At 36.1% G+C, this 72089-nt stretch overlaps 5 protein-coding genes across 5 annotated transcripts; 3 read left to right on the top strand and 2 right to left on the bottom strand.

Moving 5' to 3' along the window:
• Positions 1-1979: 1979 nt before the first annotated feature.
• LOC113350259 (wall-associated receptor kinase-like 8) lies at positions 1980-2916 on the bottom strand. The gene has a single exon (XM_026594376.1). It carries the CDS (start codon positions 2914-2916, stop codon positions 2065-2067), a length of 852 nt encoding a protein of 283 aa, XP_026450161.1. The 3' UTR covers positions 1980-2064.
• A 349-nt stretch (positions 2917-3265) lies between these two features.
• On the bottom strand, positions 3266-5965 carry LOC113299295 (wall-associated receptor kinase 2-like). The gene is made up of 3 exons (XM_026548304.1): positions 5029-5965; positions 4748-4927; positions 3266-4665 (listed from the first exon to the last, which is right to left on the bottom strand). Exons 1-3 carry the CDS (start codon positions 5936-5938, stop codon positions 3464-3466), a joined length of 2292 nt encoding a protein of 763 aa, XP_026404089.1. The 5' UTR covers positions 5939-5965; the 3' UTR covers positions 3266-3463.
• A 36179-nt stretch (positions 5966-42144) lies between these two features.
• Positions 42145-43162, top strand: LOC113350249. The gene is made up of 3 exons (XM_026594367.1): positions 42145-42836; positions 42917-43094; positions 43154-43162. Exons 1-3 carry the CDS (start codon positions 42145-42147, stop codon positions 43160-43162), a joined length of 879 nt encoding a protein of 292 aa, XP_026450152.1.
• A 366-nt stretch (positions 43163-43528) lies between these two features.
• On the top strand, positions 43529-44893 carry LOC113350238. Its single transcript, XM_026594356.1, has 3 exons — positions 43529-44016; positions 44118-44208; positions 44597-44893. The coding sequence occupies exons 1-3, from the start codon at positions 43529-43531 to the stop codon at positions 44891-44893; spliced, it is 876 nt and encodes a 291-aa protein (XP_026450141.1).
• Positions 44894-46562: 1669 nt separating this feature from the next.
• On the top strand, positions 46563-53166 carry LOC113350228. Its single transcript, XM_026594345.1, has 3 exons — positions 46563-46741; positions 51774-51863; positions 52019-53166. The coding sequence occupies exons 1-3, from the start codon at positions 46563-46565 to the stop codon at positions 53136-53138; spliced, it is 1389 nt and encodes a 462-aa protein (XP_026450130.1). The 3' UTR covers positions 53139-53166.
• The last annotated feature ends 18923 nt before the right edge of the window (positions 53167-72089 follow it).

The following is a 72089-nucleotide window of genomic DNA, read 5'->3' as shown; positions in this document are numbered from 1 at the left end:
GGGCAAGTATTTAACAGAACATAGAGTAAATTAGCGCAACTGAAGTGCTTAGAGAAACATGGAAATCCCCAAGATCGAGATAAAAGAGAATGATTGGAATACATTTACTGTTCGGTAGTATGTCTTTTTCTTTTGAGCTCTCCTAAACCGGCTTAATGGCGTGTCCATTTTATATCAAAATTGTTGAATATAAATGATTGGAATACATTTACTGTTCGGTAGTATGTCTTTTTCTTTTGAGATCTCCTCAACCGGCTTAATGTAGTGTCCATCTTATATCAAAATTGCTGAATATAAAAATGTTTGAAAAGCCAGAGGAAGAGAGTAACCTGAAACACATTTACATTCCTATAAGGAGTTTCAATCATCAATAAAGGAAAACAGTTTGTACAACACATGAATATTATACCTGCATAATCCCAGCAAATGCTTCTTTTGTTGTATTGAAAATTATACCTTCATATGAACAACACCATTTTAATCACCTTCGCCGAGATTTCAAAACTGTTTGAGTAGTCGAGCGATCAAGCTTGATAAGAAATTAGATTAGCTGGTTCAAAAATTACAATGCTCACATAATCAAATAAATAAAATCTAGGGCATATTTGTTTCATGCAAGTGGGTAATTCATCATACCATATTTTCGAGAGAGAAATAGAAGCAAAGAGAGGACGGTAGAGAAGAGATTAGAGTTTCAAGATTAGCTTTTAGGTGTTCGATATGTATCCAAAATAGAATGGAATACTCAATTCCTATTGGTCGGGGGCCAGGAACTCTATAATTCAAGCTTTTGGCCTAACTTTCAATGTGAAGCCAGCAATTTGTACTCAAATTATATATACTCAATTTGTACTCAAATTATATATTCATTAAGCTTTTGATGTTCAGGTAGAAAAATCCGTATATCCTGTTTCCAAGTCAAAAAAAAAAAATCTCAGCAGTCATCATTATAAATCGAGTTATGGAGAAAATAACAGGAATGGGATTTTCGTAAACCAAATACGGTTTAGTAGAAAAGTTAGACGCATGCAGTCAACCCAAGACGGAAAAAATAATGGGATCTTTTTGCAAATCCCTCGGCCCGTTCACTGATCACAATGTGAAAAACATCAACCTCGGAAACGAATAAGATAAAGCGATCAAAAAAGGATATCGAAGCGATAAATTACCAAGGTGCAATTGAATGAGAAAAGAAAAAAAGGAGAGAAGGAGGTTGTAGATGAATATCGCATAGGGTTTTGTTATCAGCAAGGGGTAGTCATCACCCTAGGTTTTTGATGTGCAGCCGTAATATTCGTTAAAAAAAATATAATCTTGGTGTTTGTCGCCATTTTTTTCAGAGAGAATTAGGAGCCATTTTTTCGAGAGAGAATTAGAAGCGAAGAGAGGACGGTAGAGAAGAGATTAGAGTTTCAAGATTAGCTTTTAGGTGTTCGATATGTATCCAAAATAGAATGGAAATACTCAATTCCTATTGATCGGGGGCCAGGAGCTCTATAATTCAAGCTTTTGGCCTAACTTTTAATATGAGGCCATCAATTTGTACTCAAATTATATATACAGTTGGTTGACAATGAATTATTCAATTGGATTTCCAAGAACTTCCATCATTTCCATCCTCTTGAGTCTTGACCAAGTAAATGGATTAAAAAAAATCACCCTGCATCACCAACTTGTACAGAAATGAATATTAGTGCAAGTTGTAATCCAAATATATATTATTAATCTAAATGAGGTAGTAGATTGGATGTGGTGCCGCAATCAGCGGTTGTTCATTGTCAACAAGATTTCTGAGTCTTCTCTTTTCCATATGCACGTACAGTATATGTTGAAAAACGAGGATTAGCACTAATTTTATTGACATGCCAAATAACTAGAAGGGAGGGCAATCATATTCTGACAATAATCATTAGTAGTAAATTCATTTCTTTATTCACAATTACAAATTACAGAAATTGGACTAATTAGTATCCTCTCAGTCTACACGTTTACTTAACAGGACATGTACTCGTTCTGAAAAGTACATAATTTGGGGTTGTTAATCAAGATCATTGAGTTACTTAATCACCTGGGGGTGTTCATCGAGGCTATCGTATCTGCACCAAAACTATATTGCCCAGAATCAACATTAGTGGAAGAGTAAACTGGGACAGCATAGAGGTCACCTGGCTCAGTTGGTAATGCTGTTCTTCTTACATGGTTCGGTTCGCTAGCCGATGCACGTGTCTCTGCCATTCTAAAACTCGCTAGCTCAGTTGTTACTTGTCTCATGGTAGGCCTTTCTTCACCGTTCATATTCAGGCATTTCTTCGCAAGCTCGGCAAGTTCAACTACTTGTTCTGGCGTCCCCTCATTTACTACCCGAGCATCAAGAAGTGGGAACAGATTGGTATTTTCCATCGATGAAAGGAAATACGAAGCAATATTTCCTTGTTCTTCTGATCTCTCCATAGAAATGGGTTTTTTTCCTGTCAGGAGTTCTACTAGAACTACACCATAGCTATAAACATCACTTTTTTCTGTCAGTTGGCTTGTGTTGAAGTATTCTGGATCCAGATATCCTAAGGTCCCCAATACTAGTGTGTTTAACTCTGTCTGGTCCACGCTCTTTTGTCGAATTTCAGTTTCTGATATACTTAAAATTTCAAGCTTACCTCTGCCGATGAAGGCCTTGGGAGGGTCATAAGAAGTATTGCAGTTAACGTTATAGCCATACCCAACTCCATGAATGGAGCACCCTCCTGCTCCTCGATTATCATCATCACCTCCAACGGTTATACCGAACGGGTAAGGAATGCTAATGTTACCGCATCTGGCTTGACAACCTGGCTTTGTCTCACCAAATGCAGCTACTAACGATACTACCGGTAACCAGCAAGAGAGAGTCTGGATTAATAAGAACTTCCGTGAAAACATAGTTCGCAAGAATTTGCTAACTACTGCAATTAACTAGTTCTGGAGGAAGAAATGAATCATTTACCCATTTATGTGAACTTCTTAGAATATACAGTAAATAAAATATCAACCATCTTCACCAACTTGCGCATAGAGTTGAATAAACAAGAAAAGTACAACTGCAAGTTGAGCTCTGAAGATAAGTCGCACCACAGATTATGGTCAAATTAAGGAAAATTTGCACTACGACTGTCTCCAGCTCCAAGACTCCATTGTTAGTTGTTGTAAGGATTGAAACACGTAATGCCCATAAAATTCAGCTGAAGTACATCATTTTTCTTGTATCACATCTTTCCAAAAATTATTTTACTTTTTTAATTCGAGCCATATAACTGTTTGACCCCGCAACGTTTTGGTAGAGTGTGAAGTTCACTTATGCCAAGACTTAACATTTCCATATGAGTGATTGCATATTTAAACAAATAATATACAAAATGTGTACAACTTTACTGAAATAACATACAAAATGTGTGATTGTCATAAAAACCCATCAAGATCCATGAACCAATCATCTAGGGATGTTCATCGAGGCTATTGTATCTTCATCCAACGCATAATGTCCGGAATCAATGGCAGTGGAAGACATAAGTGGAACTGTATAGAGGTCTCTTGGTTCAGCTGGTAATACTGAGTTTGTTCCATTGTTTGGTTGACGAGCCCATACACGTGTTTCTACGCCTCTCAAACTCTCTAGTTCTGTTGTTACTCGTTTCATTGTCGGCCTTTCTTCACCCTTCAACTTCAGGCATCTCTTTGCAAGCTCAGCAACTGCAAGTACTTGTTCTGGCCTCCCTTCATTTACTACTCGGGCATCAAGAAGTGGGAGCAGATTATCTTCTTGCATGGACAAAATGAAATATGTTGCAAGATTTCTTAGTTCTCCGGATCTCTCCGAAAGAATTGGCTTCTTTCCTGTCAATATTTCTACAAGAACAACACCAAAGCTATAGACATCACTCTTCTCTGTCAGCTGCCCAGTCTGGTGGTATTCTGGATCCAAATATCCTCTGGTTCCTAATACAACTGTTGATAATTCTGTTTGGTCCAGCGGAATCAACCTTGAAGCTCCAAAGTCTGCTACTTTTGCAGTGTAATTTTCGTCAAGAAGCATGTTAGCAGACTTGACATCTCTGTGGATTATGGGGATAGCAGCTGCAGAATGTAAATAAGCAAGTGCACCTGCTGTTTCGACCGCAATCCTCAACCGGCTTTCCCAAGAAATGGAAGGCAACCCACTGTTGTGGTGGATATGCTGGGAGAGGGTGCCATTAGAAACATATTCATAAACAAGCAAAGGAACTTCAGTTTCTAAACAACACCCCAAGAGCTTCACCACATTTCGATGATTAATCTGAGTCAACATAAAAACCTCATTTATAAATTGTTCGATTTGGCTCTGGTCAACTATCTTGGATTTCTTAATGGCAACTGTATGATTATCCGGTAAGGTTCCCTTGTAAACGGTTCCATAGCCTCCTTGTCCGAGGATCAGACTCTCATTATAGTTGTTGGTTGCTAGTTTTAGCTCTTCTGCTGTGAAGATCTTTGAAGTCTCTACGCCACCTTCATTCGACAATATTTGTTGTTTTAATAGCAGCCCGCCATTTTGCTGAAAAAATTTCTCTTTCATTTTAATTAACCTTCTTTTTTTAATGATCAAATATAACCAAGAACTTGCAACAATGATAAACAAGAGCCCTGAACCAATACCTGCATTGACAATATACGTGAGTTCAATTAGTATGCATTTCAGATATTTAAATACCGCTGAAACAATGGGAGGAGACATTACCAAGAGTAACCCTTAGTATAGGAAACTGCTCTCTATCAATAATATTGCGATTGCAGCCTTTCCCATCTTTCCTCCCATCTCTGGAACTTCCAATTGGACAAGTACAGTTGTAGCTTCCCATGGTGTTAATGCAAATCCCCTCACAGGGGTTGCTGTTTTGATCTTCACACTCATTCACGTCTATCGAGCATAAAGATTTTGCACTTATCATTTCATTTGCAAATTAAATCAAGATTTGTCTCTATAATAAATCATAAAATTATGCTTATGAAAAGACATACCTTGACATCCAGGACTGATATAGGGGTTCCCCTTGTAACCATCATGACAAGTGCAACGATACCCTGGATTGTTTTCGGAATTGCTGCAGTAGCTGTTGTCCTGGCAAGCATAAGTGGCCAAATCTGTTTGTGCTTCTTCACACGTCTTACTCCCTACCGCCCAATCAAGAACAACGGGTATATTTCTAACTCTACTCTCAGCCAAAAGATCTGACGCAGAGAACGTATATTGTTCTTGATCAGCTAGGAACGCGTAACTGCAAGGATTGAAAGATAAGAAGCTAACGTTGACAACCCTTACCAACCCTGTGCTTAGCCACTTTATCCCCTTCGGAATAGTGTTCATGCAACATCCGCCGCCATCGCAGGAGCCCTCTTTTACAAAATCTTGACTAGCACATAATGACACACACTGGCTGGAGTAGTTCTTCTCGAGCTGATCTCGCCCTAAAATGGTTCCGCCTGAGTTGCACCCTATTGTAAATAGCCTGTTTTTCGTGTTCGAGAACGTAAACGGCGTCGAACCCAAATTTGATGTGACCCTCGAATCATCCAATACCAAATTACCAGCCATATTGTAACATAATGCAGCTACCACGTTCTTTTTTCGAATTTCAGTTTCTGATATACTTAAAATCTCAAGGTTACTGGTGCCAATAAAGGCCTTAGGAGGATCATAGGAAGTATTACAGTTGACGTTATAGCCGTACCCAACTCCATGAATGGAGCATCCTTGTGCTCCTCTGTAATCATCCTCACCTCCAACGGTTATACCAAACGGGTAAGGAATGCTGACGTTACCACATTTGGCTTGACAACCTGGCTTTGCCTCGCCGAACGCAGAAACCACCGGTGACAACAAGAACCAGCAAGAGATCAGGCAGATAAATAAGAGTCGTGGTAGAAACATATTTCTGGATAATATAAGAATCGGCCAATTACGTACTTCTGCTGGTTTGCTCTGACGAAGAAAATGGAGCTCTGTATTATTTAAGCTTTTTTGGAAGATGCGTAATTGACTTTTTCTACTTTCTATTCAATTGCATTGACATAAATATTGACTTTGAATCTGAGGGAATCCATGCACATTCTCACGAGTCAATGTCTTCTATTTTGTTGTTTTCTGAGAGCCATGAGTCATGTCTCAGTAAATGCATGAAATTTGTCAATCTAACTTCATCCACCAGCACACAATTGTTGAATAAACAAGAAAGTACAAATGCAAGTCGAGTTCTCCGGGAGTACAGATAAGTCTGAATGCATCAGCATTTTCTCGAATCTAAATAACTAGACTTTTCTTAGATGTACGGGCTACTTAACATACTCGTCGGTAACATGGTCTCACATTCGGCGAATTTCGATGATGGGCTATAATTTACGTATGTATGTATGTATTTATTTATTTATTTATTTATTTGAAGTAAATCGGGGATATTTTAGTCGAAAATTTTGAGAAAATTAGTGTTTTGGTAGGAGCAATTTTAGCATCGAGATTAGGAATTGACGAAATTAAAAAAGTTGGATCTCATTATATTTTCGTACGAGATAATTTTTTAGATTTTTTCAAGTACGTTTATCATTTTCGGATATTTTTATTTAAAGAGTTTCTGATGTGATCATAAGTTTTGGATCACTTAATTATTTTAATGAAGATTACTACGAGTCATAGAACTGCTCAACGAGATTTTTTTAACTTGAAAACATTATTTTATGGTAATTCAGAAGGTTGAAGTAATAACAGATTGGTAAAATTAGATTGTTTTTTTCTTTTTTCTTTTTTCTTTTAAGAAATAAGATAATTTTTTAATTGAATACATAAGATGGCTAAAAGTTTGAAGCAGGGAGAAATTTCCCACATTGAGGTGTTTAGATAAGATGTAACTTTTCGACTTAATTAAAATCTGGGATCACAAATTTATTAAACTTTTCGGAAAAAATATTAAATTTTTACAAAGCAAATTGATTTTGCTTCTGATATATGGAATTGATTTTTTCTTTCGGAGAAGCAGAAGCAAATTATTTTTATCAAGCAAAAAAACAAACCTTTTTGTAAGAGGGTGTTAAAAAGACGAGGGTACCCAAATACACCATAATCTTTTTGTTTCAACCTACAAGTCCTCTACCGAAAGTGATCGTCTATGGACACAATACAACTAATCGGTTTGTGTGATTGTATATGGATACGGATCGAGAAAATACAACAACAAGATAACTTGTGTGATTGACTATGAATACAACATCGAGACAATACGACAACGAAGTATGTTATTTGATAATAGGTTCGGACTTAACCAAACTCTATAGGATCACTATCAAGTAATACGGAGTTAACGTAAAGTGCAATTTACTTTAATTATAATAAAACAATTATAATGCGGAAAAGTAAAGTAAATGGCACAACAAGATTTTGTTAACGAGGAAACTGCAGATGCAGAAAAACCCCGGGACCTAGTCAAGAATTGAATACTCTCAGAATTAAGCCACTATATAAAATCTAAACCCAGTTCGTATAGTTGAGACCAAGCAGACTGCCCCAAGCTACTTAGTTCCCTCAGTATCCCTGCGCTTCCGACTTCAAGAGTCACGCACTAGTACAATTCCTTTGGATCGTATTCCAAACAGCAAAGGAACAACGAATCTGTTTGGTAACAACTTCTTAGATTCTTCTCAAGATAAAGATATCTTAAGTCATACGCAAAGGATCTTCTGTTTATTCTAATAAACTCCTTTGCCTGGTTAGATCAATCTAACTTTAACTATCGAAATAGTCAAGTCTAGATTCACATTCAATCAATGTAGATCTCAAAAAGAAACTATAAAGTGATGCCGATCTCACGCAACTAATCAATCGAATAAATTCGATTCTAGTTGGATCCCAGCCGATCAAGGTTTGTGCACACAACAAGATACTAAAACCAGTAAGAAATCTTCTTCGTCTTCAAATCTTCTTTAATCTTCAATAACCTGCACGGCACCACTTGAATCTCTTGTGATCAATCATGCACAAAATGGAGTCTGTTAACAATGGATTATCACAAGATGTCTTTAGATCTAACAAAAGTTCTAAAGATCCCGTCGATACTTCGATTTAGTTTGAGTGAATCTTATATCAGAAGAGGAGATTCTCAAGAATAAACAAACTAGGTGCAATCAAAGTTTCAACAACCGTTAGTCAATCAAATCAATCAAAAACTAATAACACTGAAATTATCTAGTTTCCCACCAACGGTACTCGTAGAGATTCTTGATCCCACAGAAGTATTCAAACGAGCAGTCGTAAGAATTTCACCTAATTAGGATACTTTCCTCTCTGAATAGACGGCTCCACCAGAAACAACAAGAAATGAAGTTTGCCTGGCTCTTAAGATAGTTTGCTAGAAATGCAAACTTAGGTATTTATAAACCAAGGATGTTTGGACATTAAGGAATTTCCAAAACCGAGAATATTCTCAAGATATGCAATGAATGGAAAGATTCGATTTTCATAATTCCAATAAAAGCTTGTCCAATATTTCCGAAATCTCTCAATAGAAAATCTCCAATTAGTAAATGCACATTACTAATTTTTATTCTCTAGAGATATGCATTTAATTGCTGGTAATTAAAGTATATAAAACCAAAAACCTTAATTAAAATATTCTCAATTTATTTCGGCATAGGATCACCTTGAATACTAAGGAGTATCTTTGAACAATAAATGATAAGAGTTACTGATCGTGTTCAAAGTATGTTGACATATTTTCACTGTAAATCCTTATTTCATATTCACATGGATTTACATTCTTGGAATCGGTCATACCACACTCCCAAACAAGTTTAGAATTGGTTTCCCAGTATTCCAAGACAACTATGTGATTGATCAACTACCAAACCACATACATGGGTTCAATCGGTTATACCAATCACTAGGATCAGTTATACCTGAATATGGAAATACTTGTGATTGGTCACACAAGTTACCAGGACCAGTTACAACAATTACCAAGATCGGTTTCTTTTACACATGGTAATTCTTGTGATCGGTCACACCAGTTACCAGGACCGACTACACCAATTACAAGGACCGATTACACATACTCATGATCGGTCACACCAATTACTAAGATTGCTCACACCAATTACAAGGATCGATCATACCAACACATGGTGATTACTTAGGATCGGTTATACCAATTAATAAAAACCAGTCAGTAACTGTTAAAAACCCGGTTTTCATTATATTTCTCCCTTTTCATCATTTGTAAACCATTTTTGAGCAATAATAATGAATTTCGAGCGTGTTTCCAACATGATGATGTGCTAATTCTCTCACAACCAAGGCAATGAGGAAGCTATTTATGCATGAATAATTGGTAAAAACAAAACAAAAAAAAATCTAAAAACAATTATTATTATTGCATAAATAGCTTCCTCATTTCCTTGGTTTTGAGAGAATTAGCACATCATATGTTGGAAACACGCTCGAAATTCATTATTATTGCTCAAAAATGGTTTACAAATGATGAAAAGGGAGAAATATAATGAAAACCGGGTTTGTAATAGTTATATGTGTTACAAACCAGAACGACCCACAGTATGTGTCACTGATACTATAGCAAATAAGTCTGCCTCTGATGTACGACCCTCGGCTGTAAGTCGTTATCACTGTAGAAAAGAGATTGTCTTTGTTGGTCTGTTCTTCAGCTATGCAGCAGCAGAAATGGTGACTCTCTGCAACTTTCAATTTCTCGCGCTCTGAGATGTTCTAAATCCTCCCCATTCTCTATCCCCCTTTATGAAACACCAGCACCCTTTATATAGCAATTAGCACCAAGAAATCTCGCTATAACTCAAGATAATTCTCTCTTAACTCGGCCTTGATGAAAAATATTTTGGGAATATTTTCTTTCCTGATTTAGCTTCTCACGCTGCTTCCCCACGCCAAATTACTCTCAACGCATCCAGTCATTGTCCAGAAGTGTTCCAACATGCAGCAGCCACGCGGAAATCTCTTGGTCACTCAATCAGGACTCGGAATGGAAAACCAACCCGTGATGCTCTGATTTCATATCTTGGGTTATCTAGCCAAATTTGATCGAAAAAAACACCCATACCAACTTTGTTATGACAAATCACATCTACCCATGAAGTTTCAGGGATTGAATCTCACTAAATCATGTCCAAACATCCGATTGAAAATCTGCCAGTTCTCTTCACCATTTTCCCGCCAAAACAAAATTTTGAATTTGTCAAAGAAGGTCACCCCTTATCCAGTGGTCGCCCCTTATCCGTTGCTGGAGTCCGAATAACATATGTCCTCCGGGGTGCCTTTAACAACTTTTTGAGCCGAATTTTCCATCAATATTTATTTCCAAAAAATACCTACAAACACACAGAACACCATAATAAGGACGAAAACAAGTACTAACAATACGAAACATTGAGGACAAACTAGACACATAAATGCGTCTATCAGTCATATCAAATCACAAGTCAGGCATTGTGATTAGTTATACCAGGATACGTACATAACATAGTTATGATCGGTTCTACCATCTCACACATATTGGTCATCCAAAGATTTGCAGTGAATAGTCGGACCAATAAGCCTAATGATTTTCCTTTCGATTCACGAAACAAGTTCATGAATGTACTTCCTTTAAACGAATGTAAAACATTGTTTCCAAGTATGAAATCTTCACCATAACCCATTCACATAATCATAACAATATATACAAGATTATGTCGATGTCATATCTACGAAGTTCAAAAGATAAGCGTTATACTCCGTAGTCTAATTCCCTAATACTATGATCATGTCACATCACTAGAGTATTATACAATATGTACAGTATATACAGCTTCGTAGTTATGTTTTCAATATAGCACGACTTGAAAGATACGTTAGGAATGAAACAGTTCAAGTCAATATTTCTAACCTCAAGTGGAAGGATGATGTCATCGTTGTAGTTCGCTACTTCTTCACATTCTTTAGGTCTTCGGAGTAATACTTGTATGTCTCAACATTCATAGACTTTATAATATAACCTAAACGAATTTGACTCTAGTACTTAATCAAGCGACTTTAGATGAGTTTTGACACACTAAGATATGACAACCAAATTTGACATACCAACGCTTGGTGAGTTCAACCGAGCTATGCTCTAACAATCTCTTCTTTTGTCAATTTTAGTGACAAAACTCTTATTACATATGGATAAACAAATTATAAAAGAATTCGTTTTACATACGCTTGTCAGTTTTGGTAGAACCGTGAAACCCATAATTGGTGACTTGATAGGATAATCAATCACATAGTTCTTGAAATTCAGGCGAACCAATTCTAAACTTGTTTGGAAGTGTGGAAAATCGTTTCCAAGATTGTAAGTATGAAAAAGGACTTGCAAAGTAAAGATGTCGACATACTTTGAACATGTGCAGTAACTCTTATAATTAATTGTTCAAAGATATTCCTAAATAGCTAAAGGAGAATCCTAGGATCGAAATAAATTGAGAATCTTTTAATTAAGGTTTCTTAGTTTTTATATGATATTTAATTTCCAATAATTAAATGCATATCTTTAGAAAATAATAATTAGTAATGTGCATTTACTGATTATAGATTTTTCTATTGGGATTTCGGTCAATATTTGGACAGTGCATTTCCAGGAGTTTTAAAAATTGATTTTATGTTTATTGCATATCTTTGAGAATATTCGGTTTTAGAAATTCCTTGGTGTCCAAACTTCCTTGTCTATAAATATTGAAGTTTGCATTTCTAGCAACTAATCCTCAGAGCCAGCAAAACTACCTTGTTGTGTTGTTACTGGTGGAGCCGCCTATTCGGAGAGCAAAGTAACCTAATTAGGCGAAATCTCTTACGGCTGCTCAGTTTAAAGATTTCTTTGGGATTGAGAAGCTCTACTAGTACCGTTGGTGGGAAACTAGATAATTGATTATTAGTTTTCGATTGATTTCATTGAATAACGGCTGTTGAACTTTGATTGCACCTAGTTTGTTTATGCTTGAGAATCTTCTCTTATGATATAAGATTCACTCATACTAGATCGAAGTTTCGACAGGGATCTTTAGACTGTTTGTATATCTAAAGACGTCTTGTGATAATCCAACATTAACAGACTCCGTTCTGTGTGTGATTGATCACAAGAGATTCAAGTTGATTGTGTGCAGGTGTTGATTGAAGATTAAAAAAGATTTGAAGACAAGAAGACTTTTTGGGTTCATAATCTTTGGTGTGCACAATACTTGTTTCGGATGGAAAGGGATCCAACTATAATCGGTTTATTTTTGTGATAGATTGGATTAATTAGTTAAGTAGATCGGCATCAATACACTTCTTTGTGATTAATAGTATTGATTGCATAGTCTAACAATTACTTCGGTAGTTGTTGAGAGATTGATCTAAGGACCCGACAAAGGAGTTTATTGGTTAAACGGAAGAGCGTTTGTCAAACTCATAGCACGTTGTTTGAAAAGAGTTGTTACCGAACAGATTTGTTGTTCATTTACTGTTTGGAATACGAACCAAAGGAATTGTTCCAAGTGCGTAACTTATTAACAAGGTGGAGGCACAGGGATACTGAGGGAACTAGGTGAACTATAGGTTTAGTTTTTTGGTCTCAACTACACGAAGTTGGTTTGATTTTGTATAGCGGCTTAATTCTGGACTAGATCCCGGTTTTTCTGCATTTGCGGTTTTCTCGTTAACAAAATATTTTTGTGTCATTTACTTTTATTTTCCGCAATCATAATTGTATTTATTATAATTTAAAGTAAATCGCACAAATGTTAGTTCATATTTTACTTGATAGACAATCCCTAGAGTTTGGTTAAGTCCGAACCTATTATCAAGTAAACATACTTCGTTGTTATATTGTCTCGATCTTGTATCCATAGTCAACCACACAAGTTATCTTGTTGTCGTATTGTCTCGATCTCGTATCCATAGACGATCACACGAAGTGTGGACCGATTAGTTGTACTGTCTCGACTCAGTCTATAGACAACCACTTTCGGATAAAGGACTTATAGGTGGAAAAGTTTTAGATTGAGGTATATTTTGGTACCCTCGTCTTTTCAATTAGTATCAGAGCAGGCAAACACGAAAAGATCTAACAATCTGTGTTTGGTGCGATCCAACCTATAAGAAATGAATTCGAGTTCTCATGAATCGACTTCGATTAACGTAATGCCAAGATTTGATTGATCAAACTATTTATGGTGAAAATTTGCTATGAGATCTTTTCTTCAATCACGAGACTTTAACACATGGCTATTAGTCGTCGATGGTTATGATCGCCCGAAAGTAGCAAATCGGAAACTGAGTTTAAACGCTTAGTAGATTACTCAACTGAAGAAATGGCTTTTGCTAAGCAGAATTCAGATGGTTTGAATGTTATTTTACATAATGTAAGTCGTGATCTACAACATCATGTATCAACATGCCTAACTTCAAAAGAAGCTTGGGATAATCTTCAGTCGTATTCGAAGGAAACACTTCAGAGAAAGAATCTAGACTTCAAACTCTATTATCCAACTGGTAAAACCTTCGAATGGATGACAACGACACTTTTGAAGAGTTTTACCTCAAACTCTCTGAGATAATTAATGCTTCTTTCTCTCTTGGAAAGACTATCTCTAAAAAAGACATAGTATGCAAAATTCTCAGATCGTTTCCATCAAGATACGATTATAAGAAACATGCAATCATAGAAGCAAATGATCTTTCAACACTCTCACGAAGCACACTCGTTGGAAAGTTAAAAATCTTTGATCATGAATCACAATCTATTCAAATTAAGGGAATTGCTTTTAAAGCTACAAAGATTCTGAAAGCTCCAATGGACAAAAATAGACATTTGGATGATTCAAATGAACAGATTGCAGAATTGTCTGATGATGAAATTGAACAATCATTATCATTGATCACTAGACAGTTTCGATATCTCTTAAAGAAAATGAGTAAGAGATTCATTAAAGATACTCATCGATCGTCTCGTCCACATGATCGTGTTCCAGTCAAGAAAGATCAGGAAAATGACGATGAATATCAGCTACAATGCTTCAAGTGTAAAGGGTTTGGTCATATTGCTAAAGACTGTCCCAATCTTAAGAAATACACTGGAGGCAAGGCACTGGCTGTAACTCTTGATGAGACCTCTGATTCATATGATTCTGAAGAAAAGGAAACAACTAATATTGCATTAGTTGTTAATCTTATTTCTTCCTCCTCCATCAGTGATTTACCCATTTTAAAAATGGACATGCTGATGTTTGTAAATCATCTAATGGTAAAGGGAAAAATAAGACAAAATGCAAAAATTGTCTCAAGAACAGAATTGCTAAAAGTTGCATATATATGCAACCTCAGTCAATCTCAAGATACTTCGTTAACCAGTGGTAACGAAAAGAGATTATTGCGTATGATACTAGATCAAGGACACTCTTGATTTCTAGATTCCGTAGTGATATAAAATCTCACACTAATACCACTTAAACGGTATTAGAACATCTTCCTTACTGTGTGCCAATTTTTGTGTAAGGAAGAAGAAAGTTCAAGGCACTTTTGTGTAAATTACGGGAATAAAATCTAGTAATTGAAAATATTTAAGATATTCGTATTTATGGGAATATTATATTTTCGAAAAAATATAACGAGATCCTTCTATTCTTTGGTCATTCCCTATCCGAACTATGGGTCTGGATCCAATGTCTTCTCTTAATAAGATGCTAGATCAGAAAGATCTCTTGAAGAATAAATCTGCATCATCTATGGACGAGAAATCAAGGAGTAAGATCAAAAAGAGAGATTGGCTTGGCAAGAAGGAAAGAGAGAATATGCTGAAGAAAGATCAGTGTATTGAAGCATTGACACACTTATCTGTTCAATCCAAGACCGAATTACATGTTCTTGCAGAATCCTTCTCGAAAATATCCCAACTGCAAGAAATTCTGGTCAAGCAACAAGGTTATCTACTGGAAGAATTTCACAAGTGGAAGTGTGAAAGTAATAACCTATCCTTCACCAGTGCTGAGACGAAGGAGTAAATCTAGAAAAATAGACTTCAGTTTTTGATTTCTTTCAATAATTGTAAAGTCTATTTTGAATAAAACTATCTTATTATTATGAATATGTAGTTTCAGGAAATCCTACACTACACCCCTCACAAGATTTCATTAACATTCAACTCATTTTTGGATTAACAATCTTAATTTTATTGACGAATCTTTGAACAATCTTACAAGAAAAGATAAAGGAATCAAGAATAACCACTGCTCTAAATTTTCTCTCTCCTATTTACTTGCTTCTCACTCAAAAAATATCTCTCTCCTTTCCTTTACAATCGAATGACTATTTATAGGGAAATACATAGTGGATGACAGCTAATCTGTCCTTTATTTTCGGATATGGCTTGCGACATTCTCGCAACCTTACAAATGTTAATCTCGCAAACTCCCTAATTTTCGCAGGACCATCACATTTTTTTCATGATTTAGCTGACGTCGTTTATTATGTCATTTCTGAAGCTGTTCTACGACATTGTCATGTTGTGTTGTTAATAATTTCGTTGAGGAATTATTGCTGCGAGATTCTGATCCTACATCTTGCCTCTTCTCACATCATTCTCTGCGAATAATTTCGCTGAGGCATTATTGCTGCGAGATTCTGATCCTACATCTTGCCTATTCTCATATCTTCTCTGCGAAGTAGAGAATGATGTGAGAAATGCTGCAGTTATCCATCACTTCATATTCTGCATTTATCACACGTATCCTTTCTCCCATCTGTTTCTTGACACGTCTTTTGTAACTGCTGCTTTTTAACCGCTCACGTCTTTTCGCATTAATCGTGTTTATCTTCTCGAGAAAAAATTTCCTCTATATATACTCTTTCTTACTCTCTTTTTCTCTCTTTTTATTTTCTCTGCAACTTCATCGTTCTTCTGCAAATTCCGCCATTGTAACTTTTTCTTCTTTCTTCTTCTTTCAATGTTTTTAATTTCTTTTTCATCTCCATACTGTTCCCTCTGTAGATCTTCTTCATTCGTAATTTTCTTCTTTTTTAATTTTTACGAATTAATCTTCCTGCTGGTGTTTTCCATGGATTCATCGAGGTTAGTTTTCTTTTTTCTTTCTTATGGGTTTTGCTGAAATTGATCCTCTTTACTTCCTTATTTGATGTTGTTTATGTGATTCACATACTGTTGTTATTTCAGCAAAAACGCCTCTAACACCAAATTTACGGTTCAGAACCCTAATATTTCCAAATCGCAGCATAAGGTTGTTGTAGGCAAAAGAAAGTCTGCGGATCAGAAGGTGGTAAGAAATATTGTTCTTTTCTAATAACAATATTGTTGCCTCTGTTTCTTATCCATATTGTGATTCGCAGGGTGATAAGGATGCCAACAAACCTCGCAAGAAATCTCGTCACCTCAAAACCGTTGAAACCTCTTTTCCATTTCACTTACTTATCCCTTCAAAATCTCCTGCAACATCTTCACAAGTTAAACCATTATCTCCGATTCGCGAAAAGGTTGCCTCAGATTTCATCCCTTCAACTGACCTTTCAATGATTGAAACCCCTCTTATTAATCCTTCTGTGAATGAAACTTCTTCTCCTTCTATTGATAATGTTTCCCAATCCTCTATCATTGCCAGTTATCTGCCTGAGCCTCTTCCTTTAAATATTGCTTTCATAGTTTTGTCTGTTGTTCTTGATGATGTTAAGAAGTCTCCCATTGATCCTGTCAAGTCTGGTGTTTGTGAAATTCTGAGTAACTATTTTGGCTCTGACAGAGTGATAGGTGCCAAATATTGCATAATTCTTTATCATTTTATTGGCACTTATCTCATTTTGTGTGCTTTAAATTCCCATTTTATGTCGAATCCTGTATTTTACAGTCTTCAAGAATAATTACTTAATACTAATTAATTTTTTGTTTTTAGGTAGTAAATAAAGCTTGGATCCTTAGAAGAGGAGATAAGGAGCAGAGAAATGGTGGCCAGAGACAACCAGGAACAAATTGGCATGGAGAGTGAAGGAAAAGTATCACACAAAAGTTGCACAATCCGCTTGGCTGAACCAAATGGTGGGCTTGGAAGAAAAATTATATAAAGACCCAATACCTTAGCCCACTTCCATCTCCAAACATCAAGCTTGATGCTCCTGCGCAATACCCAGCAACACTTCCACACGGTACACCAATAATCGATGCAATTGCTCGACACCTAATCACCTCATCTTTTCTATTCAATATCACTAATCGACCAGAAACCTAACTCCATCTTCCCCATATTTTTGTACTCAACCACCACCATTCTCACCCTCTCCATGTACTCCATCTCCCATCTGAAGCCAACCCCTCTTTGTACATGATATGCCTTCACCATCAATACCAATTAAACCATTTCTCTCCCTCATCCTATTTTATCTCAAACAGTAACCCTAGCTAGGGAAATTCATAGGTTGAGTAAAATTGTACCATTCAAGGAAGAGAAAAAATCTGAAATTGTCAAAGTAAGTGAAGATTGACGTATGATTTCATCTCTGAAACTCCCTCAATTGCAGCATGCTATGTGACGTCAATGGAGTGGTTGAAGACAGTGGAGTGTATCTCAGTTGTGTTTGGTGAGTAATTGACAAACCCTAAATTTCAGTTGTGTTGTTGAGAAATTAGAACCCAATTTTTTGGGTGAAATTGGTGTATAAATAGAGAGGGGTTTGTGATGTAAAAGACATGCCCGGAGTAGCCGGTGCACCAAGCCTTAGTAATAATTTAGGTTTATTTTCAGTTTCTCCATGTTTTAGTTTTCTTTTCTAACTAGGGTTGAGATGAAACCCCTAAATAATAAGAATTGTTTGATTTGGTTCTACTTTTTCTCCATGAATTTACATTGAAAAGCATGATTTAATCTCTGAATTCATATCAATTTACTCTCACCTTGTATGTCATGCATCCTTGGTAGTTTGATCAATTCTTTGATGTGTATTCACGCTTTGTAAACTGATTTAGTTGAATTTGTGATTACATATGCCTTAAACAGATAGGTAATGCTAGGAATTGACACTTATAGTTCAGTCTTTGATTGGTTGTGTCGTAACAAGACAACCAATGCTTGGGTTTGACAGATTTTTAGCTTCAGATTAATTCATCCATTTGTGCAAGTGATTTATCACTTCTTCAAGGTAGTTTGAGGCTAGAACTTCTATATCTCCTTGATTAAATGAGAACTAGTATATCGAATTAAGAAATTTCATGCATTTAGGCGGTAGATTCGACACCATAGTTATCTTTGTATTTGTTTTACATTTGTTGCTTTAGTATAATCATCAATCTTTGTCGTATCGACGCAAAAACACCCCCTTTTTGATTACTCCTTGTTAGAAGTCAGTTGTAGTAAGACCATAAAATCAACTCTACACCCACCTTGTCCCTGTGGATCGACCTGTATTTGCACTATACACAATAAGGCACTATGCACTTGCAGTTTATTGTAGGCTTGTTTAAAGTCCTACCAAGTTTTTGGCGCCGCTGCCGGGGACTCGGTAGCGGTGTGGTTGATGTTATTGGTTCCACTTTACTGATTTCCAGTTAATATTGTAAATATGTGCTAGATTTTCTTTTGTTGTAGTTGTGGCTTGTTCTTTAGCATATTAGTTGTAGTTTAATTTTAGTCATTCTGTTCACTTTCATTCTCATATCATTTCATTCTTAAAAAAAAGAAAAAAAATCGAAACCTGTAGCTGTGCTGTTGTAATGTAGTTTAGTCAGTCAATTTGTTCACATATTTTGCATCATCTTAAATATTTCTATCTTTGCATTATGTAACACATTTGCATCTTGCGATCTGTAACTGACTAATAGTTGCATCACATGATATTTTCGTGCATGTAGCTTCTAAATCAGCCTGTTGTAGCTTTGTAGTATTCTTCCATTTGTTATTTGTAGCGTAACTCTGTAGCATCTTAGTGATAGTTGTGTTCTGTAGCTTAGTTTGTGCATTTGTCTGTAATTCGTAGTTTAAAAGCAAATACCAATTGTCTATATCCATCGATAAGTTCAAGGTCTTGTAGGATTGCATTGTTTAGATGATCATTGTCACAGTGTCAACACCTGTTATGTCATTTCAGTAATAGACTTAGTGCGATTTTTAGAATTCAGTTGACAACATTCGAGCCTGAAAACGAAAAACCTGATTTGTCTATATCTCAGCTGCATTGTAACATCCATGATTTGATTGCTAAAACCATTATCTGTGCTAGCTGACCCTTGTGTAGTGCTAGGTGTTACTTAAGTCTGCATTAATTCAGTTCTTTTTGTTAAGCTAGGGAATTTTGCATCATTATCTTGTAGTGTAACTTAGTATAACGTGTGCCATTTCAGGCCTTCTGTCATCATCATTTATAGCCGTATCTGTAATTTTAAATCTCAATCATTCTCATCATCTGCATCTCATAGTAGTTCGCATCTAGTCGTATTCTGAACTCGTATCCTGCTATTATAGTTTACTCTAGACATAGTAAACCATTTGTTAGATACCCTGCATCGTGTTTCATCTGCAATCTGTAGCTTGGTTTGTACATTAGTTAATTCTCTTGGTTTTGTAGCCTTCAGCATACTGCCATCTGAAAATTTCAATTTAATTGTGTTTCTGTAATTTGTAATCTGCATCTTGTCACTTTGTACATAACTTAGTATAAGCATTCTTGCATTCTCTCATCCCATCCCCTATCCATCAGTGCACCGCTTGTTAGCTTCATCTTACATAACAAACAAAACCCCTTTTTGCCTGCCTGCAACATATCATTTCAGGTTCAGTGTATAGTAACAGTTTCATATTTGCTGTGTGTTTACATTTATGGGTACTGAAACTCTTTCTGAGTAACCAGGTACCTGCAAGGCTGAAATTCACAAGCAAAGGAGAAGAACAAAAAGGAGCAGCACAATCTGTGGAAGTGCCTAAATCCATTTTATACTGGCGGTATCATTCTCGAACCTTAAAGTTATTATCTCTGATAATTTCCATGATCGCTTGTTGAACTTGTTCTTTTGTTGTGCGCCCCCTTAATCTCAGCAGAACTCGTGCCTGTGTGCGTTTAGCCCTGAATCTTGTTGACATTACTATAAGCATTACTTCCCTGGTTTGCGTACTACTGCTTATCTGAAGTGCAGCATTGCAAAGATATATACACAAATTCTAGGGCTAGCCTTTTAATTCTCACGAGCATTGTTTTCCTGTATTGCTTGGTTATCTGATTGTTATTTGTTGAACCAGTCGCCTTGGTACCTTTGTGCATGAATCCATGATACTTGAAAGCATGCTACCTGCTAAATCTGTTGTGTTCTGTGTGCATAATTCTGAAAACTAGCTTTTGGTTCATATGATCTTAGCTTCCCTGTTTTGAAAAAATCGTTGGTTGTCTGAGTGTTGTAACATGCTTGATGTGTGCTAGGCTAAGATTGTTGCTTTTTGTGACCAAACTGATGGTCTAGATAGTCTTCATCAAGACTGCCTACTTCAAACCCCATTTCTCATTATTGACACACTTGTCCAAGTCGAGAAAATGGGTGATGATATCAGTCGGCCCCGTACTCTCCATGAGTACATGTATCCCACAAGAACAAGTCAGTTATCATGTATTGTCTTACCCCAGACTGATGGCTCATTTGAATTGGATGCAAGCATGATACAAATGCTTCCAATATTTCGAGGGGTTGAATCTGAAAACCCCTATCATCATGTTAGAGAGTTTGAGCAAATCTGTCGGACTATGCAGTTTGAAAATATGTCTGAGGACTCTCTAAAGTTGCGTTTGTTTACGTTTTCGTTAAAAGAAAGTGCCAAATCATGGTTTTACAGTCTGAGACCGCAGTCAATCACCACCTGGGACCAACTCACAACAAAAAATTTCAAAAAGTTCTTTTCATATCATAGAATCATCAGCATTCGTCAAAGTATTAATTGTTTTGTCCAGTTAGATGGAGAGACACTCTTTCATTACTTTGAACGGTTTAATGATTTGTTGTTTGAGTGTCCTCACCATGGCTTTGAGAAGTGGAGACCGGACGCAATTCTTTATGAAGGATTAAACTTTAATTCTCGAGTCATGGTTGAGTCTATGTGTAATGGCGAATTCATTGATAAAACTGTGGACGATGCATGGTCATTTTTAGCTGAACTAGCAGAACAAACCCATCAATGGGAACCCATTAGGGAAACCAGGATACTATCACATGATATGGGTAATTCCCATGAGTTAGAGTCTGATTTTGACTCTAATACAAACATGAATTGCATGACTAGGAGAGTCGAAGCTCCAGAAAAATGTAGAAATGCAAATGTTATTGTCCCTAGGTCCTGTACCCAAACTGAACTCCATGTTTGTATGTCGTGTGATAGCTCAGATCATTTGATTGAAAACTGCCCTGAATTGCATGGCCTGAGGCAATCTAGAAAACACATGTTGAAGCTCTCTATGACACACAAGACACCCACTCACAGACTTGCACTCCAGAATGGAAAAATCCATGTTACAATGATGATGATGAATTAAATTTTGAAAATAGTGTGCCCAGTCCTACTCGTGCAACTGATAATGAATATGAACCTCATGTAGAGAAAAATGAGTGGACTAAGGACACCAAAGCTGTTAATAGGGAAGAGTATGTGTATTACTCTGATGATGATATGAGGTTAGAGGATCTAGTTCTGCATGAAGATTAAATTTTGGAGTCATGTGACTCTGAATTGTTAGACCATAGTGTAGAGACCTCCATTGATAATGTCTCTTCTAATGTTGATATTCATCGCAATCAATATCCTGATGATTTTGGTACTGATTTGGGTCTTGTGCAATTGTTTTGTGAAAGTGAGCATGCTACACAACTTGTTTGTCACTTAGGGAATGCTGAATTTTCTGTCGACACCAATGATAATATGCATGAAAATAACTTTGATGTGTCTGATTCCCTTCCTAGGTTACAACATGATGTTTCTTCTGGTTTCCTTATGCATGAGACTGAAATTTTTGATGATGATGATTCTGAGTTGGGATTTTTTGATTTGTTCAATGAACATGAACATGAGCATGATATTGCACTTGTTTCTAACTTAGGGAGTGTTGAATCGTGTAATGATACAGATGAAAATAACCTAGACAGATCTGATTCCCTGCTTAAGTCACAACATGATTGCCTTAATGTCGGCCGAGAGCTTATTAAACCCACTTTGTGGACAGTTCCAAGCCTTGGGTTAGATTTGTGTGCTTCACAAGTCCTCTTGGACTATTTTTCGGCAAAATATGATACCTTTGAGGAGCCACAGTTGGAATGTGTATCTCTGCCCGTCCCTTACAATGTCCACTATAAATTAGACCTTGTGCATAATGCACCCCTGAAATTGGTAGATTTTGTGTCCAAAAGTATCTCTGTTGAAAAATCCAGGTTTGGGGGTGGCACATTTGGTTTTGCAGTCTTACTTGCACTTTCATGTTACATATGTGTAAGATTGTTGATGTTTATCCATGTCATTGTTTGGGTTGATCCTCAACTTTTTAGGTTGTATATATATGGTGAATTTTCTTTGTATATAATCCAGTAGGTATATGTTCAATTTCTCTATCTCGAGTCAGTCATGTCTTATTTTTCTTTTCTTGTATATATTGTGCTAATCCAATATGCTATCAGCTGAGCTCTTGTTGGATTCTAGCATTGAATAATGGAGTTCAAAACTTGCTTTCGTCGACGTCCGGTAATCTCTTTCCTTTTCTCTACTTAGCATGGTTCTCATGGTATGTTGCAGTTATTATTTTGTTTATCTTTAGAAACATTGAGGACAATGTTTAGTTTAGGTTTGGGGGTGAAGAGTAGATACCATGTTACTGTCACTGTCTTATAATTGAATCTGAACTCTGCCCTAAAATAATAATAATAATAATAATAATAATAATAAATGCCTTAGTGGCTCCCTTTTATATAAAAATAATAATAATAATAAACAACGGGTCCCCTAGCTCAGCTGGTCATCCCCGTTCCCCAAAGTTTAATGCGCTCCAGGAGGTCACGGGTTCGAGTCCCCAATGGCGTAATATTGCAGGAATTAACATGGAAGGTAGTGTTAGTTTTCCCCCCTTGTGACACAATCTCAGCCCTCCTCCCGCCGTTTCGGCTCCCTTGGCTAGGTTACCCATGAGGTTCGCTGGTAGATTAGCACAACAACCTGTTCAATTAATGTAATAGTATGTCGTTGGAGCTTAGCTTGTTAGGCTTCCAAGTAGTTTCATGTAATAATATCCATCCAATAATATAATAAAATAATAATAATAATAATAATAATAATAACTGCAATTATTAATAATGTTACTGTCACTGTGCCCAGCTTGTAGCTAGGTTACCAACACATTTCTTGTAATGTTACTCTTTTCCCTATTTTCAATAATAATAATAATAATAATAATAAAATTGAATAAATAGTTGAGCTCATCCATATTGATATGTGATGCCTGCACATATCTCTATATTAGGGTTCTCGATCTAGATGATGAGGCACTCGTTTGATAACTTTCTGATTCTAGCACTACAACATGTGAGTTCGATTTATATTTTTTTGAAACTTTTTGAACATGTGATCTGAAAATGCACTTGCACGTTCTATCAAGCATGTATAGCGTCTGATTTGCATAATCCGGTAGACTGTCAGTCATCTAGAATACCGATGTTGCCTCTTATTATAATGTTATTGTAATGTATCTTTTTGTTTTATGAAAAGTCGTATCGTCGTTGTATCATCTTGTCTTCGTGACTCCTTATTACAAAAAAAAAAAAAAAAAAAAAAAAAAAAAAAAATACAGAAAGCTTCAAAACAAAAAGAAAAAAAAAAGAAAGAAAAATCAGAAAAAAAAAAAATTTGATCCATAAAGTCAGTATTTCTTGCTTCAAAGTTGTCAATGTAAATAGTCAGTCAATGAGTATGTTGTAATTAGTCTTTGCATCTGTATTGTAAATAGTCTTGCAATAAGCAAAGTGGGGGTGTAGCTAGCTTACCTTTGAATCGGTTCAACTATCTCTTAGTATTGGCAGTCATGACTTAGGTTGATAAATCATTTTCTATGCATGATCATGATAGAATTACGCTTTACACTCTTATCACATGTTAACTATTCGAACTCTTGGATTTCAAAATAATTTTTGTGCTGGAATCAGTGTGTGTCACTTGTACCCTTGAAAGCTAGATTGACATATCCATTTTGTTGTGAAATAATCTCAGAATTGCAGGTGACACAGTTCATACAAAGCGAGCTCTCTTTTGACCTAGAACTTTGTGGGTATGTTCTATGCAAACCCTCACGAGACTTCAACTCGTCCAATAGGGACACTTAGTGGTTTAAAAGGCTTATTGCATTCGCTAACTGCAATCGAGAGACCAGCGACAGTGGTATAGGTAGGATTTCTCAGTTTTTGTTTTACTCGAGGACGAGTAAAATTCAGGTTTGGGGGTATTTGATAGGTGCCAAATATTGCATAATTCTTTATCATTTTATTGGCACTTATCTCATTTTGTATTCTTTAAATTCCTATTTTATGCCGAATCCTGTATTTTACAGTCTTCAAGAATAATTACTTAATACTAATTAATTTTGTGTTTTTAGGTAGTAAATAAAGCTTGGATCCTTAGAAGAGGAGATAAGGAGCAGAGAAATGGTGGCCAGAGACAACCAGGAACAAATTGGCATGGAGAGTGAAGGAAAAGTATCACACAAAAGTTGCGCAATCCGCTTGGCTGAACCAAATGGTGGGCTTGGAAGAAAAATTATCGAAAGACCCAATACCTTAGCCCACTTCCATCTCCAAACATCAAGCTTGATGCTCCTGCGCAACACCCAGCAACACTTCCACACGGTACACCAATAATCGATGCAACTGCTCGACACTGAATCACCTCATCTTTTCTATTCAATTTCACTAATCGACCAGAAACCTAACTTCATCTTCCCCATATCTGTGTACTCAACCACCACCATTCTCACCCTCTCCATGTACTCCATCTCCCATCTGAAGCCAACCCCTCTTTGTACATGATCTGCCTTCACCATCAATACCAATTAAACCATTTCTCTCCCTCATCCTATTTTATCTCAAACAGTAACCCTATCTAGGGAAATTCATAGGTTGAGTAAAATTGTACCATTCAAGGAAGAGAAGAAATCTAAAATTGTCAAAGTAAGTGAAGATTTCCGTATGATTTCATCTCTGAAACTCCCTCAATTGCAGCATGCTATGTGACGTCAATGGAGTGGTTGAAGACATTGGAGTGTATCTCAGTTGTGTTTGGTGAGTAATTGACAAACCCTAAATTTCAGTTGTGCTGTTGAGAAATTAGAACCCAATTTTGGGTGAAATTGGTGTATAAATAGAGAGGGGTTTGTGATGTAAAAGACATGCCCGGAGTAGCCGGTGCACCAAGCCTTAGTAATAATTTAGGTTTAATTTCAGTTTCTCCATGTTTTAGTTTTGTTTTCTAACTAGGGTTGAGATGAAACCCCTAAATAATAAGAATTGTTTGATTTGGTTCTACTTTTTCTCCATGAATTTACATTGAAAAGCATGATTTAATCTCTGAATTCATATCAATTTACTCTCACCTTGTATGCCATGCATCCTTGGTAGTTTGATCAATTCTTTGATGTGTATTCACGCTTTGTAAACTGATTTAGTTCAATTTGTGATTACCTATGCCTTAAACAGATAGGTAATGCTAGGAATTGACACTTATAGTTCAGTCTTTGATTGGTTGTGCCGTAACAAGACAACCAATGCTTGGGTTTGGCAGATTTTTAGCTTCAGGTTAATTCATCCATTTGTGCAAGTGATTTATCACTTCTTCAAGGTAGTTTGAGGCTAGAACTTCTATAGCTCCTTGATTAAATGAGAACTAGTATATTGAATCAAGAAATTCTATGCATTTAGGCGGTAGATTCGACACCATAGTTATCTTTGTATTTGTTTTACATTTGTTGCTTTAGTATAATCATCAATCTTTGTCGTATCGACGCAAAAACAACCCCCTTTTTGATTACTCCTTGTTAGAAGTCAGTTGTAGTAAGACCATAAAATCAACTCTACACCCACCTTGTCCCTGTGGATCGACCTGTGTTTGCACTATACACAATAAGGCATTGTGCACTTGCAGTTTATTGTAGGCTTGTTTAAATTCCTACCACAGAGCTGCTTCACAAATAACTTTTGAAAAAGAGATTGAAACCTTGAATAAGAATCTCCAAATGATGACTTTAGAGTAGAATGCTCTTCGTCTCGAAAATCAAAAGCTCCATAATGTTTCGCTGGATCGCGAAAATATTCGCAAGAAGAATGATGAACTGAGAGGTATGATTTCCTTACTTGTGTCTTCAATTTGCCTTTATGATGATTTTATGCTTTCCATATTTAATTATCCTTGAAATCCCTTTTTCGCGTGTTAAGCCTTAAATCAGAAACGAATAATGGAGAGATATCAATTTGAATCTGCTGTTGAAGAATCCCTTGTTGATAAAGAGATTTTGACGGATCAATATAACCAATTAGATAACCTCCATTCATATTATGTTGATCATATAAATAATCTTACCAATGAAAATACCCAATTAGTTCAGAGGCAAAATTTATTAAGTAATGATATATCTCGCCTCTCTTATTCTTTAACTAAAGCTAATCTAGGGATGGATGGAAACTTTATCAGATGAGAATAAAACTCTATCTCAAGAGAAGCGAACTTGTTTAAACAATATGGCGATATCTTCGCAACAACTTAGCATCCTTCAGAAAGTATGTGATAACCAAGAACAATCTCTTTGCTCTTTGAGAAATGAACTTAAAGGAGTAACGGAGTCATCCATCGCTGAAAGAGATACACTCATTCAAGGTAGAATAGCTTTAAGTGTAAAGGCGAACCAACTTAAAGAACAATATTCCAAATTAGAAGAATCTTATTCTTCACTTGCGAAGAAAAATGCCTTTCTTATTTCTAAAGAGAAAAATCTTCGATCTCGACTTAAAGGTTTAATTGGAGATAAATTTGATGATGCGATGAACCGTTGGGAGAATAGTTTCCTGACCTTGATTCAACACCTTATTTCGCAAAAGCAAGGTAGTCATAACAGTTTGACTGCCTTAACTATATTTTCTTTGTCATACCTTTTTGAGTTCTTCATCTTACTGAAATTTTGTTTTCTACTTTTTGCAGAGTCTGAGAAAAATCTTCATTCCTCCATTTCTGTTTTGGAGGCTAAATATGCCAAAATTTGCAAAGAAAATGCACTACTCGTCTCTGTCCTTACTGGTTCTCGCGACCGAGCAGAAAGAAGACTTGATTATCTTGCTTACTTTAAGGATATTCAAGATAGGAATCATCAGAGAGCACTTCTTCGTCAAGTTCATATCCGGGCTAAAGTTCTTGTGAATGATATTTTATTGTCCAAATTTCTTCCTCCTACATCAATCGAACCTTTGGAAGTATATCCTGCTGACAGTGATTATGATTATGAAAGTGGTGAAGAGAATAATCTTTTGGAAGATGAAGAAGAGATCCCTTCTAAGGAAACAAATGTTGTTGCTAATCAATATGGAAGCGAAAAAGAAATCCCCTCTAAAGAAGTAATTGCTGGCTATAATCAAGATGGAGGCGAAAAAGAAGTCCCTCTCAAAGAAATTATTGTTGGCGATAATGAGAACATTGGCGAAGAGTTTCTTATCTAGTTCTATCTTCTTGAACTGTTTCATCTTCATTATTTCTTGCGAATAATATTCTTCAACCAACTTTGGGATTAATTTTCTCTTTTAATATTTTGCTGGCGAGAAAGATAATGCCTCTTGTTTACTGATTCCCATACTTGCCTCTCATTATCTTTCTTGCGAGAAATGATCTGTTATGAATATTTATAAATATTTTGTTTTGTCATGTGGTCTTATTTTTCCTTCCTAATTAAAGGTCTTATTATGCCACCTCTTGTTATTGCGACAAAATCGCAGGACGTCCTTGCATTTTCATACAAAAACCCATTGATCTTGCCTTAACTTTTTCTTTTGTATTATTGCCTCTTCAGGATTGTTGCGACAATATGACAAGTCTAAATATTCTTGCGAAAATAAAGCCCCATGACATTGTCGTCGTGCGACGAAATCGCAGGACGTCTTCGCACTTTCATGCGAAAACCCATTGATCTCGTCTTATCTTTCTATTTAGTATTATTGCCTCTTCAGGATTGTCGCACAAATATGACAAGCCTTAATACCCTTGCGAGTAAAAAGCCTCATGACATTTGCGTCTTAAGACACTTATCAGCTCCCTAATGGAGGGTGCCGCCCTTATCTCCCCCCTGGTTGCCCCTTCAAGGAGGCGTACCTCTACCATACAAGGTTGGCTCCTCCCATCCGGTCTTAACAACAACCAGTTGTTTTTGCAGCCTCTTATCCCTTTTACCTATAGGGTTTATGGTTACGAGACTGCACCCTAAGTGGGGTTTTCTTCGGGCCGAGTGCAGTATAAGCCAAGACTTGTCAAGAATGGCAAGGTACGCTCCAGATGCCCCTGGAACTCTTGACTCAACCGTGTACCTCGGCGCCTTGGTCAGATTCTGCACTCCTTGGGAGAGTCCTTATTACCTTAGTCGCCCAACCTAAGTCATATGCTTAAGCTGAGAATCCAAGGTGCCTCTCCCGGATGGGCTTTATTGACCCCAAATCTCCATGACTCAGGTTCCGGGGCGGTGTAGCCTTTCCCTGAGCCATGCAACAGGTACCCCCTTATATGACGTACTTTAGGTCTTACATTTGCCTCTTGCGAAATTTTTCACGAACTAGGGTGTACGCCATAAAGGTTCGCCCCTTTCTCTTTTGTCATTGTTCTCTGATTATCTCTGCGAAAGTTTCGCATATCATGATCTTGTTTTGATATGAATAATCTCGCAACTATTCTTTCATTGAATGTTTATTCGCAATCGTTTTGTTGCGTCATACATAACTTCTCAAAGCTTCTTATGGATAATATCTCTTTAAGTACAATCTGTTCCATGGTCTGTCAAGTCTATGACCAACATCTCTACCTTCTGGATCCATTAATTTATAAGCTCCTGTCCCAACTATCTCCTTAATGATGTAAGGTCCATCCCATTTTTTCGCTAACTTTCCACCATTTTCTCGCTGATATATTGGTGTCTCTCGCAGAACTAAATCTCCTGGTTGAAATTCGCGTACTTTGACACGTTTATTATATTCTCGGGCTAATCTTCGCTGATAATTCTCCATATGTTAAAGCTCTTTCTTTTTTCTTCTAACTCATCAAGTTTGCTTAAGATCAAACCCGCACTAAGATTTTTCTCCCAAGCTTCTCTCTTTGTCGTCGGAATAACAACTTCTGTTGGTAACACCGCTTCAACTCCGTATGTTAAACAAAAAGGTGACATTCCAGTAGCTTCTCTCCTAGTTGTGTTATAAGCCCATACTGCATTATGTACTTGTTCGCACCATGCTCTATGATGTCCTTCTAATTTTTTCTTTAATATATCTGCAATTGTTTTGTTTGTTGCCTCTGCCTGTCCATTAGCTTGTGGATACAGAGGAGTAGACTTTCCACATTTTATCTTAAATGCATTAAGTAACATTTCTATGTTCTGTCCTTCAAACTGTTTCCCATTATCAGATACCAACTGCGCGGGAATTCCGAATCTGCAAATGATATTTTCGAATATGAATGTAAAGATATCTTTGTCGCGAATATGTGTACTGCCTTTACTTCTGTCCATTTTGTGAAATAATCTGTTGCGACTATTAAGTATCTTCTTTGTCCAGATCCTGGTAAAAATGGCCCCACAATATCTAAGCCCCACTTTCCAAAAGGCCATACACTGGTTGAAGATGACAATGGTGCTCCAGGTGCATGTATTTTCTTTCCGTGCCGCTGACAATCTTCGCAACGTCTTGATATTTGTTTTGCATCTTCGTGCATGTATGGCCAGTAATAGCCTTGCATTTTTGCTCTATGTGCCAAAGATCTTCCCCCGCTATGATTGCCAGCATCCCCACTATGTAACATTTTTAGCACCTTTTCTCCTTCTTCTCGTGTCAAACATCTGAGTGATGGTCCATTAAAGGATTTTCGGTATAGCAGCCCATCTCTTAATTCATAATTTGTTGCGTGGCTTTTTACTTGTGTGCTTCCAATTTTTCTTGGTGTTTCTCCTTTCGCCAAATATGCATGAAGTTCTGTTCTCCAATCTGCGATATTGTTCGTTTGTTCTTCTTCTCCACCTTCTATCATCATTACGTTCTCTTCTTCTTTCTTTATTGATTGATGGTGACAGAAGTGTCTGTATTTTTATGCATCTCGCAGTTGGATCTGTCATCATGCTTGAGATGAAAGCAAAAGCGTCTGCGAGTCTGTTATCCTTCCTTGAAATGTGCCTCCATTTTATCTTTGGGATTTTCGCTGACAATTCTTCAACGAGCTTCTTGTATTTCTTCAAGGATGGTTCATTTGTAGTGTACTCTCCCTTTATTTGGCGAATAACTAGCTGCGAATCACTAGTGATCCTGGCATTTTCTAGTTTCATTTCTATTGCGAACTTTAAGGCATGTACCACAGCTTCATATTCCGTTTCGTTATTAGTGGATGCGAATTCCAATCTGAATGAAAAAGCCATCTTCGCTCCTTCTGGTGAAATTAAAACAATTCCAACCCCATTGCCTTCCCCATTTGATGATCCATCTACCAATATCTCCCATCTATTTGGTTCTGTTAATAAGTCTTTTGGATCTCCATGTTCTTCTTCTATATCCATCATCTCCTCCACCGCTTCATCATCTTCTAAAGGAAATTCTGCTAAGAAATCTGCGACAACTTGTGATTTTGGTGAAGATAATATTTCATACTTGATTTCGAAATGTCCTACTTGTGCATTCCATCTCTCCACCCTACCTGATCTTTTTGAATTCTTCATCACTGATTCAATTGGTACTTTTGTTAGCACCCTTATTTGTGTGCTTGAAAATATATGCGAAGTTTAAATGCGGCGTATACTAATGCTAAAATTAGCTTCTCAATTTTGAATAATTCCTCTCTGCAGCATTAAATGTTTTGATGATGTAATAAATGGGCTTTTCCACTCCTGCTCCGTTCGCAATAACGCTTAAAGCATGTGATGTTGTCGCAAGATAGATCAATAGTTCTTCTCCTGGTTCTGCCTTTTGTAAAATAGATGTATTCATGAGGTGTTATTTGATCCCTTGAAAAGCTTTTTCACATTCATCAGTCCATTTGAATTTCGCACCCTTCTTGAGTATATTGAAAAATGTTTACATTTGTCTGATGATCGCGAAATGAATCTTCCTAGCGAAGCTAAAAGTCCGTTCAATTTTTGTATATCCTTTATCGTTGCTGGTGTTGGCATGTCACGAACTGCTTGTACCTTTTCTGGATCAACTTGTATTCCTTCTTTTGATACAATGTATCCTAAAAATTTTCCCGATGCAACCCCAAAAATGCATTTTTCAGGGTTCAATTTAATGTTATGATGCCGCATCTGTTCAAAAATCTCCCTCAAATCTTGTACATGATCTTTGGCTTCTTTACTCCTCACCAACATGTCATCCACGTACACCTCTAATGTTTTGTGTATCCATTTCGCGAACACCTTCTCTACCATTCTTTGATATGTTGCTCCTGCATTTCGTAAACCAAACGGCATTTTTGTATAACAGTATAAACCTCTTGGAGCGAAAAAAAGCAGTATGCTCTTGATCTTCTTCAGCGAGAGGGATTTGGTTATAACCTTTGTACCCATCTAAAGAAGACACTCTATCATTTCCCGCTACTGATTCAACCATTTGAGGAATATCCGGCAATGGAAAACTATCTTTAGGACAAGCCTTGTTTAAATAAGTGAAATCTATGCAAATTCTTATCCCTTTATTTTTCTTTGGAACAATAACCATGTTTGCTATCCACTCTGGGTATTTATCTTCTCTTATAATTCCCGCCTCAAGCATTTTCTGTAATGCTTCTTCTATTTGAGGATGGTAGGTCGTTGCGATTTTTCTTATTCTCTGTTTAAATGGTCTCACATTCTTGTTAATCTCCAACTTATGACATGCAATTGACGGATCTATTCCAGGTATCTCATCCATGCTCCCCGCGAAAATATCTTTATATTCCCGCAAAAGATTGAGTTCTTTCTTCCTCTTCTGCATCCATCTTGGTTCCAATCCTCAGTATTAGGGGTTCTTCTATAGTCCCAACATTTACTTCTTTTGTTGGTTCTGCCGCAGTGTAACTGGCCTTGGGTTCTCCCATTGGTGTTGGCTCTTTTATCATCTTCGCAGGTCCATCTCCTTCCTCCGAAATTTCGCTGGGTATTCCTTTACCTTCTTTTGCTCTTATCATGTACACTCTAAATTCTCTTTTCTTTGCCTCCTTTGCTATTTTTCTGCGAAATTGTCGCTTTTTTGCTCGTCCTTCATAATGCTTTACTTCAATTTGATAACATAATTTCGCACTGTCAATATCTCCTCTAATTTCACCTACTCCATTTGGCATGGGGAACCTGATGCATTGATGCAACGTTGATGCTACAACTTTAATTGCGTGTATCCATGGCCTCCCCAACAACATGTTATATGGTGATTCCATATCCACAATGCATAGTGTCACTTGTGTTTCGATCTCTCCTAGTGGAATTCACACCACTATTTCTCCTTTAGGTTTTGTTGTGGATTTTCCAAGATATGTTGAACAAGACATTTCTTCATCTTTGAATCCCATTCCTTTGAACGCATGATAGAATATCATATCCACTGAACTTCCTGTATCGACTAAAGTTCTGTTCAATATCCATTCTTTCATGGATTTTGTTGTTGTCCCCTTCTCTTTTCGTGTAATAGGTATTGTAATAACCAATGCAGATGTGTAGTTCAAATTTTCTTTTGGTATTTCTGTTGCCATGAATGTGATTTTTTGCTTTTCCCAATCTTTCAAGGGTGATGTTTTTCTACCGCCATAACCTTCATTCCTTCAAAATATCGTTTATGTATCCTTCCTTTGATTTTTTCATGGAATTCATTAACCATTGTTTTTCTTATAATATTACACTCCAATCTTTTGTCATCTTCATTGACTCTAATCATTTTTCTTTTAACTAGTTCACTGATTTGTTTAATCACTTTCTTGATTTGAACAATCTCAACAACAATCTTCAATTTTCAATCTTCAGTTCCCTATTTCTAGCTCCATTATGTAGTTGCGGGAAATCCTACACTACACCCCTCACATGATTTCATTAACATTCAACTCATTTTTGGATTAAAAATCTTAATTTTATTGACGAATCTTTGAACAATCTTACAAGAAAAGATAAATGAATCAAGAATAACCACTGCTCTAAATTTTCTCTCTCCTATTTACTTGCTTCTCACTCAAAAAAGATCTTTGTCCTTTCCTTTACAACCGAATGACTATTTATAGGGAAATACATAGTGGATGACAGCTAATCTGTCCTTTATTTTCGGATATGGCTTGCAACATTCTCGTAACCTTACAAATGTTAATCTCGCAAACTCCCTAATTTTCGCAGGACCATCACATTTTTCTCATGATTTTGCTGACGTCGTTTATTATGTCATTTCTGAAGCTGTTCTGCGACATTGTCGTGTTGTGTTGTTAATAATTTCGCTGAGGCATTATTGCTGCGAGATTCTGATCCTACAGAAATTATTATTATTTTATAATATTTCTTGTGATAGTTTTTGGTTACATAGCCTGTGCTTGAATGCTTTATTTTATTGCTATCTATGTTTATGGGATGTTTGGTTTTGGTTTTATTACCTTGATATTCGATCTCATAATGTGTGAACCCTTATGGTTTGGGTAACCTTTTGATTTAGCGGGATTAAGTTCTAGCCCATGTTGGTAGGATTTATCAAAGGATCATGAGGGGTTCCGGTAGAAACAATATGTGAAAAAGTCACAATATGTTGAATCTTTTGGTTTAACATAAAAGCATATGTGTTTCGAGGTTTCAAATTTTGGATCGCATAGTTAAAACCGGTTTTCAATCTTTCTCTGGTAAAGGTTGCTCTTTTTTGTTGTCCTTTTTTTTTGGCGGGAGGATGACAACTTTAATGGGGGGAGTTCTAAGTGAACTTGCGCTTAATGACATATCTTAAGGGGAGAAGATGATGCAGAATTTGAGGTAAAAATCTTGTTAGTTAATTGTTTTCCTGTTTAAGAAAAGCATGATTTTATTTCATATCCTTATTTCTTTTGCTTAACAAAATTTCGGTACAATTAATGTTGATTCCATTATTTGTATATGGATGTTTGATTACGATTCAATTGTTTTCGGTTAAGAAAAACTATTGTTATCTTCCGTTATTATTTGGTATCAATTGTTTAGGCTTACAAACTTTCGGTGCAATTGCGATGCTATAATGTCTATGTTTGTTTCAATTGCTTCCGGTTAAGATAATTGATTATACAAGTTGATTTATTTGGTTTGTATGGATTGTTTATAGCTTAACAAAAGTGTTTCGGGATCATTTGTTTAGTCCAAGTGATTTCCGGATAAGAGAAACTAAGTTTTTCGTATCTTAGTTAGACTTATCAAATGTGAAGGTTTCGGTTATTCAAGTCTAACCGAATGCATTGACAAGAATTACTAGTTAACTAACCTAGTATTTGTCGTGTTTAAAAGTGAAAGGTCTAAGTTATTTTTGAGAATAATTAGAGCCTGATGAGAAAAATAAAGTTAATTATGATCTTTATTTTAGTCTTATCGAACAAGCGATTGTATTTGTACAATCGTTTTATCAAAAGAACAAAGGTACTTAGTCGATTTTTGATATGCTAAACTATTAGAGAAAATTGCTTCGGGAAATTGTTTCCTAAATAACATGTTAAAACCAAATTACTTGTAGTTTCGATTTTGATATTGGTTATCTAAAATGGTGTGCAAAACCCTCGTGCTCAACTCTTATAGGCTTGCAAACTCTCCTTGTGAGATTTGTAAGATCCCTTCGGTGTGTCCTTTATTTTTTTCGTTTTTTTGTCATTTTGTGACAAAAAGGGGGAGAAATATATGGAGTAAACAAGTGATATTGACTTGTTGTGAGTTGGTATCACTAAGGGAAGGACATTTGTGCTAAAACGTTTATTCTAACGAAAAGAGTGAAAACATAGACTAAGGGGGAGTCACATACCATATGATATGTAGTTATGAAGAACTACATGGAAATAACAAAGACGTGCGGATTGAAAATATACTTATCTTACCTTTAGAGGGAGTATTAACTTTGTTATTATAATGTCAGCAACGGCATTTAAGGATTGAATTTAATGCAGGTTTTGTGCTGTTGAACTTGGAATCAAGCGTATGTGTATAATGAATTTTTGTAATTTGTTTATCCATAATATGTAAGAGTTTTGTCACTAAAATTGACAAAGGGGGAGATTGTTAGAGCATAGCTCGGTTGAACCCACCAACCGTTGGTATGTCAAGTTTGGTTGTCATATTTTAGTGACTCAATACTCATTTAAAGAGTCGCTTGATTATATACTAGAGTCAACTTCGTATAGGTTAGCTTGAAAGTGTTAGGATATGATACTTACAAGTATTACATGAAGACTTGAAGAATGTGAATAAGTATGGAGCTACAACGACAACATCATTCTTCCTATTGAGGTAAGTAATATTTGACTTGAACTGTTTCATTCCCTTATGTATCTTTCAAGTCGTGCATATTGAAAACATAACTGCGAAGCTGTGTATGAAACTCTAGTTAGACATAGTATTAAGGAATACAATACGAGGTTTATTGCTTAACCATTAAACTTTGTATATAAGACATCGACATGATCATATGAATGCTATTGTGATTATGTATGGGTATGAGTGAATATTTCATCCTAGGAAACAATGTTTTACATCGTTCAAAGGAAGCAAGTTCATAAACTCGTTTTGTGAATCAAAAGGGAAATCGCTAAGCTTATTGGTATTGTTATTCATTGCAAATTTATTTTGAATTACCAATATGTGTGTTTAGTATAACCGATCATAAACTTGTTTATGTATCTTGGTAAAACTATTCACAAGGCCTGACTTATGTTTTGGTATGAATTTTATTAGTGAAACCGATCTTAAGTAATCACCCGGGATGGTATGATCGATGCCTTGTAAATAGCAACTTTTATCTAGTCATTGGGGAACCGATCCTAGTAAGAGGTGCAACAATTTTACAAGAGGGAATTGATCCTTGTAAAAGGTGCAACAAGTTTTTAGTAGATGGGGGAACCGATCCTATGAACATGTGCAACAAGTTTGTAGTTTTGGGGGAACCAATCCTATGGACATGTGCAACCGAATACAGGTAGTTATCATAAGTTGTTGGGAATCGATCCTAGTACCTAGTCAACCGAATTTTGGTAACTAGTGTGACTATGCAAAGTACTCACATGGAGGTAGAACCGAACTTGATTTGATAGAACTGTGAAACCCATAATTGGTGATTTGATAGGATAATCAATCACATAGTTCTTGAAATTCAAACGAACCAATTCTGAACTTTTTTGGAAGTGTGGCAAATCGTTTCCAAGATTGTAAGTATGAAAAAGGACTTGCAAAGTAAAAATGTCGACATACTTTGAACATGCGCAGTAACTTTTATCATTAATTGTTCAAAGATATTCCTTAATAGCTAAAGGTGAAGTCCAGGATCGAAATAAATTGAGAATCTTTTAATTAAGGTTTCTTAGTTTTTATATTATATTTAATTCCCAGCAATTAAATGCATATCTTTAGAAAATAACAATTAGTAATGTGCATTTACTGATTATAGATTTTTCTATTGGGATTTCGGTCAATATTTGGACAGTGCATTTCCAGGAGTTATGAAAACCGATTTTGTGTTTATTGCATATCTTTGAGAATATTTGGTTTTGGAAATTACTTGGTGTCCAAACTTCCTTGTCTATAATATTGAAGTTTGCATTTCTATCAAACTAATCCTCAGAGCCAGCAAAGCTACTTAGTTGTGTTGTTACTGGTGGAGCCGCTTATTCGGAGAGGAAAGTAACCTAATTAGGCGAAATCTCTTACGGCCGCTCAGTTTAAAGACTTCTTTGGGATTGAGAAGATCTATTAGTACTGTTGGTAGGAAACTAGATAATTTCAATTTATTATTAGGTTTTGATTGATTTGATTGACTAACGGTTGTTGAACTTTGATTGCACCTAGCTTGTTTATGCTTGAGAATCTTCTCTTCTGATATAAGATTCACTCAAACTAGATCGAAGTTTCGACGGGGATCTTTAGAATGTTTGTCGATCTAAAGACGTCTTGTGATAATCCAACGTTAACAGACTCGTTTTTGTGTGTGATTGATCACAAGAGATTCAAGTTGATTGTGTGCAGGTGCTGCTTGAATATTAAAGAAGATTTGAAGACAAGAAAACTTTTTGGGGTTCATAATCTTTGGTGTGCACAATACTTGTTTCGGCTGGAAAGGGATCCAACTATAATCGGTTTATCTTTGTGATAGATTGGATTGATTAGTTGAGTAGATCGACATCAATACACTTCTTTGTGATTAATAATATTGATTGCATAGTCTAACAATTACTTCGGTAGTTGTTGAGATATTGATCTAAGGACCCGACAAAGGAGTTTATTGGTTAAACGGAAGAGCCTTTGTCAAACTCATATCACGTTGTTTGAAAAGAGTTGTTACTGAACAGATTTGTTATTCCTTTACTGTTTGGAATACGAACCAAAGGAATTGTTCCAAGTGCGTGACTTATTAACAAGTTGGAGGCGCATGGATACTGAGGGAACTAGGTGAACTATAGGTTTAGTTGCTTGGTCTCAACTATATGAAGTTAGTTTGATTTTGTATAGCGGCTTAATTCTGAGAGTATTCAATTCTGGACTAGATCCCGGGGTTTTTCTGCATTTGCGGTTTCCTCGTTAACAAAATCTTGATGTGTCATTTACTTATATTTTCCGCAATTATAATTGTGTTTATTATAATTTAAAGTAAATCACACAAACGTTAATTCTTATTTTACTTGATAAACAATCCCTAGAGTTTGGTTAAGTCCGAACCTATTATCAAGTAAACATACTTCGTTGTTGTATCATCTCGATTTTGTATCCATAGTCAATCACACAAGTTATCTTGTTGTCGTATTGTCTCGATCTCGTATTCATAGACGATCACACGAAGTGTGAACCGATTAGTTGTATTGTCTCGACTCAGTCTATAGACAATCACTTTCGGTGAAAGGACTTATAGGTGGAAAAGTTTTAGATTGAGGTATATTTGGGTAACCTCGTCTTTTCAAAAGCTTTTACTCCCCCTAAAGGTAAGCTAGGTAAATATTCAATCCGAACATCTTTGTTATTCCGCTTTTTGTAGTCAGAATACTACAACAGCAACATGATATGTTTCTCCCCTTAGTCAATGCTTTAATCTTTCATTAGATATAACGTTTAAGCACGATTGTCCTTTCCTTAGTGATTGAAAATCACTTGTTTACTCCATATATTTCTCCCCCTTTTGTCACAAAAATGACAAAGGTTCGAGTAAATAAAGGACAAACTGAAAGGATCTTACAAATCTAAAAGACTTGTAAACAACCTATAAGAGTTAAGCACGAAGGTTTCACATACCACTTTTGATAACCAATTAAAACTGAAACTACAAGTAATTTAGTTTTAATATGTTATCAAGGAAACAATTGCCCGAAGCAATTTTCCCTAATAGTTTAACAAATCGACTAAGAAACTTAATTCCCTTGTTAAACCGATTGCGTATGCACAATCGCTTATTTCGATATGACCAAAATAAAGATCAGAATTAACTTTATTTCTCTCATCAGGTTCTAATTATTCAGGGGAATTAGTCATTTATATCCCAAATTTGTGGGCCGATATACATTCTTGGCCCGTTTTTTTCAAAACTTGTAAAACTGCCCTGCCGTTTAAAGTTACCGGTCAAAGATGGTTGAGAAGTGGGGACTAGCTGAGCTGTCAGTTGAAGGTACAGGTGTTGTGCGGATGTTAATATCTAGTAAATGAAAAAAGACGCATACAACCTTCCTTCTTTGTTTCAACTCTATGTGAAGATCAGAAGAAATATTTCGTTGGTAGAGAAGATGGTGGGAGAGCAGAGAGAACAATCTGATTTGAGAAGATTACAAGCATGAATTTAGGATATATCCCAAACTAATTCAACTGATGTATCCTTATCAAGAAATTTCGCGCCACAAATTGGTTAGGGTTTCTATCAGATTTTTGTTACTCTATCACTATATAAAGAACCAAGATCTAAGTTTGTTTTCTATGCCTAAACCAGTTGATAGAGGGTATTTTCTAGTGAAAACCTAAGTAATTTCTGTCGTGTAATTTCTGTCTTTTTGAAGAAATGGGGAAGAAGATAATGGTTGATGAAGGATTAATGAACAATAACACTGCCGCAACTCCAAGAAGGTATATTTTCACGAACTTAACTATGTTTCTCTTCTTTGTTGTTATGAAATTTGGGTTTTTTGTTTAGTATAGGGTTTAAATTTAAGGATTTTCAAATCGATTTGAAAATTAGGGTTTTCCAATTTATGAATTTTTGCAATTAGGTCTGTATAGTTGGTTATGAGTTGTTCCTGAAATGGTATATATTCTGTTGTTGAACATGATATGTGTTTTGCTACTGAAATGGTCTATTAATGGTACTTTGTGGGTATGTTATCAGTCTGAAATTGTCATTAGATTCGCAAAAATGATTTTGTCAGGTTTGAGAACATCTGTTTTATTAGCCTGCTTGTTGTATGTGAACTGTGGTTTTACTCGTTCGATCGAAAATAGTCTTTAAAGAATCCATCTAATTTTATGAAAGGTTTAAAGATGATTTTGATTAGAAAGTTATATTTTTATATTTGTGTGGTTGTAGTAGAAGGGGTTTGTGAGATTACATCTCATTAATGAGTTCCTGAAATTGAATCTTCTTTTTGTTATCCTTTTGTCTCTAGATTTATGGGTGTTTCTGAGATTACATCTCATTACTTAGACCATTATACTTGGTTTTTGATAATATGTAGATGTTTATTTTGGTATTGGTATGTTGCATCATGTTTAAGAATTACGAGATTGGTTTTTATTCAAGTGTTTTACAAGCACTTTCACCAAAAAAATTGCAGTGGTCTAGCCAGGGTCTCTTAAACTAGTATTGACTGATACTTACGAGATTGAGAAAGTTGACTGATCATATATGCTATACGCATTTTCTGCTGAAGTTTTACGTTCAGGCACTTGTGTATCTATTTTGTTTAGTTATTTTAGCATTTTTGTTTATGAATTTTATTGTACATATCTGTTATAACTTAATAACTTATTATGAAAATTCTCTTGCAGTCACATGGAACCTGATTCTGGGCATATAGTTACAAATAGTTGGAAACAGGCCCAAGCAAATAACAGGTTAGATGTCTCTTCTGTCATGTTCTGTTATTCAAGATGATATGCTTTTATTTAGTTAGTAAACTGATTAATTTCAATGTATTGACGTTAATTTCTAGAGAGATATGCCTACCCCTCATGATTCTATTACCATTTTGCATGATTTTTAATGATATTTTGTCGTGTTAAACCATGCTTTACCTAATTCTTAGAACCTCTTGTCAAAGTGATCATATTCTGTTCTAAAATTCGTTTTTTTTAGCATATGATGAATATCTGATAGTGGTAATGCGAGTTTGCACCTGTATCCGAGTTTGCTGGTAATGTGTGTAGCACTTCATATCAATGACCGGCATGTTCACATTTGAACAAAGATTTCTGTGGTGTGTTGGCTTGTAGTTTTATTTTGTTTCGTACTTTCATCTTGATCACTTTGCTGTGTTACTGTTTAATGCTTCAGATAAAAAGTATCTTTCTTAGCTAATAATTGCTTTGGTGCATATATTTTTGTTTAATTTGTTAGATGGCTAGGCAGTTAAAATCTAGCACACTGTGAGCTGCTATTTAGTTTTCCTCTTGCCACAGTTTAGTTTCTTTCCTATTGGTGTATGTGCCTATGCTTAATGTCTCCCTCTGTTTCATCTTCCTACATTTTTAATCAGTCTTTTGTCTAAGCATAATCAAAAGAGAGATTACTTCCATGATACAATATATTCTTTTCACTGGCCCTGTTATTGGTCTATTGCTTACAGTTTGATTGTTTGTCTGCTAGTGTGATAATATGATGTATGTTGGTGATATTTTTTTTTTAGCATATGATGAATATCTTTTAGTGATAATGCTCTTTTGTTATGTAACAGGGATTCAACACCTCAGAAAGGGCCAAGGGTAACTTTATCTCACAGGAAAAGCCCGAGGCTGATTGAAAAAGCTAAAAACACAGTTGGTGTTAATTTAGCAAAGATGGTTCTGGATTTTGAGAACCATGTTGAGGAGCCGACACAGGCTAGTAGTCAGGGCATTGTGAATCTAGATGATGATTCACAAGGTACTGAATTCTGGAAATCAGCCGCGGATAAAGTAGATCTTGTTGAAGAAGCTGTCAATGCGACTAAGGAATCAGTGTTGCACCTTCAGAATCTTAATGCAGATGATTGTCACCCGGAAGACCAACCATGGAGCCAACCACTCATATACAGTGAGGGTGAAGATGATGCAGATTGGAAGGAGTTTTTACACAATTTTAGTATGAAAAGCAGTGTTGGTAAGGATAGTGAGGAAGATGATGAAGGTAATGTTCATATTTTGAAATTTTAGAATTCATCGATTATGTTATGTTTACAATTTGATATTAATGTGTATTTGTATAGCCTCTGAACATGTAGATGATCATTATGACCAGTTGTTGGAGACGGATGATGAAGTTGAAGGTAGTGTTGGTTTCTCTTTTAAAATTGGTTTTTATAATGATATAATGATACCCGATGTGTTAATTACTTTTTACTTGTTGATTGTCATGACTTGCAGTTGTCAAAGAAGTTAAGGAACCACTGATTGATTTTGAGATTGAAAAGGGTACAGGGAAGGAAATTGCTAATGGATCAGAAGATGATTATGGTCCTGAAATGGTTGGTAGGCCATTACCTAATCATGAAGTTAGAGTGGTTGATAATGGGCAACATTGGTTTGATGACAGTGATTTTGAAGATTTCCTTGTTGCTGCTGATTCAGTGGATAATGAGTTATTCCCTGAACCAGAAAATGAAATACAAGTTGTAGTTGATGACAGAATTGATGAGGGGATGGAATTTCCAGACAAGACCGCTTTTAAGAAACATCTCAGAAAATACTGTGTATCTACTAGGACAGAATGCAGGTTTAGTAAGAGTGATAATATTAGAATCAAGGCTGTGTGTAAAGGCTTTGGAGAGCCCATTCTATGTCCGTGGTATATATCTGCAAGGAGGATCCCTGGTGAGGCGACTTGGAGCATAAGAGATTTCCACTTGCACCACACTTGTATTGGGGATCCTTATGGGAGGAATTCATGTGCAAATCCAGAATTTGTAGCTCAACATGTGATCAACAAGCTAAGGGAGTCACATGGAAAGAATGTACCTAAACCTTCTGAGATTGCTGCCGAGTTTTGGACAAGCCACAACACCTTGATCCCGTATCACGTTGCATGGAAGGCTAGAAACAATGTGTTGGAGAGGATAAACGGAAGCTTTGATGAGAGTTTTAGACTCATACCAAGTCTGTGTGAAATGATCAAAAGGACTAATCCCGGATCAATTGCTACTTTCACTTACGGAAGGTAATATTATTTCTTTAATTGTTCGTAAAATTGATTAGTTTGAGTTCTAGTTTTAAAACTTTCCTTGTTTCTTCGTGCAGAGACAATCGCTTTGAATCTGTGACCATATCTTTTGATGCCCCAATGAGGGGTTTTATAAATGGTTGTAGAAATGTGGTTGGGCTGGATGGTTGTCACCTGAAGGGAAAGTATGGTGGTTGTCTACTATCTGCCACTGCTCTTGATGGGCAGAATGGATTGGTTCCTTTGGGTATCATGGTTTGTAGAAACGAGTGTGCGGAGAACTGGTTCTTGTTCTTGAATAATCTCAAGCATAGATTGGTTGATTATCCCGTTGAGCCAATCAACTTCATATCTGATAGACAGAAGGGTTTGAGAGACGCTGTCCAAAAGTTGTTCCCTACTTCACCACATAGGTTCTGCTTCAGGTTACAAACTAACCTCCAACCTGATCATTTTATTGTTACAAAATACATAAAGTATGTTCTATATTCATGGCAGGCACATGTATGCAAACTTCAAAATGCACTACAAGGGATCTAAACTACACACACTATTCTGGAATGCTGCTAGAGCTTATAAGCCTAAACACTTTCAGGTTTGTTTTAGTCCGTAAATGAAATGAGTGACATTTTTTATTCTTAGAAAGTAAAATTCTTGTAACACTAAATATGTTTCAACTGTAGGCACACATGGATAGTATGATGTCAGAGAGTGTTAGTGCTTGTCAGTATTTGATGGGCGAGGATCCTAAAAGCTGGTGCAGGGCCTTTTTTGACCACAAGAGCGCTTGTGAACACTTGAGTAACAACTTTTCTGAAAGTTTCAATAACATGATAACCAACATTAGGGAGAAACCTGTCTGCAAGCTAGTTTTGATGTATGGACAGCTGGTGATGGGGCTGTTTTACAAGAGAAGAAATGCTTGTGTTGGATGGGATTCTGGGGATTTGGTTCCTACTGCCAAAAAATTATTGAAGAAGATGTTTAAGAAAACGGGGGAATATAAGGTAGAAAGAGTGGTTGCTGGCAAGCTTTATGAAGTCACAAGCATACATAATACAATATTCACTGTTGACCTTGAGAAACATACTTGCAGCTGCATGCAATGGCAGCTGAGGGGTTTCCCCTGTCAACACGCAGTCTGTGCTCTGCAGCAAATCAGGCCCAATTGGGTTGAGTAAGTGTGCATAACACATGTAGTTTTATCTATGATTTTTTCTTTATTACCAATATATGAAATGTTAAACCTGTTTGTTTTTCTTGTGTGCATTTTTATAGGTATTGTGCCAGATATTACTCAGTGGATAACTACAGGACCACCTATTCCCCTGATATGGTGCCATTGGAAGGGCCTGAGGACTGGGATGAGGTTTTTTCCTAACTATCAACTATTCATGTTTAATTGTCCTTAATTGGATCTGATTTATGTTTGCACTATGAACTTAGACAACCTTTTACATTACATTATTAGGTTTACCTTAAATATATGTGTGTATCTACTTAAAAGTACAATTGTGATACATGAATTCAAAGTGGGGGTAGGAAAATATATGTGTGTATCTGAACTCAATTCTTCTCAATTCTTGTATGAACCCTGTACCTAGCTACTTAATGGATTTTAGTGTTTGGATGTCGGATTCCAGACCCTCCAGTAACATATATAGTGTAGATATTTAGGATGTTTAATTTTTGCGGCAGCTAAGTAATCATTTTTAGTATTATGCAATATTAACTTCCTTTGTTCTTCTCTTATACAGCCAAGAACAACTATTGTTCCTCCATTGCTCATTAGGAAACCAGGCCGGCCTAGGAAGAACAGAAGGAAGGCCTATAATGAGACCCTATCCGAGAAGAAAGTCAGGTGTTGCAGCAAATGCAAGCTGCCTGGTCACAACAAGACAACTTGTCCTGGTGGTGCAGTTGGCTCTAATACAAAGAGAAATAGGTCTACATCTGAAGAAGGCGGACTGGCATTTCAATCCCAGTCATCATCACAAGCTGGAAGTGCTGGTGGTTCTATGCCTGCAACGAAGAAGCCAAGAAGATTTACTTGAAACTAGTTTTGGTTAGGATGTCTTTTGTTTGCTTTCAAGTGAGACCTATAAAACTTCATGCATTTGCTCTGTTTATTTGGTTATGTTTTAGATTAGCTTTTACTTTGTTAGGATATTAGCTATCTCCCAGAGATATTTTTTTTGGATGTTTTGAGTATTGGATCTTTGATTCAATGTTATCAATAAATGGTAGTGTTAGTGTCGTTAGCTTGCCTTGCTCTATTTTTACGATTTTATGGTTTTTCTATCTGGCTTCTAACAGGTGAAGAAGACAAAGTTTGTCGATGAGATCCTCCTGAAGAAACGAGGAAACAAGTTTAACTGAAGGGTATATTGGGCATCTCAGGTCATCCTAAATCTTCCACATGTCAGTTAACACCAGTTAACTTGTAACTGGATGGAAATCTTTGTAACGGGATTAATTTGTAAGTTTTGAAAAAAACGGGATTATTTCGTAAACAACTTAAGAAACTGGGACATATGTGTAAATGACCCATTATTCAGATTATAACTTAGACCTTTCCCTTTAGACAAGACAAACACTAGGTTAGTTAACTAGTTTTTCTTGTCAAGGCATTCAATTAGACTTAATAACCGAATCCTCCAATTTGATAAGTCTAACTAAGATCAGAATTAACTTGGTTTCTCTTATCCGGAATCAATTTGGACTAAACAAATGATCCCATATTTTGTTAAGCCATAAACAATACATACAAACCAAAAAAATTTGACTTGCACATTATTTTCTTAACCGGAAGGAATTGAAACAAACATAGACATTATAGCACCGCAATTGCACCGAATTTCGTTAAGCAAAAACACTTGATACGCAACAATAAAGAAGATACCAAACAATAAGCCAAATGGATTGACACAATTTTTCTTAACCGGGAACAATTGAGTCATACACACACATCCATACATAATATAATGGAATATATCAATTATACCGAAATTTTGTTAAGCAAAAGAAAAATATATGCAATATAAACAGGCTTTTCTTAAACAGGAAAACGATTAATTAACAAATCCATTACCTCAAATTTCGCAGCCTCTTCTCCCAGAAAGATATATCATTAATCGCAAGTTCAATAAGAACTTCCCCCAGTGTGTTGTCATCCTCTCGCAAGAACAAAAGAACAACAACAAAAGCAACATTTACCAGAGAAAGGTTGAATCGGTTTTAACTAATGTGTGCCAATAGAAAAAGTTGAAAACCTGAAACACATATGTTATGCTAAACAAAACTCATGTAAACATAAACTGATTCAACATATTGTGACTTTTCACATATGAGTTTCAATCGGAACATCTTATGATCCTTTGATAAAGCATACCAACATGGGCTAGAACTTAATCCCGCTAAATCAAAATGTCACAAAAACCATAAAGGTCACATCATATGAGATTGAATATTAAGGTTAATGAAAACCGGAATCAAACATGTCATAAATCAAATACACAGAGCAAAAATATATATAAGCATTCATTCACAGGCTATGTAATCGGTAACTATCACAAGAAAAAAAAACAAGATTGAGCGACACAGTATATAAAAAGTCACGTTAGGAGAGAGAAACCTCGAGATGGTGCGATTTGAAGGCGATTTTTAGGTTTAGGTTTTTTGTGGTTGTTTCCTCCTCTCTCCGCCTCTGACGACGGTATGTCGATGGCGTCAGGTGGCTTTCCACCTCTGCTGAACGGCTCCGGTGATGCAGAGGGTTACCCTAAAGGAGATCTCAATAGTTCACTTCGTTATGGTGTTGATAGTGGTGTCTCTGGTACACCGAAGACTGTTCCTACTCCGTCTCTCTCTGAAGATACACCAAAATTTGGTTCAATTACGTGGTTGGATTTTTTTTCTCTGAGAATAAGTCTCATCCTAAAGAGGCTGAGCTGAATTTTAGAAATCCAGCTATAGTGAATGATAGAAAGTTGTTTCTCATTCCTTACCAGATTTCTCTGATGACATTAAGAAATGTCAAGATCTGGTCAAACTCGCAAGCGTTGCTATCTCAAGCTTGTTTATCAAGTTTAGTTGTCAAAACTATAAGTCTTGATTTCTAGTCTACTTATAATTATGTCTCGTATTATGATAGAATATGTAGTTGAGCTTTAGACTTCACGACGTTCATCGATTGAAGACGAAGAACTACTAAGGGGAGCTTGTGGGACTTCATCAACAAAAGGTATGTGGAGATTTGAACTCATCTATCACTCAGAAGTTTATTTCTATTATATCTCATATTGAGACAAAAGTAGTATAGCTATATAGACTTTACATTATACACATTTCATATTTCGATCTGAGTTTAACTCGCTTATATCTTTATCGAAATATGTGTTGGTAAGCTTTTGCTTTAACCAAGTTCATCTTTTATTCTTGACGAAAGTCAAAAGATGAACAATCATTTGATGTAGACTCGAGATATTTTGTATTGATCATTTGATCACTTGAAAATTTCTTTAAAGCTAATAGTTTGTGTGAGACAGCTATTCTCGTCTTCCAAGAATGTTTCAATGATTAAAATGGGAGTTTAGAACAATTGACCAATATAGCACAGTATGCGTACTTGTATGCTAACTGTTGCAAGTGTATTCCAAGTCCGGGAATTTAGTATGCATACCCGTATGCGTACTGATTCAACAATTGAAGTCCGGAACTATAGTATACATACCCGTATGCGTACTGATTTCAACTGAGTTCGGTCATGAACGACAGTATGCGTACCCGTCTGCATACTGGAAAACAAAACCAAGTCTGGGAACTTAGGTATGCGTACCCGTTTGCATACATGAGTGGGTTAAGTTCTAAAATTGGTTAAGTATGTTTACATACTCATGAACAAATACATTTATATAATAAGTAATGCAATCTTTGCAAAAACTCGTAGGTATTTCTGTGGGAGACAAATTTATCTATTCATATAGACTTTTCTATGTGAGACAAATTTGTTTATCAAGTCTTCGACTTTGGGTCGTAGCAACCTTTAGTTGTGTGTGAGATCATCTAAGGGAATCAAGTGCGTAGAGTCCTGCTGGGATTCAGAGACGTAAGGAACGCGACTGTACCTTAATCAGTGTGAGATTGGTTAGGGCTCAACCACATTCCAGTCCGAAGTTAACTTGTAGTAGGCTAGAGTCTGTAGAGGCTTAATACAATGTGGTGTTCAAATCTGGACTAGGTCTCGGGGTTTTTCTGCATTTGCAGTTTCCTCGTTTACAAAACTTCTAGTGTTTGTGTTATTTCTTTTCCGCATTATATTTTCTTGATTAAATCTGACTATCTAGTTGATTCTCTTGGAATTATATTGGAGTTAGTCCATACAGATTGCCTAAACGAAATATTGAGCGTGGTTGTTAGACCCCCACTTTTTCATGGAAGATCATAATAAACATGAACATTATTTTAAACAAAATGGATTCGCAGTTTATCCAAAAATTGTCACATATTTACTAATACAAACACAAAAACATGTGCTCTCGTTTTATGTGCTTCCTCATCCCAAAAATTATGAGCACGAACTTGGATAAGGGTGCACAAACTCTACTAATCCCTAGTAATTAGGCACTTAATGCCCATTATATAGGTGTTAATTTTGTAACTCTTGTAATCTCCTCATTCTAGGTGTAATTTGTGATTTAATGGTGTAGTTATTTCCCTAATGGTAGAAATGATCTTTTGCTTCTTTTTAAACACACTAGAAATAATTTGATCCAACCAAAATAACTCGACATGGTATTCTTATAAATGTCTAATAAAATACGAAAAAGAGTAATGTATAATTGATTTGATTTTATCAAACTCTATAATCAGTATAGTCCAGAAGTCATTTATGATGAAAACAAAGTATATTGGTCTCCACTATCCTACTCAAAATAACACTAAATTCAAGAAATTTTTTGATAAAAAATTACATATATCTGGAGACTTCCATTCCTTTTGGGGGTTCTCAAAATCAAGCTTCAATTTTCTTACCTACAACAAAGGCATAGTCCTTCAGTGTTAAGTGTCAAGTGATATTGCTTGCCTCTTTCTGTTGTCCCGTCATGTGAATATCCGGAGAAGCTGCACAATAACTACAAAACTCACCCATTATTTGTTATAATTTAAATACAAATATTATTTTTAAACATTTGAAGTCATTCTTTATAATTAAAGTTCTTTCCCAATCCATAGCTTACTATTATATCAATTTAATTTTTGTGGAAGAAAACAAGTCAGTTATGGTTGTTTTATCAAAGGAGTTAGTCAAATATAGTGAAGGAATTCGCAGATTCTAGAGAACTAATCTTGTGTTGTTTTGTAACCAAAACAAAATCAAAAAACTGGTACTTCTAAATAATTGCCAAATTAAATTTACCAAATTCATGCTTTATCTATAAACATACCACCATATTAATAATTCCTCATGATCCATTCAGAAAACAAATCACATATATAGTAGTTTAATTGAAGAAAAATTTTAAAAATTTATCTCATCCTTTCCATTAAGATGTTTCAGAAACCAATTAATATTCAACGCCTACAAAAAAACATAAATTAAAATCTAGGGTTAACTAAACCACAAATGTGAACTTAGCTAACAACAGAAAGTCATAATTACCTCAACCTGAACAATTGTCTTTTTAGGAATGTTAGAATGAGATAGCAACCTCATTATAGTTTCATCAAATTTGTGAGAACACCCTGAACATGCTGATCTAATACCTATATCAGCACAAAGAGTTACAAATTCCCATCGAGTCAAGATTACCTATATAAACAACCTGCCATTTAAAAAACCAAAAAAATATTGTATGACATAGTCACTACAATCATGATGAGTAAAGAAAGTCTGAAAATAAAACTATATTCAAAGTGCACCACTATGAGTGGCTAGGATCCAAATACAAAGAGCAAATACCCAATCAAACATATTACAATAAGTCACTACATATAATACAATAGATAACCTAGAGAGTGTTGTGTGATTGTAGTAGGATGGGTGTGATTATGTGAGTGGAAAGGTAATCTCTCCAGCTTATATAATTCAGGGTGTGTGTGACAATGTGAGTGGGAAGGTAATTTCCACGGCTTATATAACTATAAGACATTAAATCAACCGTAAATTGACTGTTTAGTGATTTTTAATTCATATATGGGTGTTATAGTTTTATTTTGGAGTTAATGAGGTATTGCACGATACGCATGCTTAAACGTAGAAAACCAAATCAAACTTTGGATAGTTAGCGATATTTCAGCCGACAAATTTGTGTGAGTCAGTATTTTCCTTCAACTAAAATTGTTGAGTTTCCTAAAATTAACAATATTCCTAAATTTTTGCATCCCCATTTTTAAACTTTAAAACCATGTAAGTTAGTGTAACCGTTCAATTTCTCAAAGAATGCAAGCAACCTAATAGTTGTTGAATCGATTTTATGATATTCTATCATCTTGTCTATTGGTGAAGCTTTTTGAGAGGACGGTTATGAGAAAAACAGTATGCAACTGTGATTCTTCGCTCATGTTTCAACTGAGGTAATTTCTCAATATTGTTAGGCTTTGATTTGTTTCTACCCTGGGCATGCCAGGGGTATCGTTTCTGGAATAACTAATTTTGGGGCATTTTACACAGTTAACTTTTGCTTTTTGATTTCTTTTTTGTTGGAGGTATGTACTTTGCATTATAGATTTATTACCCTTTTACTGATCAACCGCTTGACAATCAACATGTCATTTTGACAATACTAATAATTGTTACGCACAAAAAAACTCTGGAAGTTTTGATTTTTTTAAGATAAATTGGAAATGATCTTATCATTGTTTATTTGCAGGTCTCAAAAATTACGAAGGTCTTTAGCAAGAATGTTTTTATAATAAATAATAATATTTATAATACAAACCATATAATTTTTGTAATCCCAAAAGACATAAATAATGGCAATGAGAAACCTTTTAACTTTCAATTTAATTTTAATGATAAGAGGTTACAAATCAAATGACCGTCAGATGTCTTTGGCTAGGATAAGACTGGGATGGTCGGATCATCCGTTTGTTTCTAAAATATTATCCGACCGTATGTGGCTCAAAAACCCTTCTTTTTTTTATTATAGATAACAAAATCAACAAAGTTTCTCTTTTTATACTACTATATTGTTCTCATATTTGGTCTTTCTATTATGTTTATTCTACGTTGTCAGCACGCTTGCTCTCCTTAGCGGTGAGAAATTGAGATATTATTTTCTATCTAGCAAAATAATTTTTATATTTACAAAAAATTACCATATTTTTTCACCAGATTTTTTTTTCTCTTTTCTCATGGTTCTCTCTGGCGACTTTTCCTGGCGACTGAAAGCCAGTTTCAATCGCCGTATTCACCATGAATTCTTCGAGATTTACAATCGTTTTTTATTTCTTTTTTGATTTCTCTACCACGGTTCCTTAGTTTTGGTATTTTTGTTTTTGTTTTTCCCTTTTTCCCTTTTCTTTTGGTTACTGTTTTTGGGTTTTCTTTTAGGGTTTCAGTCGCCGTTTTTAGGATTTATCTGTGTTTGCCATGGATAGATACACTAGGGCGTCTTCCCGTCCTCAGCTTCCAGCAACTCCTTCTTCCCAGACGCCTGAATTAGTTTCTCCAGGTGATGGCTTCTTCCATTGCTCTCTCAAGTCTTTTCAGAGCTGTCGTGATGGTGTAAACGGCAGAGGTTATGCCAAGGGATCGTTCATGAAACATTTAATCGACAAGCATTTGAATTCTGAAGACGGCAAATCATTTTGCAGAGAGTTGATTGCTAATAACTTGCGCATTTATCGTGCATGGGAAAAACTCTTAATCATCTTCGAATGTGGATGTGTTGCAGTTGCATGCAATTGAATTCTTGGAGAATTCCTTGCAAGGTACGGGAAGGTGTTGTGCATAGGGAGGTCATTGCTAGACCAGGTTCAGGTGTCGGTTTTCTACTACACAGACTGCCAAAACCAGCTGAGGTTAGTATTGAAAACTTGGGTTCTAACAACGATGTTTTCTGTGATGTTTCTACGAACAGTGTTGTTGATGTTTTAGGGGTTATTTCGACTGACCTACTCAATGACATATTTCAAAGATAGTATACAACTGTTACTAGCATTTCGTATAAATGCAGGCTAGCATTCTCAAGAGAATTGAAAGTCTGTCTCGACAGAGTCATTGTTAGCCCAAACAACCTTTCAGCTTGGCTGCAACGTATCCTCCTTCCCATTTGTACGCTAACCCTGTTCAAACCGAGAAGCTCATCAGAAGAAAAATTAGGGAACCAGAAGAGATTACAAGTCGCGGCTATCATCAATGCACTTTCAGTTTGGAAAGAGCCGAATGGGTGTTTTATTTTGGAAAACAAATTACTTCAGAAACCTGTACGTACTGGGGTTAGGAAGTCAGATTCAAAGAAGCAGGGATCTGCCAATCTGTTGGCTTGCCAGAAGAAAATTAGTTGCGGTCACTTTGCTGCCGCAATCAGGGTACTTTCTTCATCTGGGGTGGCTCCATGTAATGAGTCTATGCACCAAGATTTGCTGGATAAACACCCACATGCGCCCCTTCCTGTTGTGCCAAGTGATGATATTTTGGTTGACGCGGTAACAGTGGACTCTTGGGCTGTATTGGGTGTTATCAAGAGATTCCCAAAAGGGACATCGTGTGGCCGGGATGGACTTCGTGCACAACATTTGGTGGATGTGATGAGTGGGGATGCAGCTGCAGTCGCGGATAATTTACTTGCTTCAATCACAGGGGTTGTCAATCTTTGGTTGGCTGGAAAATGTCCCGGGAGTTTAGGCGAGTTCATTGCCAGTGCACCCCTAACTCCGTTGCTTAAACCTGGAGGTGGTATTAGGCCAATTTTTTTTGGCACGGTTTGGCGAAGATTGGTCTCTAAAGTGGTTTCTTTCTCTGTTGGAAAGGATATGACTTCGTATTTGGGAGATTATCAATTCGGAGTTGGTATGCCTTCTGGGGGGAGTATTTTACATGCTGTAAACTACTTACTGGAGATGAAAGGTCACTCAGATAAAATGTCAATGCTGCTCATTGACTTTTCTAATGCTTTCAACATGGTGAGTAGATCTCAGCTCATCAAGGAAGTCCGTCTTCATTGTCCAGGTATTTCTCGCTGGGTAGAATTTTGTTACTCGAGACCTGCTAAACTCTACTATAACCAGTATATTTTGTCGTCTGCACTTGGAGTTCATCAAGGTGACCCCTCGGTCCCTTGTTGTTCTCGTTGACACTTCACCCTCTAGTGAAGACTATCGCTTCCCAGTGCAAACTCGATTTACAGGCTTGGTACCTTGATGATGGTATTATTATTGGTGATACATTGGAGGTAGCCAAGGCCTTGAGCATAATTGAAACTGAAGGTACAAGCAGGGGTTTACATCTGAATGTTAAGAAAACGGAAGTCTTTTGGCCTTCTCCTGATCCCAGAAGCACAGCCAATGGTGTTTTCCCCCTGATATTGGTAGACCCTCTAATGGCGTTAAACTCTTGGGTGGTCCTGTGATTTTGGATTTGAACTTTATTAGTGATATGATGTTGAATAGGGTGAATAAGACTGTTCAACTAATGTCTGCAATCAAAAAACTCAAGGACCCTCAGAGTGAGATGTTATTACTTCGTAATTGCACTGGGGTGTCAAGAATATATTTTGCAATGCGAACTACCAATCCTGCAGCCTTGCAGCCAGCCACTGATCTTTTTGATGACCATCTTCTTAAGTACTTGAGACTACTAATCACTAGAGATGGTGATGGTTTTGGTACTTTACAGCAGAGATTAGCTACCCTGCCTATCAAGGATGGTGTCCTTGGAATCTACACCATGGCTGACACCCGCGCCTACTGCTTTCTTGCTTCTCAGAGTCAAACAGCTTCGGTGCGAAAAGCAATTCTTGGCAGCTTATTCTCAACGAACAAAGGTTCTGCTTATCAGTTGGCTCTTCAAAATTTTATCCAGATTTTTGGATTGCCTCCTTCTTATTGTGTCGATGATGCTGCCCCCCTTCCATGCACTCCCTGGAAGTTACTTATTTTGATGCAGTCAAGAAGAGAATCCCAGACCAATTTTCCATGTCTGCAAGAGATTCCATTTTGTGGCAGTGTAATCATGTCAAGCATGCACAGGATTATTTACTGGCGGTTCCCATTAGTGGGCTTAACCAATGCCTTGGACCTAGACAGTTCAGAGCAGTGCCTTGCTACCGCCTTGGCATCCCATTGTTTGTTGAGAATAGCTTATGCTCAAGTTGTAACAAACCTATGGACATCTTTGGAGACCATGCGCTTCATTTTGCTAAAGATGTTGGGAGTAAGTTCCGACATGACCTTGTTCGTGATGTGGCTGTAGACATTTGTTACAAAGCTAATGTACCTGCACACAAGGAAGTCTCTCTCGGTATTCTATCAGACGATGACAAGGATTTGAGGCCTCCTGACATTCTTGTTCTCAACTGGGAGAATGGTCGAGATGTTTGTATGGATGTTACAGTGGTCTCGTCCTTTGCTGGTGATGGCATTCGCTCTTTTTCTCTGGGAAAAGCTATATCTAATGCGATTTCTCGCAAACGCACCAAATACCTGGACAAGTGCACTGCACTTGGATATGGCCTGGGAGTCCTAGCTTTTTTCCACTTTAGGAGAATTTGGTGAAGATGCTTTGTGTTTTTTTAAGCGCTTAAAGAATTGTCTAGTCTGTAATGACGCTGGTAGTGGTTTTGGTAGTTTCATTTTTCATAGATTAGGTATCGCTATTCAAAGAGGAGTTGGATCCCAGCTTGTGGCCAGGCTACCAACCAAAACATCTGTATGAGTTTATTTTAAATTTAAAATTTAAGTAATAGTCGGTTAAAATAAATAAATAATTTTTTTCTCAATCTATATAAATATTTTGATTTATTTGTTTAACTATTTTGAGAAATATTCATGAAGATATAAATCATATGATTCTGATTTATTTATTTTTTTGCTTTCTTGTTTATGTATATATTTTATTTTTGGTATGTGAATAAAAATGATAATATTTTCCATGTTCTCGGACTATGTCAAATCTCTCAAAATTGGAATTTGTTTCTCTTAACTTGTCGGGGGACAACTACTTGTCATGCATTCTTGATGCTAAGATTCATCTCAATGCCATGAATTTGGGAAACACTATCATCGAAGTAAATGACGAGTCGAATCGTTCAAAATCTATGATTTTCCTTCGTCGTCATCTTGACGAGGCATTGAAATACCAATATTTGAAAGTGGAAGATCCATACTCTTTGTGGTCTGACTTGAAAGATCGCTATGACCACCAAAAAACCGTCATACTCCTTCGAACTCGACATCAGTGGATGAACTTGCGTTTGCAAGATTTTAAGACGGTTAGTGAGTCTAACTCTGAACTTTTTCGTATTTTTTATCGTCTAAGATTATGCGGAGAAATTGTAAGTGCATATGATCTTCTGGAAAAGACTTACTCAACTTTTCATGCTTGAAATGTTCTTCTGTAACAACAATATTGTGAGCGGAGATTTGAAAAATACTCACAATTAATCTTTTGTCTTCTTATGACTGAGCAAAACAATGAATTATTGATGAGAAATCATCAGTCTCATCCCACCGGTACTGTAGCAGCAACACCTAAAGTGAATGCAAGTTCATCTCGTGGACGTGGGAAGGATCATCAACATGTTCTCAAGCACCACAATAACAATAATAAGGGTGGTCATAATAATTCCAAAAAGGGGAACAATAACAACCTTCCTCAAGATAAGGCAAAAGGAAAGGGTTCAAAAAAAAAAAGCCCGAGAAAATAAAACGACTAGTTGTTTACACCGTGGCATGCAAGGACATTGGTCCCATGTTTGTCATGCTTCCGAGCATCAGGTTCATCTGTACCATGCGTCTTTTCAGGCAAAAGGAATAATGTCGAATTAATTTTAATAATTTTGAGAATGGAGACTACCCATTTCGTTATTTCAGATTTCCTTCTCTAGGAGAATGATAATGAATCTTAGAAATATCCATTTTATCTCCAGTAGGATTTCCCATTTCCTAAAGACAATTTCACTATTGCTAGCAGTGATTATTGTTAGTTAGTATTTGTTTTTCTTCACTGGTGTTTTTAATTTTGCAATGGTTATTTAGTTGAACTTTGTTTTCATGTAGTTTTGTTTCCTTATGAATTTAAGTTTAATTTTGAGGTATACCTAAATTTCTCTTATTAATTTATTTTTAATTTAATTATTATTTTATTTTTGAAGATATGGATATTGCTAAAGGCTTGAGAAATTTTAATGCAAGTGGTAAGGTTATATGTCTTGTAGATAGTGCAACGGCACATACTATTCTCCGAGATAAGAGATTTTTCTCAATTCTAATACTAGTCAATGCTAATATTAGTGAAAATGGGGGGTCTAACAACCACACCCAACAATTCGTTTGGCATTCTGAGAGGACTTACTCCAATACACTTTCTAGAGAATCAACTAGACAGTCAGACTCAATCTAGAGTAAAGTATATCAAAGAGCTTAATATCTCTAACTCTTAATTCAATCCGCAATCAGCTAATAGAAATCTGCGAGCCCGATTGAATATAAGAGGAGTTACTTGAACGGTACCAAAGACCAATGTTCAAATGTCAATCAATGTAAATCAACAACCAAAGGTTGGATATTCTAATTGATTGATCTTAACGCACAACCTGTGATATTTCAATTATATAACAAAATATAGTGCGGAAAAGAAATAACACAGACACCAGAATTTTGTTAACGAGGAAACCGCAAATGCAAAAAAAACCCGAGACCTAGTCTAGATTGAACACCACACTATATTAAGCCGCTACAGACTCTAGCCTACTACCAATTAACTTCGGACTGGACTGTAGTTGAACCCTAATCAATCTCACACTGATTCAAGGTACAGTTGCGTTCCTTACGTCTCTGATCCCAGCAGGATACTACGCACATGATTCTCTTAGTTGATCTCACCGACAACCAAGAGTTTCTACGACCCGAAGTCGAACACTTGATAAACAAATTTGTCTCACACAGAAAAGTATATAGATTGAATAAATATGTCTCCCACAGAAATACCCAAGAGTTTTTGTTCCATCTTTTGATAAATCAAGGTGAACATGAATCAATTGATAAAACAGACTTATATTCCCGAAGAACAACCTAGTATTATCAATCACCTCACAATACTCTTAATCGTCTAGCGAAACAAGATATTGTGGAATCACAAACGATGATACGAAGATGTTTGTGATTACTTTTATCTTGCCTATCAGAGATATTAATATCGATTCAATTATTTCAATTGTACTCAATATGATAGAATCGGGAAAGATCAGAACACGGAACTACAAAGAAAATAGTTGGGTCTGGATTCACAATTCCAATGAAGTCTTTGAAGTCGTTAACCTACAGGGTCTCGATAGAAACTTAAGGTTAAAGGAGAATCGACTCTAGTTATGCAACTAGTAACACACAGGAGGTGCGGGGATTAGGTTTCCCAGTTGCTAGAGTTCTCCTTTATATAGTTTTCAAATCAGGGTTTGCAACCCAAGTTACCTTGGTAACAAAGCATTCAATCATCACCGTTAGATGAAAAACCTGATTCATCCAAGCTAATATCTTTCAACCGTTAGATCGAACTTAGCTTGTTACATACAAATGAAATGTACCCACATTTAGGTTTATGTAACCGTACCCAAACGTGTACACCATGTTGGTTCACAAATAGTTTACCGAGGTTAGCCATATGATTACTCTCATATCAACCTTATTCATCTTAAGCATAACTAGTTAAAATGACTCAAATGAAACTAGTTAAAGAGTTGTTCAATTGTTATATTCTCATAGAATTATACAAGAACACAATTGAATCAAAATCGGTTTGATTCACTCGAATCAATCATGAACATTATAGTTGTGGTTTGCAAATATTGCATTCCTTGTTATATAAATGTTTATGTTCATGTTCATTACTGATTTTAGAACTTTAACCTTCAAGTATGCAAACGGGTACGTATACTTGAAATACCCGGACTAAGATTGCGTTACGCCAGTACGCAAACTTCAAATCCTAGAAGAAATTCTCGGATATGAACTTGTACGCCAGTACGCAAACGGGTACGCATACTTAGGTTCCCGGATTTCTCAAACCAACAGGTACCCAAACGGGTGCGCATACTATGGTTCCCGGACATGGATTACATATGTGCAAGAGTGCACAAGATGACATATCCAATAATGGTTAAGTGTTCTAAACTCTTATTTCAATCACTGAAACTTTCTTAGAGGATGACAATAGCCGTTTACATACACTATTAGCATCAAAGCAATTTTCAAGTTATTGAAATAATCATTACGAAACATTCCAAGGAAACACCAAATGATTGTATCACACAGACCATGTAAGATGTTACTCGGCAATTTTCACATGATATAAGATGAACTTGGTCGAAGCGAAAGATTTCCAACACATATTTCGAGAAATATGTACGAGAGATAAAATCAGCTCGAAATCTCAAATGTGTATATAGAAAACTATATTGTAATACGACTTATGTCTCAATATAGGAGATAGAGTAGAAATAGACTTTCCAAGTGATAGATGAGTTTAAGTCTCCACATACCTTTTTTCAATGAAGTTACACAATCTTCCCTTAGTAGTTCATCGTCTTCAAATGATGAACGCCGTGAAAACTAAGCTCAACTACATAATCTATGTCCTAGTCCGAGACATCTATAAATAGGCTAGAAATCAAGACTTATAGTTTTGATTACTAACATTGGCAAACATGCTTGAGATAGAAACACATGAGAGTTCGACCGAGCAGTGCTCTAACAATCTCCCCCTTTGTTAATTTTAGTGACAAAACTATCAATACATATGGATTACAAAATAAATAAAAATTTGTATCTTCTCATCCAAATGCTTGATCTCCTTGGCATCTTCAACACGACTCGAGAACTTCGTCACTTCCAAGTACTCCATGATTCTAAACGTGTTCAACTCAGCATCATAGTTTTTGAAGATCCGCAGCGATAACAATGAGAAAACAAATGCTCTCAATCATTGTTATACAATGTCATAGTATTATTACATAACATCAAAGTTCAATTGTATCACAACTTTGACAACAATACTATGGTGATATGTATCACTCCCCCTTAGTCAATATTTCATCTCAACATGAAAACCACTCCCCCTTACATAATGATCCGTAAACCATATGCATTTGTAATATGAAACTACACATCAATACTCCCCTTTTTTGTCAATATAAATTGGCAAAAGTACGAAAACTAGTGGGATCCTCATGAAATAATCATAGAGATACTTCATGACCAAAAGAGAATAGCATACCAACTTATTTAGATGCAATCATAAAGCCGAAGCTAAATGCTTTCATCAAGGAGTTTATAAAGATACAAGATAACCCCTATAATATTCCACAGCCGCACTTCCCACAAAGATTTGGTATTTAAGCACAAGTTCAATTAAGAACTCTCCCCCGTAAAATGTCATTCCCGAAAGAACAACAAAGGCGACCTTGCTTTTACAAGAAAAGAAGGATTTCTTTGGATATAACCAAATCACATGAAAACATGAATTTGTATCCAAAAATCTCAATTGAATCAACCACAAAATGATCAACTCAATTGGTCATGCTCGACATAAGAGAACTTACGGAGCAACACAGTATGTGCACAAAAATGTGGATCGGAGATCAACCAATACTGCGGAATATACAAGAATTCATTCTATTTTTCATCAATATTTGCACAATGACATACAATAGACATAATCCTTGTAAACAAAAGTTGTATCCTTTCTTCCATCAAATAATGATATAAAAGGCTTTAACTTTTGTAAGAAAAAGTTCATTCTACCTTTTATCAATACTTTCATACCGACATAATAGAGACAACTTTTGAACAAGTATGGAACAGTCACAGGTTCAAGGACGTAAACAACATATCCCATAACATTTTGCAATATATAAAATCATAAAGATTAAAATTGCAAAAATCATCTTCCAAAAACTTAGAATTTAAATTAATAAATCTAAAAATATGAAGATGAAAACGTTGGACATAGCTATGTGTACTCACAATAATGGCTATTCCAAACACTAGTTTTTCTTCTAAAAACACAAGAAATAAATTCTCATAAGAAGATTTACTAGACATCATAAATCAAATATCACTCACAAGTGATAAGACATGGAGAAACTAGTCAACATCTTCATCATCGGAAACCATAAGAGTGGCTTGAATCATGTCCATGTCATCCTTGATATTAGGAAACTTGGTAGCAATTACAAGTACTTGTTCTTGAATACACCTTACTTTGGCACTAATCTTACAAACATCTCTGTGAATTTGATGAAGAAGATTCATGGAGGTGGAATCACATGAGCCATCAAGTGTGTTGCGTCTTTGTCTCTTGCAAGCATTCTCCTTCATGCGACTAAAGGTGCAAGGCGGACTAGCTTGAGAGCACCAATAGAGTTCCCAATCGGCTCTATAGCAAAGGCGTCACAAATTCGCCCAATCAAGCAAGGAAATCCAAGTTTCTTGTTGGTAGACGTCATTGAAAACATTTTATATATGATAAACCCACAAATGTCAAGACTTTGAGAATCCACCACAAGAAAATAGACCAATTCCGCAAATTCACGACTCCAACGAGAATTCTCAATCGTAGAGGGACAAAGATCAGATATTCCAAGTTTACCAAAGGACATCAAGGCAAGACTAAGATTATTAGTAGGAAGTTTCCCTTCATTCCAAGCAACACTCTTACCACAATGACCAATAGAGATGGTTTCATAAGAAGGACGTTCATGACTAGGTCTTGGAAGGCGAAAATTCCCAATGGGAATATTAGTACTTATTGAAATTAACTCTCTAGTTACATGGATCCTTTGCATATTAACCTTGGTCTTGAATTCCATGTCATCATGATTAACATCATAAATGTTAGCATACAAGATTCTTGTAAGAGTGTCAAAACCTTCACCAAGACCATCAAAAATATTTCCCAGCTTGAATGTTTCAAAGCAAATTAAATCCTCTTTACATCCACTAGAAAAATACAATTTATTTTCTAGAATAAATCCATTAGATGAAATCCTTTCAAATACTCTAGCACAAGAATCATTAACAAATCTAATCCTAAGAGAATCTTGTTCTATAGGAAAATTCTTGCTAGAAGATGAAGAACCCAACTTTTTTGAAGTTCCTTTTTAAACCTTAAAATTCATCATGAGATCTAGAAGTTGGAAAGGAAAACAAGAGGAAATCCCTTACTTGGAACGAATCTTGAACACCCTTTTCCTTATTTTTCTCCAAATATGATTTAATGGAGGAATTTCATGAACCCTAGAAAGTTCACGTACGCGGAAAAGATGGGAGAAGGATGAAGGTACGCGTACCGCTCCTTTTATATACCCAAAAATGGGCTTGGACCCGTTCCTGAACCGCGACCCACAAAGGGAGTGTAGGATTTCTTAGGTGTTCCAACATAGAGGTTGCACAACCCTTGAAAACACACAGACGCGTGAAAAGACGGTGCATTAGAAAGCTATTTTATAGAAAGTAAAATCAACACTAACCCAGTACAAACAAATCAAACCGTTTCTTGCCCTATCTCAATCTATATACAAATGGGGTAGTGTCAAGCAAGTTACCAAGTGGCACGATGTGCAGAGAGATCCTCATGCACCATTTCCGGTTGATATTTGTGAGAAGTGCCAGTGATATAATCATAGTAATGATGATAATCAGGGTTACTAGAGCTTTCTAACTTCCTTTTCAACAACATGAGAACCCGTTTTATTGGACCTACTTGTGTTGACAGCGTGTTTAGTTCGTACATCATGATTGCATGATTTTACATGTACCGAACTTTTATCGGATCGATTCTTAATCTTAACAGAGTTAAGTTTTTCTAAGAATCTAAAAACGCTTTCAAAAGCTCTAAATAGATCTTTGTCAATTGATCCATCACGATAGTATTCCTCAAAAAGATTAAGAGTTAATCTAGTGAGATTCCATATCTTTGAGCATAAAGAACGTTTTCTCAACCTTCTTTTCTTTTTAATTTTTCCTTTATATTGTTTCTCATCATCTAAGTTTTCCAAAGTCTTAGATGAAATGAGATTATCATGAGAAACCGAAGGTTTTGTCCATAATAATCTCTGGACAATCTTTAAGGAGTTCTGGCATGCGTTACAGATGTCAAGAGCAAGTTTCCCAAAGAAATTTCCCATAAGGGAAAACTTTTTAAGGAACAATCAAACACAAACTTATTAGGTTTATAGTGTTTCCTGCTTTGATACCAATTGAAAATGCAGGGGTCTAACAACCACATCAAACAATTCGTTTGGCAATCTGAGAGGACTTACTCCAATACAGTTTCTAGAGAATCAACTAGACAGTCAGACTCAATCTAAAGTAAAGTATATCAAAGAGCTTAATATCTCTAACTCTTAATTCAATTCGCAATCAGCAAATAGAAATCTGCGAGCCCCATTGAATATAAGAGGAGTTACCTGAACGACACCAAACACCAATATTCAAGTGTCAATCAATGTAAATCAACAACCAAAGGTTGGATATTCTAATTGATTGATCTTAATGCACAACCTGTGATATTTCAATTATATAACAAAATATAGTGCGGAAAAGAAATAACACAGACACCAGAATTTTCTTAACAAGGAAACCGCAAATGCAGAAAAACCCTAGGACCTAGTCCAGATTGAACACCACACTGTATTAAGCCTCTACAGACTCTAGCCTACTACCAATTAACTTCGGACTGGACTGTAGTTGAACCCTAATCCATCTCACACTGATTCAAGGTACAGTTGCGTTCCTTACGTCTCTGATCCCAGCAGGATACTACGCACTTGATTCCCTTAGTTGATCTCACCCACAACCAAGAGTTGCTACGACCCAAAGTCGAAGACTTGATAAACAAATCAGTCTCACACAGAAAAGTCTATAGATTGAATAAATCTGTCTTCCACAGAAATACCCAAGAGTTTTTGTTCCGTCTTTTTATAAATCAAGGTGAACAGGAACCAATTGATAAACCGCAATTATATTCCCGAAGAACAACCTAATATTATCAATCACATAGTCTTAATACTCTAGCGAAACAAGATATTGTGGAATCACAAACGATGAGACGAAGATGTTTGTGATTACTTTTATCTTGCCTATCGGAGAAATTAATCTCGAGTCAATTATTTCAATTGTACTCAATACGATAGAATTGTGCAATATCAGAACACGCAACTACGAAGAAAATAGTTGGGTCTGGCTTCACAATCCCAATGAAGTCTTTGAAGTCGTTAACCTACGGGGTCTTGATAGAAACCTAAGGTTAAAGGAGAATCGACTCTAGTTATGCAACTAGTAACACATAGGAGGTGTGGGGATTAGGTTTCCCAATTGCTAGAGTTTTCCTTTATATAGTTTTCAAATCAGGGTTTGCAATCCAAGTTACCTTGGTAACAAAGCATTCAATATTCACCGTTAGATTAAAAGCCTGATTCAACCAAGCTAATATATTTCAACTGTTAGATCGAACTTAGCTTGTTACACATAAATGAAATGTACCCTCATTTAGGTTTATGTAACCGTACCCAAATGTGTACACCATGTTGGTTCAAAAATAGTTAACTGAGGTTAGCCGTATGATTACTCTCATATCAACCTTATTCATCTTAATCATAACTAGTTCAAATGACTCAAATGAAACTAGTTAAAGAGTTGTTCAATTGATATATTCTCATAGAATTATACAAGAACTCAATTGAATCAAAATCTGTTTGATTCACTCGAATCAATCATGAACATTATAGCCACGATTTGCAAAGATTGCATTCCTCATTATATAAATGTTTATGTTCATGTTAATAACCGATTTTAGAATTTTAACCTTCAAGTATGCAAACGGGTACGCATACTTGAAATACCCGGACTAATATTGAGTTATGCTAGTATGCAAACGGGTACGCAAACTACAAATCCCACTAATATTGAGTTATGCTAGTATGCAAACGGGTACGCATACTTAGGTTCCCGGATTTCTCAAACCAACAGGTAGGAAAACGGGTGCGTATAATATGGTTCCCGGACTTGGATTACATATGTGCAAGAGTGCACAACATGACATATCCAATAATGGTTTAGTGTTCTAAACTCTTATTTCAATCATTGAAACTTTCTTAAAGAATGATAATAGCCGTTTTCACACACTATTAGCATCAAAGCAATTTTCAAGTTATTGAAATAATCATTACGAAACATTCCAAGGCAACACCAAATGATTGTATCACACAAACCATGTAAGATGTTACTCAGCAATAGTCACATGATATAAGATGAACTTGGTCGAAGAGAAAGCTTTCCAACACATATTTCGAGAAATATATAAGCGAGATAAACTCAGCTCGAAATCTCAAATGTGTATATAGAAAACTATATTGTAATACGACTTATGTCTCAATATAGGAAATATAGTAGAAATAGACTTTCCAAGTGATAGATGAGTTTAAGTATCCACATACCTTTTGTCGATGAAGTTCCACAAGCTTCCTTTAGTAGTTTATCATCTTCAAATGATGAACGCCGTCAAAACTAAGCTCAACTACACAATCTACGTCCTAGTCCGAGATATCTATAAATAGGCTAGAAATCAAGATTTATAGTTTTGATCACTAACATTTTTTAGGGCATAGCTCGGTTGAACCCACCAAGCATTGGTATGTCAAATTTTTTTGTCATATTTTAGTGAATCAAAACTCATTTAAGAGTCGCTTGATTATGTACTAGAGTCAACTTCGTATAGGTTAGCTTGAAAGTATTAGGATATGAGACATTACAAGTATTGCGAAGACTTGAAGAAGTGAAGAGGTAAGAAGTTACAACGACAACATCATCCTTCCACTTGAGGTTAGTGATATTTGAATTAAACTGTTTCATTCCCTAACATATCTTTCAAGTCATGCATATTGAAAACGAAACTGCGAAGCATGTTTGAACTCTAGATAGACATAGTATTAAGGAATACAATATGGAGTTTATTGCTTAACCATTAAACTTTGTACATAAGACGTCGACATAATCGTTTAAATGCTATTGTGATTATGTATGGGTATGAGGTAAGGATTTCATCCTAGGAAACAATGTTTTTACATGTGTTTTAAGGAAGTAAGTTCATAAACTTGTTTATGAATCGAAAAGGAAATCGTCAGGCGTTATTGGGATTGTTATTCATTGCATATCTTATGAACATCCAATATGTGTGATTTATTATAACCGCTCACGACTTGTTTGTGTTTTTGGTAAAACTATTCACAAAGGCCTGACTTATGTATTGGTATGACTTTTATTAGTGAAACCGATCTTAAGTAATCACCTGTGAGGTATGATCGAGTTTGTGATTTATTGATCCGAATCTGGGTAGGGGGACCGATCCTATGAAGAGGTGTAGTATATCACAAAGGGGAATCGATCCTTGTATGAGATGCAGCAAGGTTTATAGCAGAAAGGGGAACCGATCCTATGAACATGTGCAACACGTTTTTAGGCAAAGGGGAACCGATCCTACGGACATGTGCAACACATATAAGTTAGACACCATATATATGTGGGGAACCGATCCTAGTACCTAATCAACAGAATTTTGGAAAGCTAGTGTGACTATGCACAGTATTCACATGGAGGTAGAACCGAAACTTGTTTTGGTAGAACCGTTAAACCCATGATCTGTGATTGAGTGTTTCTTAATCAATCACATAGTTCTTGAAAGTCAGACGAACCAATTCTAAACTTGTTTGGAAGTGTGGCAAATCGGTTTCAAGGTTGTAAGTATGAAAGAGGACTTACAAAGTAAGGGTGTCGACATACTTTGAACACGTACAATAATGTTTATATTTTATTGTTCAAAGTTATTCCTTAATAGCTAAAGGAATAAAATCCCAGGATCGAAATTAAATAAGTTAAGAATCTTTTAATTAAGGTTTTTAATTTATATATGGAAAATGAGAATTAGTAATGTGCATATACTAGTTGAGATTTTCCAAGAAGATTTTCGGTCATTATTTTGGACAGAGCATTTCCAGGAATTATGGAAACCGAATTTGGAATGTATTGAATATATTTGAGAATATTTTCGTTTTTGGAAATTCCTTGGTGTCCAAACTTCCTTGTCTATAAATACTTGAAGTTTGCATTTCTAGCAAACTAATCCTTCGTGACAGCAAACTTCCTTGGTTGTGTTGTTACTAGTGTAGCCGCCTATTCGGAGAGGAGAGTAACCTAATTAGGTGAAATATCTTACGGCCGCTCAGTTTAAAGTATTCTTTGGGATTGAGAAGCTCTATGAGTACCGTTGGGAAACTAGATAATTGCGGTTTATCTTGTGTTTTCGATTGATTCGATTGACTAACGATGGTTGAACTTTGATTGCACCTAGTTTGTTTATGCTTGAGAATCTTCTCTTCTAATATAAGATTCACTCAAACTAGATCGAAGTTTCAACAGAGATCTTTAGACTGTTGTTAGTGCTAAAGACGATCTTGTGATAATCCATTGTTAACAAACTCCATTTTGTGCGTGATTGATCACAAGAGATTCAAGTTGTTGTGTGCAGGTGTTTATTGAAGATTTAAGAAGATTTAAAGACAAAGAAGATATTGAAGATCTGACTTGGGTTTATAATCTTTGGTGTGCACAATACTTGTTTCGGTATAAAGAGGATCCAACTATAATCGGTTTATCCTTGTGGTAGATTGGATTGATTAGTTGTGTAGATCGGCATCAATACAATTCTTTGTGATTAAAAGTATTGATTGCAAAATCTTAACGATTACCTTTGGTAATTGAACATAAGATAGATCTAAGAACCTGACGAAGGAGTTTATGTTAATATAAACAGAAGAGCCTTTGTCTAACTCATATCACTTGGTTGAATAAAGTTGATACCAAACAGATTTGTTGTTCCTTTACTGTTTAGAATACGAACCAAAAGAATTTTTCCAAGTACGTGACTTATTTATAAGTTGGAGGCGTGGGAATGCATATGGAACTAGGTGAACCATAGGTTTAGTTGCTTGGTCTCAACTATACGAAGTTGGTGTAATTTTGTGTAGCGGCTTAATCCTAAGAGTATTCAATTCTGGACAAGGTCCAGGGGTTTTTCTGCATTTGCGTTTTCCTCGTTAACAAAATATTGTTGTGTCATTTACTTTATATTTCCGCACTATAATTGTTTTATTATAATTAAAGTAAATTACACAAACGTTAATTCCTATTTACTTGATAAGCAATCCTATTGTGTTTGGTTGAGTCCGAACCTTTGTATCAAGTAAACATACTTCGTTTTTGTATTGTCTCGATCTCGTATCTATAGACGATCACACGAAATGTGAAATGATTAGTTTTATTGTCTCGACTCAGTCCATAGACAATCACTTTCGGAGAAAGGACTTATTGGTAGGAAAAGTTTTAGCTTGAGGTATATTTGGGTACCCTCGCCTTTTCAACATTGACAAACATGCTTGAGATAGCAACGCATGCGAGCTCGACCGAGCAGTGCTCTAACAGTTAGTGCCATTTCGGGAATATCTCAAATATTTGCAAAAAGAGTTGTTACATTATTTCCTCATGGTAAAAAATTTATTTATCCAAGATGGCTTATACTCTAGCAAATCCACACAAAATTTTCTTAGTTTTAAAGATATTCGTCAAAATAGAAATCATATTGAGACTATTAGCGAAGATAATATTAAATATCTTTGTATAACTTTTATTGTCTCTGGCAGAAACGTGTGTTAGAAAAGTTTCCGTCTTTTGCATCTGGATTATACCACACTAGTATAAGAGAAACACATCTTGCAGTATCTGATCCAAATATTTTTAAACTTTTGAATGACCGTATTGGTCATCCAGGATCTACGATGATGCGTCGAGTTATAGAAAACTCACATGGTCATTCTTTATGAAATCACAAGATTCCACGCCTCATGATTTTCCTTGCGTATTGAGATACGTAATTTCTTACAACGAATTCAAGGAGACATATGTGGACCTATCCATCCTTCTTGTGGACCATTTAGATATTTATGGTTCTAATATATGCATCAACTTGATGGTCACATGTTTGCCTATTTTCAAGTCGAACAATAGCTTTTGCAAGGATACTTGCTCAAATATTACGACTAAGGGCACAATTTCCAGTCACCCCATTAAGGCTATTCGTCTTGATAATTCTGGTGAATGTACATGTAAAGCTTTTGATGATTATTGCATGTCAATTGGAATTGACGTTGAGCATCTTGTTGCTCACACGCATACCCAAAATGGTTTAGCAGCATCGATTATAATTAATCGATCAATTATTAATTTTTTGGTCTAAATTACCAATTTCTGCTTGGGGTCATGCGATTTTACGTGTGGCATCGCAGGTGCATATCCGACCTACCAGTTATCGTAGGTACTCACCTATACAACCTGTATTTGGACAACAACCAAATATTTCACATTTAAGAGTTTTTGGTTGCGTTGTATATGTATCAATACACCCACCCCCACCACCCCACCACCCCACCCCCTGCAATAACTAAGATAGGTCAACAACGCCAATTTTGATTTTATGTTGGTTTTGAATCTCTATCAATAATCAGGTTCCTGAAACCATTAACAGGAGATTTTTTAAGGCACGTTTTGCAGACTGCCATTTTCATGAGTCAAACTTTCCGTTGTTAGGGGGAGAAAAGATAAAGATTGAGAAATATCATGAAATTTCATGGAATACTCCCTATTTATCTCACCTTGATCCTCGCACTAGTCAATGTGAACTTGAGGTCCAAAGGATCATACATTTGCCAAATATTGTGAATAAAATACTTGATGCATTCACGGGCATAGGTAGAGTAACAAAATCATATATACTTGCTACAAATACTCCAGCAAGAATAATCATATCTGAAGGAAAAAATGATGTGTCCAAACCACGCTTGAAGCGTGCAAAAGATTCAGTTCCGCAGAAGAAAAGAAAGGATGTTGGCATTCCGGAAAAACACCACATCCACAAGAAAAGAAAGGATGATTGATGAATCTAAAATTATTGCACACCAAGAGTAAGATGTACCTGAAAATAAAGATATCTCTATAAATCATGTAGGTATAGAAGGACTATTGGATCAGAAAAACATTGTTCCTGATCATAAATTTACTTATGCAATTTCCTTGGATGTATTTGAAAATACTGATGATCATGAACCACTAACCATTGGAAAATATAGACGTAGAAATGATTGGCCAAAGTGGATGGATACTAACCAAGCAGAACTCGAGTCATTAGCAAAACGTGAAGTTTTTGGTTCCATTATTCAGACACTAAACAATGTCAAACTCGTCTGGTACAAATGGGTATTTGTATGAAAATGCAACAAAAATAATGAGATTTTAAGATACAAAGCTGGACTTGTTGCACAAGGTTTCGCAGAGACCTGGTAATAATTACCAAGAAATGTATTCTCCGGTAATAGATACAATTACATTTCGATTTCTGATAAGTTTAGCAGTTTCAAAAAAAAAATGAGCATGTATCATATGGATGTAGTCACGTCATATTTATATGGCTCACTAGATAGTGACATATACATGAAAATCCCTAAAGGATTTAAAATGCCTGTAGGAAAAAAAAAATAACAGAAAAAGACATGTAATCAATAAAGATGCCAAGATCTTTGTATTGACTAAAGCAATCGAGGTGAATGTGGTATAACCTTCTTAGAGAATACATGTTGAAGGAAGGTTATATTAATAGTGTTTTATGTCCATGTGTTTTATCAAAAGATCAAGTTATGGTTTTGTTATCATTGAGGTTTATGTTGATGATTTAAATCTAGTTGGGACTTCTGAAGAGCTCATAAAAACTGATAACTATTTGAAAAAAAATCGAAATGAAGGATCTTGGTATTATTAAATTGAACATTTCTCAAATGGTATCTTTTTTTATCAATCTACATATACAAAGAAAGTTTTGGAGCGATTTCATATGGATAAAGCACATGCTATTAAGCTCTCCAATGGTCGTTAGATCACTTGATGTAAACAAAGATGTATTTCGTCCCAAAAAAGATGGTGAAAAACTTCTTGGTCCAGAAGTGTCATATTTAAGTGCAAATGCAATTGATGTATCCTGCAAATTGCACAAGAAGTGACATTGCATTTTCTGTCAACTTACTAGCAAGATACATTTATGCACCAACGAAACACCATTGGAATGGTGTTAAACATCTCATGTGCTACCTTAGTGGAACATTTGATTTGAGTTTATTTTATTCAAAATAATATAATTCAAAGTTAGTAGGATATGCAGATGCAGGTTATCGTTTTGATCCCCATAAAGGTCGATTACAAACAGGTTATTTGTTCACATAGAGTGTGATGAGTGCTAAAAAGTGCATATTTCTATATCTTTTTCTTGGCAATTAACTCATCTTTTGTGCTCTAATTCTCCATTTTATCCCATATTCTGTATTTTCATTGTTTTCAAGAATAAATACTTTTCTTAATTAATTTTGTATTTTTAGGTTCTAAATAAAGTTTGGATGGAATTACGGAGTGAAAAGAGCAGAAAAGTGGTGGAAGCCGAGAGGAATTACGCAAGGAAGCCGCGAGGAATGTTGTGCACAAGACCAAAAGGCTAGAAATGGGCTTAACAAGGAAGAATTGTTCTTAAAGAAGATATGGGCTTGGCATACCCAAGGCCCCAAACCCTTACCCAAACCCATTTCCAATATCCATACCCGTTTCCCTTTTTAGACGTCAGATTGGATCATCTCAGCATCCAACGGTCGCATCATCTTCGTGCATTGAAATCTGAAGCTCCTGTCAAACACTATAGCACCTAACTCCATCTTGAGCCGTCAGTTTCGTTGTACTTCCGCATCCAACGGTCTCTTTAAGCTTCCTTCCATCTCGTCGTTAGATCGATCCATCACCTCCACATCCAACGTCTCATTATCGCTGTACATCCAACTTGCTGTCCACGCTCAACACCCGAACACCTAACACCTATACCCGTCAGCCAAACAGACCTTACCCAATTTTCCATCGACCACATTCTTCTCCATCTTCTCCCCCATCCCTCTGCAACAGATCCACCAACTCCATCGCCACCACACCCTCGTCTCTGCCAGCCACTAAATTCCACCGAAACATCACAACCACTCCAACCACTAAAACCCATCACCCCCCCCCCCTTTCCATCTAGCTCCATATTCCATCACTCTCTCACGTTTCTCTCCCTGAAACCCTAAGCGTGGGAGATTGATGAAGTAGGTAACCTAGAGCTGAAATTGATGCATGGAGGAAGTCTAGGAGAGGCAGAAACAAGTGGGTAGAAGCGTATGAGTGAAATTCGAGAAGTATGGGTAAGATTTCGAAACCCTAACTGCCCTGATTTGGGGGAATTTGGGGATTTTATTGTAGGAACCCTAATTGATTAATTTGGGTATAAATAGAAGGTGTTTTGTGCTGTTGTGGGTATGCCTGGATTAGCCAGAGCACCCTTTGGAGGCCTGGATTAGCCAGTGCTCTCCACTGTTAGGTTTTGTAATCTTCTGTTTTAATTCCAAGTTTCAATTTCAATTACTCTTTATGTTTATCATGTTTACAATTACTGTCAATATGTTCTAATTACTCTTGCTAGGGCTTAGATGAAGCCTGAAGACCTTGTTGGGTAGCAAAATCTTAGTGAACACTCTTGTAGGTTTAACTGAATTAGGATGTTAGTGTTCTTGGTGATTGAAGTCACCTGTGATTGAGTATGCTGTAAGAAGACACTCAATGCTAGGGGTGAACTAGAGAATTTAGGGACTTAACCATCCACATTTAACTAAAGTAGGGAAGTTATGAAGCTTAGGGATCAAACATCACCTGTGATTGAGTGTGCTGTAAGAAGACACTCAATGCTAGGGGTGATGCTAGTGAGCTTAGTTAATTAACTCTCTATCTATGTATGACCTGGATTATAGGAAGGCATGAGCCTCCACCTTGGTCCATTAGGGACAAGAGCATAAACTAGATTGATGTTGCCTAGCTAGGCCATAAGGTGAATTCAAATCCCCTAGTGCATTTACTGCTTAGCTT

The sequence above is a fragment of the Papaver somniferum genome, chromosome 1 (assembly GCF_003573695.1).
Source record: "Papaver somniferum cultivar HN1 chromosome 1, ASM357369v1, whole genome shotgun sequence".
NCBI classification, from domain to species: Eukaryota; Viridiplantae; Streptophyta; class Magnoliopsida; order Ranunculales; family Papaveraceae; genus Papaver; species Papaver somniferum.
Note: the sequence above shows the minus strand (reverse complement) of the source record. Positions and strands in the feature narration are given on the sequence as shown.

What these genes read in the sequence shown, in the direction of transcription:
- LOC113350259 (XM_026594376.1), bottom strand. Translation starts at nt 2,916, where the DNA reads ATGTTTTCACGGAAGTTCTTATTAATCCAGACTCTCTCTTGCTGGTTA.
- LOC113299295 (XM_026548304.1), bottom strand. Translation starts at nt 5,938, where the DNA reads ATGTTTCTACCACGACTCTTATTTATCTGCCTGATCTCTTGCTGGTTC. An exon ending in TATCAGTCCTGGATGTCAAG is followed by an intron (nt 4,928 to 5,028) that starts GTATGTCTTTTC and finishes TATGCTCGATAG; the next exon opens with ACGTGAATGAGTGTGAAGAT. An exon ending in TATACTAAGGGTTACTCTTG is followed by an intron (nt 4,666 to 4,747) that starts GTAATGTCTCCT and finishes TTGTCAATGCAG; the next exon opens with GTATTGGTTCAGGGCTCTTG.
- LOC113350249 (XM_026594367.1), top strand. Translation starts at nt 42,145, where the DNA reads ATGGTTGGTAGGCCATTACCTAATCATGAAGTTAGAGTGGTTGATAAT. An exon ending in GCTACTTTCACTTACGGAAG is followed by an intron (nt 42,837 to 42,916) that starts GTAATATTATTT and finishes TTCTTCGTGCAG; the next exon opens with AGACAATCGCTTTGAATCTG.
- LOC113350238 (XM_026594356.1), top strand. Translation starts at nt 43,529, where the DNA reads ATGGATAGTATGATGTCAGAGAGTGTTAGTGCTTGTCAGTATTTGATG. An exon ending in ATCAGGCCCAATTGGGTTGA is followed by an intron (nt 44,017 to 44,117) that starts GTAAGTGTGCAT and finishes GCATTTTTATAG; the next exon opens with GTATTGTGCCAGATATTACT. An exon ending in GGCCTGAGGACTGGGATGAG is followed by an intron (nt 44,209 to 44,596) that starts GTTTTTTCCTAA and finishes TCTCTTATACAG; the next exon opens with CCAAGAACAACTATTGTTCC.
- LOC113350228 (XM_026594345.1), top strand. Translation starts at nt 46,563, where the DNA reads ATGGCGTCAGGTGGCTTTCCACCTCTGCTGAACGGCTCCGGTGATGCA. An exon ending in AAATTTGGTTCAATTACGTG is followed by an intron (nt 46,742 to 51,773) that starts GTTGGATTTTTT and finishes ATTCCTTGCAAG; the next exon opens with GTACGGGAAGGTGTTGTGCA. An exon ending in GACTGCCAAAACCAGCTGAG is followed by an intron (nt 51,864 to 52,018) that starts GTTAGTATTGAA and finishes GTATAAATGCAG; the next exon opens with GCTAGCATTCTCAAGAGAAT.